We start from the raw sequence: 72,089 nt of genomic DNA, 5'->3' as shown, positions 1-72,089 counted from the left end.
ATAAAATATTCATCTAGCTTCTCTTTAGATGTGGTTTTATGTTTTAATTAGTGTTTGTGCCAAGTAGAACCTATAGGATCATCCTTGGTGAAAGTTAATTTGATCTTGCTGAAAACAGAAACTTTTGCACGCACAAGAATAATTTTAATAAATCACAGAAACGTTATTTTTAGTTGATTCTTTCTGCATTAGATCAATAGACAAATTTCTTAGGACTTCCTATTTTGTAGGATTTTTAGAGTTCCATAAGTAGTCAAAAGTTACAGATTTCTACAGACTGTTCTATTTTTGACAGATTCTGTATTTCGTGTGTTGTTTGCTTATTTTGATGAATCTATGGCTAGTATCGGGGGGTATGAACCATAGAGAAGTTGGAATACAGTAGTCTTAACACCAATATAAATAAGAATGAGTTCATTACAGTACCTTAAGTGGTGGTTTTTGTTTCTTGCACTAATAGAGCTCATGAGATTTCGTGTTGAGTTTTGTGTTGTGAAGTTTTCAAGTTTTGGGTAAAGATTTGATGGACTATAGAATAAGGAGTGGCAAGAGCCTAAGCTTGGGGATGCCCATGGAACCCCAAGATAATTCAAGGAGAGGCATCCCCTCTTTCGTCTTCGTCTATCGGTAACTTTACTTGGAGCTATATTTTTATTCACCACATGATACGTGTTTTTCTTGGAGCGTCTTGTATGATATGAGTCTTTGCTTTTTTATTTTACCACAATCATCCTTGATGTACACACCTTTTGGGAGAGACACACATGATTCAGAATTTATTAGAATACTCTATGTGCTTCACTTATATCTTTTGAGCTAGACAATTTTACTCTAGTGCTTCACTCATATCTTTTTAAAGCATGGCGGTGGCTTTATTTTGTAGAAATTATTGATCTCTCATGCTTCACTTATATTATTTTGAGAGTATTTTAGAACAGCATGGTATTTTCTATGGTTATAAAATTGGCTCTAATATGATGGGCATCCAAGTTGGGTATAATAAAAACTATCATAGAAATTTCATTGAATACTATGATCAATTTGATGCTTGATGATTGTTTTGAGATATGAGGATGGTAATATTAAAGTCATGCTAGTTGGGTAATTGTGAATTTGAGGAATATTTATGTTAAAGTTTGTGATTCCCGTAGCACGCACGTATGGTGAACCGTTATGTGATGAAGTTGGAGAATGATTTATTTATTGATTGTCTTCCTTATATGTGGAGGTCGGGATCGCACGATGGTTAACTCCTACCAACCCTACCCCTAGGAGCATGCGTGTAGTACTTTGTTTTGATAACTTGTAGATTTTTGCAATAAGTATATGAGTTCTTCATGACTAATGTTGAGTCCATGGATTATACGCACTCTCACCCTTCCACCATTGCTAGCCTCTCTTGTGCCGCACAACTTTCGCCCGTGCCATACACCCACCTTATACCTTCCTCAAAACAGCCACCATACCTACCTATTATGGCATTTCCATATCCATTCCGATATATATTGCCATGCAACTTTCCACCGTTCCGTTTATTATGACACGCTCCATCATTGTCATATTGCTTTTGCATGATCATGTAGTTGACATCGTATTTATGGCAAAGCCAACTTAATAATTCTTTCATACATGTCACTCTTGATTCATTGCATATCCCAGTACACCGTCGGAGGCATCCACATATAGTCATATTTTGTTCTAAGTATTGAGTTGTAATTCTTGAGTTGTAAGTAAATAAAAGTGTGATGATCTTCATTATTAGAGCATTGTCCCAAGTGAGGAAAGGATGATGGAGACTATGATTCCCCCACAAGTCGGGAAGAGACTCCGGACTTTATAAAAAAAAGGGGAAGGCCAAAGAAGCCCACCAAAAAAATGAGAGAAAAAGAGAGAAGGGACAATGTTACTATGCTTTTAACACACTTGTGCTTCAAAGTAGCACCATGATCTTCGTGATAGAGAGTCTCCTATGTTGTCACTTTCATATACTAGTGGGAATTTTCCATTATAGAACTTGGCTTGTATATTCCAATGATGGGCTTCCTCAAAATTCCCTAGGTCTTCGTGAGCAAGCAAGTTGGATGCACACCCACTTAGTTTCTTTTTGAGCTTTCATACACTTATAGCTCTAGTGCATCCGTTGCATGGAAATCCCTACTCACTCTCATTGATATCTATTAATGGGCATCTCCATAGCCCGTTGATACGCCTAGTTGATGTGAGACTATCTTCTCCTTTTTGTCTTCTCCACAACCACCATTCTATTCCACATATAGGGCTATGTCCATGGCTCACGCTCATGTATTGCGTGAAAATTGAAAAAGTTTGAAAATACTAAAGTATGAAACAATTGCTTGGCTAAAACCGGGGTTGTGCATGATTTAAATATTTTGTGTGATGAAGATAGAGCATAGCCAGACTATATGATTTTGTAGGGATAACTTTCTTTGGCCACGTTATTTTGAGAAGACATGATTACCTTGTTAGTATGCTTGAAGTATTACTATTTTTATGTCAATATGAAATTTTATATTGAATCATTTAGATCTGAATATTCATACCACAATAAAGAAAATTACATTGAGAATTATGCTACGTAGCATTCCACATCAAAAATTCTGTTTTTATCATTTACCTACTCGAGGACGAGCGGGAATTAAGCATCGGGATGCTTGATACGTCTCCAACGTATCTATAATTTTTGATTGTTCCATGCTATTATATTACCCACTTTGGATGTTTATGGGCTTTACTATACACTTGTATATCATTTTTGGGACTAACCTACTAACCGGAGGCCCAGCCCGAATTGCTGTTTTTTTGCCTATTTCAGTGTTTCGAAGAAAAGGAATATCAAACGGAGTCCAAAGGGAATGAAACCTTTGGGAGCGATATTTTTGGAACAAACGCAATCCAGGAGACTTGGAGTGGATGTCAAGAAGCAGCCGAGGCAGCCACGAGGGTGCAAGGCGTGCCCTAGGGGAGTGGGCGCGCCCCCACCCTCGTGAGCCCCTCGTGGCTCCCCTGACCGACTTCCTCGTGGGCCCCTCGTGGACACTCTTCCAAGCCCACATTCGATATTATCACAAACATATTCATCATGAAGCTTAAATAAATTTTCAAGATCATAAGAAGAATCACCCCAACCATGATCATTGCAATAAGTAGTGGACATTTCAAAATTAGCATCCCCAAGCTTGGGGTTTTTCATATTATTAGCACAATTGATATTAATAGAATTTATAATAGCATCATTGCAATCATGCTTTTCTTTCAAGGAGCTATCGTGAATCACTTCATACATTTCCTCTTTTAGCACCGCATCACAATTTTTAGATTAACGAATTTCAAACAAAACTTCATAAAGATAATCTAGTGCACTCAACTCACTAGCAATTGGTTCATCATAATTGGATCTTTTTAAAAGATTAGCAAGTGGATGCCGATCCATAAGCCTTTTGTTTTTGATATCCAATAAACATGCAATTATACCAAGCGAACAAGCAAAAAACCGAGTAAGACATAAAGGCAAACAGAAAGGAGGCCAACATTTTTGTGTTTTTCTGAAAATGTTTTAGAAGTGGGAGAGAGGAAAACGAGAGGAAAATGGCGAATAATGTAAGTGCAAGAGATGACAGTTTATGATAGGTACTTGGTAGGCTTGATGTAGATCCTCCCCCGCAACGGCGCAAGAAATTCCTCCTGGTACTTCTTGAGCTTGCCTTGGTTTTTATCTTAAAGAGGAAAGAGTGATGCAGCAAAGTAGAGATAAGTATTTTCCTTAGTTTGAGAACCAAGGTATCAATCCACTTGGAGGAACACACAAGTATCCAATAGTTGCACCTACACAAACAAACAAATACTTGCAACCAACGCGATAAAAGGGGTTGTCAATCCCTTCACGGTTAATTGCAAGGATGATATATGATATAGATAGGTATAAAATATAAATAAAAGTGCAACATAAATTAAAGGTAAATAAATTACAACAAGGTATTTTTGTATTTTTGATTTTATAGATCTGAAAATAATATGATGAGAATAGACCCGGGGGCCATAGTTTTCACTAGAGGCTTCTCTCTTGGAACGCATACGGTGGGTAAACAAATTACTGTTGAGCAATTGATAGAAAAGAGAAAAGTTATGACGATATCTAAGGCAATGACCATGACTATACGCATCACATCCGTGACAAGTTGACCGACTCCTGCCTGCATCTACTACTATTACTCCACACATCGACCGCTATCCAGCATGCATCTAGTGTATTAAGTTAACAAGAACGGAGTAATGCCTTAAGCAAGATGACATGATGTAAAGGGATAGATCCAATCAATATGAAGTAAAGCCCACCTTTTTATCCTTAATGGCAACAATACAAATATGTGTCATGTCCCCTTTTATCACTGGGATTGAGCACCGCAAGATTGAACCCATTATAAAGCACCTCTCCCATTGCAAGAAAAATGAATCTAGTTGGCCAAATCAAATCAATAGATCAGAGATAAATACAAAGCTATCTTAATCATGCATAAAACAGTTCAGAGAAGACTCAAACAATATTCATAGATAATCTTACCATAAATCCACAGTTCATCGGATCTCAACAAAAGCACCGCAAAAGAAGATTACATGGAATACATCTCCAAGAACATCAAGGAGAACATTGTATTGAAGATCAAAGAGAGAGAAGAAGCCATATAGCTACTATCTATGGACCCATAGGTCTGTGGTAAACTACTCACACATCATCGGAAGGGCAACAAGGTCGGTGTATAGGCCCTCCATGATCGAATCCCCCTCTGGCGGAGTGCCAGAAAAGGCCACAAGATAGGATCACACGGGAACAGAAACTTGCAGTGGCAGAAAATTATTTTTGGTGTGCCCTCTGGTCTGCTGAGATTAGGGTTAGTGGAGCCACGGGGGGGTGTCGGTGTCAATACCGGTGGATCTCGGGTAGGGGGTCCCGATCTGTGCGTCTAAGGCTAATGGTAACAGGAGGCAAGGGACACTATGTTTTACCCAGGTTCGGGCCCTCTTGATGGAGGTAAAACCCTACTTCCTGCTTGATTGATATTGATGATATGAGTATTACAAGAGTTGATCTACCACAAGATCGTAGAGGCTAAACCCTAGAAGCTAGCCTATGATGATTATGATTATGTCTCTAAGGACTAAACCCTCCAGTTTATATAGACAACGGAGAGGGCTAGGGTTTACACAGAGTCGGTTACAAAGAAGGAAATCTATTATCCGGATCGCCAAGCTTGTCTTCCACGCAAAGGAGAGCCCATCCGGACACGGGACGAAGTCTTGAGTCTTGTATCTTCACGGTCCAACAGTCCGGCCAAAGTATATAGTCCGGCTGTCCGGATACTCCCTCAGTAGCCCCTGAACTAGGCTTCAATGACGATGATTTCAGCGCGTAGTTTTTCTTCGGCATTGCAAGGCGGGTTCCATCTCCGAGTACTCCAACGCAGATTGAGGATTGTGTCCAGCTTCGCGAGGTAATTTCCGCACACCACCATAGCATATCACTTCATAAATCTGATATGCTGGCAATTTTTGTACGGTGTGCTCTCACACCGTGGCCTGGCCCAACACGAACCGGTTCTTCTTAGCCTGCCATGATACGCGTCGCGAGGCGGTTTTATTGGACACCGTGCCAAAGCAGAGATCGTGTTCCCCTTATCGCGGGATTTTCCATCAATACGGGCGCGTGCAACCCCACGATGCCTGTTGGTATGCCTCCGTGTTTTTAGGTAAGCCCCAAGCGGTTACGCTAAGGACGCTTGATATTTACCCCCTTTATAGAGGGGTCGAGGCCTATCCCTCTTTTCTACCACGCTTGCGCCTTTTCACATCTCGAGTTCCAACACCTGAAGCCCAAGCTCAAGCCCTCCGGATCTTCAATCATGTCCGAATCCAACCTTCAAGGCCGGTGGGTGGCTTCCTCTGTCATAGAGGAGGATATTGCGAAGCTTAGGGAGGTCGGATACCTGACCGCTGACATCAAGCACATGCTCCCCGCTCTAGGGCAGATCATCCCTACACCCGAGCCCAATGAGAGCGTTGTATTTGTCTCTCACTTCCTCCGCGGCTTAGGCTTCACTCTTGATCCCTTCGTGAGAGGGCTCATGTTCTACTACGGGCTAGATTTTCATGATCTAGCTCCGGACGCCATCCTTCATATCTCGTCGTTCATCGTTGTGTGCGAAGCTTTTTTCCATGTCACCTTGCACTTCGGCTTGTGGCTCAAGACCTTCAATGTGAAGCCAAAGATGATTGAGGGGCGACACGCGGAGTGCGGGGGAGCTATAATAAGTAGGAACGCCGATGCCCCATGGCCGGAGGGCTCCATCCTAGAAGTGTCCGATCTATGGCAGCGGAGGTGGTTTTACGTCACGGCTCCCAGAGGCACAAAGTGGGTGGCTGCCCCCAACTTCCGTTCGGGCCCTCCGCCTCAACTGGCGTCATGGGCCAATATAGGACGGGATTGGGGGCCCGCTAATGATACACCGACCTTGCAGAGCCGCATCCGGGAGCTTCTTGAGAGGGACAATAGCCTTATCAGCATAATTCAGGTAATGCTAGTCCGACGGATGTTGCGTGCAAACGCCGGCCTCTCCGGATGTGGGAGTTTAATCCGGAAGGCCCGCGGACTATTCTGCACTTCTTAGTCGTGACGCTCGAAGGGATGTGTAAGTTATTCTTCGGACCACAAGTAAAGTGTCCGGACACCACCAAGGATGCGGGCCTGAGCTGCAATCGCCCAGATACCCAAGTAAGTAACCCAAAAGATGAACAGTTTGTTTATAGTTATCATAACATTATTCTAAAAATCCTCCGTGTCCAGGAATGGCTCAACAAGGCGGAGAGAATCAGGTGTCCGGCGCCACTTCCCGAAGGCTCGCCAAGTCTAGCCATAGCCAAGATGCTTGGTCGTGTGCTAAGTAAAGTGCCCTCGGGGAAAGACGAGGGGATGAACAGAGAAGCAGAACTTCACACGTTGCTCATCCAAACCGGGGTAATTGTTACCTCCCCAAAGGAGGATAGTCAGGGAGGGGAACCTAAGGTCTCCTCCCCTCGCGGGAAGAAAAGAGCCGCCTCCGAAGACTTGGAGACGGAGGTGCCCAAGCAAAGGAAGAAAACTTCACCACGGGGCCCTGCCCCGAAGGGCGTTCTTACCGCGCCATGCCCGCAAACGGGCTAGCCCTCAGTCGAGCTGTAAGTTAATCGGAAATACAGAGCTGCTGCTTCCTCCCCCGAGAACAATAACTAGGATCTCTCTTTTGTAGTCCGGCTAGCAGCTCTTCTCGACAGAGCTCGTCCTCGAGGGATCTTCTTCCGGATATGATGGACAGTGAAACCCCACCAGCCTCTCCGCCTCATGGGGCGGGCGACCCCGAGGTGTCGTCACGGAGGAGTCCGGATTTGCCGAGGCCAAAAGCTAGTACTTCGGCCGCCCTAAGCCCGGAGCATTCGGCTCCCACGGGGGGCGCTGAGAAAGGTCTGGCACAGTTCGGCGAACGACCGGATACGCTGACGGGTCTTCTGGAACGAGCTGCTCTCTCGGAGGATCACCACTCATTAATGAGCATGGTGCTTGAGAAGATTTCATCCGCCACGAGTGGGCTGAATGAAGCTTTTACGAGCCTGCTCAGAGGCTTTGAGGTATGTAACGAGATACATAATTCTTGATTATGGCGCATGCACAAGGTGTGCTACATATGGATAGTAGCCCCTGAGACTCTGGTTGCCAGCCCAAGGCGGCAAACGGAGGATCACATCGTTGAGTAATGATCGTACTATGTTTATGCACAGGTGGCTAAGGGTCCGGCAGTCGACCGGTCCGTTGAAGTCGCCGAACGATATAACACTTGTGAACGAGCGGCTTAACAAGTCACAAGGTATGTGCTCTACCTTCTTTATTTGTTATGGGAAAAATTAAGAGGAGCATAATGTTGATTTGATATACTTGGACTATAGACGGAGCTGCTGCCGTGGAGGCCCTAAGGGCCGAACTTGCCATGGCCAAGGAACAGGCCCGGGCTAGCAATGAGGCTGTGCCCTAAAGGCAACCGAAGAGTTGAGAGCCGAACAGGCTGCTCATTGCCGAAGCAAAGACAAAAAAGCCGAAATGGCTGTGGAGCTATAAAACGCCGCCAACCGGTATGAGCTTCTTAAAAAAGAAAATCAGGTGAATAAGGCTGAACTGAAGAAGGCCCTTGATGCGGCCAAGGAGACGCGTTCCGATATTAGGGATACCCGGGAGGAGCTTCGACAGGCCGGAGAAATCGCGGCTGGAAACCCTTATTTGTTGCGGATGAAGTTTTTGGATCCAAAGTATGCTCCTCTGGACCGACGCTGGAGCCCTGCAGACGCGTATGCGGATTTGGCGAAGAGTATGGCTGATGCGGCCAAGTTTTTCGAGGATCAAAAAGATAATGAAGTGGAGAAGTTGTTCTAGTCGCAATTCAGTGCTCCGACGCGCCCATTGCCATTGAGTGAGAGGATGGCTGCTGTGGCCGAGCTCCATAGCCTGTCCGGCCTTGCAATGCGGTCTATAATAGACCACCTATGGCCGAAGGAGCCTAAGCCAGATAGTTATTTTGGTTTAGTGCAACAATTCCTTGGTGCCGTATTGTGGATCGATGCCATGAAGAGGTTGGCGTGCATAGAGGGTGCATGGATGGCTCTTGCCCACGTTAAAGCATATTGGACACACATGGAGGCCACCATCGTGGCGACCCAGAATCCGGCGGGAAGCCAGGATCCGGCCGAGCACTACTTGGAGCAGGTAACAGAAGGTGCTCGCTTGATAGAGGCTCTTTTTTTGAAGAATGTCATGTTCGAGTGACAAATCGTTTCATTGTAAAACAATTTTATTGTAATTATGGAGGCTATGTTTATACTTTTCGCCCGAAAGTGCTATTGTGCCTCCTGTGCGGCTGTTTTATGTATATGTGTAATCTGAAAGATAGCAGTCGTTGTCTTCAGCCCCCACGCATACAATGCGGGGCTGTTCACGAAAAATATGCATAATCACACTTGATCCAACGTCTTGGTCCATTAAGGAGGTGATCACATGTCGAACTAGGCAACCAGACTATATAGTTGTAACACTTTCACTTAGCCATAGGAGTTCGACGGTGGGGCTACTATGTAGCCCCTGGTACCTTTTCGTGCATCCAAATACGGGCGCGTGTGTACATGACCGGGAAACGGTCCTTCGCTAATACGGAGGAATCCTAAAGATTCCGATAAGTCTTTGAGTGGTTGAACGGTCTCTCGCTATATCATGACAGTTAGTTTTCGGCTTTCTCTACTGAGGTGCTCATCCGGAATAACCAGGGCACAATCGCAGTAGTTCTCCTTTGGCCGCCTTAGCTGATAAGAACGGAACGTAAGGCGGAAAACGCAGGAGCCGGGCAAACCCAACATTTGACCGAAGACATGATTCGGAGCTAATGCATATAAGGCCAAACTCATGACGCCGAACACTCCCGAAGGTATTTGGACTTTATAACATATACTGGGTTGAGTAACGCCCTTTATTATGAACCCTGTATTTCCAGGTATGTGAATTAGTCTGCCGTGGCGAAATGCCAATAACGGCAGTATCCTCTGTGGGTTCAGTACCCATGGGATGTGTAAGCAACAAAAGACAATAAAAAGGTTTACACATGGGCTTAATCTAAAGAGAAACCTTTGAGCGGGGCCCTGCTGCACGTCTGCACCTTTGTCTCTGTTGTGCCGTGTCCTGGGAGGGTATCGCATGAATGATGTCTATAAAAAAGGAAAACTCATGTAGAAGAGTATGATGTAAGCGTGCGAAGAGTTGACTATTGTCATTGAATAGCAGAGGTGTAAGACATTGACATGTTAATAGGGTCAAGCAAAAAGGTGGGCTTTATTGAATATTGGAAGCCCCTGGTGTCCTTTATGGGATTACATGTGTAGCGCCCAGCTCATGTTTATCCGGGCTGCCGGACTCGTCTAACCGTGCCCGTGGTCTTAACGACCAATCATGCGTTCATATATTAGAGGTTGCTTAGAGTCCGGCTGCTAGAGTTGTCGCATACTCTTCGGCGCGTAGGGAACGCTCTATACTTCCGTTAACGGTGATGACGCCGCGTGGACCGGGCATCTTGAGTTTAAGGTAGGCGTAGTGCGGTACTGCATTGAAGCAGGCGAAGGCCGTTCTCCCGAGCAATGCGTGATAACCACTTTGGAGGGGGAAATGGCGAAGAGTAGTTCTTCACTTCTGAAGTTGCCTGGGGAGCCGAATATCACCTCTAGTACGAGGGAGCCCCTGAAGTGGGCTTCGACGCCTGGTATCACTACTTCAAAGGTGGTGTTACTTTGGCTGATTCTGGATGGGTCTATCCCCATCCTGCGGACTGTGTCCTGGTATATTAGGTTAGGACTACTGCCGCCGTCCATGAGGACGCGAGTGAGATGGTATCCATCGATTATTGGGTTGAGCACCAAGGCAGCTGATCCTCCGTGCGCATACTAGTCGGGTAGTCCCGGTGATCGGGCAGGCCGACCAGCGGTTAAGCTTGGGGGCGATGGGCTCTATAGTGTGTGCATCTCTGAGCGCGCATTCGCGCCTTCTCGTGGATGTGTGAGTCACGTGGATCATGTTTACTGTTTTTACCTCTGGTGGGAATTTTTTCTGTCCCCCAGTGTTCGGCTGGTGACGCTCATCCTCGTCTTCACTTGGTGTTTCCCTTCCCTTGTGTTCGGCATTTAATTTGCCAGCCTGCTTAAAGACCCAGCATTCTATGTGAGTGTGGTTTGCAGGTTTTTCGGGGGTGCCATGAATTTGGCACAGTCTGTCCAGGACTTTTTTCATGCTGGACGGTCCCTCTTTGCCGCCTTTAAATGGCTTCTTTTGTTGACCGGGTTGAGAGCCCCTGAATCCGGCGTTGACCGTTGTGTTGTCCAGACTTTCTTCCTTGTTTTGACGTTTGCTTTTATTGCGCCGTGGCTTCCCGTTGCCATCCCTGATTTGGGTCGCTGGTGCCTCTATGGGCCAACCAGCTATCTTCTCCCGCGCAAAAGCGGGTCATAAGGCTTGTTAAGGTTGCCATTGTCCTCGGCTTTTCTTGGCCGAGGTGTCTGGCGAGCCACTTGTCCCGGATGCTGTGTTTGAAGGCTGCTAAGGCTTCGGCATCCGGACAATCGACAATTTGATTCTTCTTAGTGAGGAATCTGTTCCAAAGCTTGCAGGCGGACTCTCTGGGCTGTTGAATTATGTGACTTAAATCGTCCGCGTCCGGAGGCCGGACATAGGTCCCTTGAAAATTGGCCCTGAAAGCATCCTCGAGTTCCTCCCAACTTCCGATTGAATTTTCGGGGAGGCTTTTCAACCAGTGTCGAGCTGGTCCCTTCAACTTGAGGGGAAGGTATTTGATGGCATGGAGGTCGTCCCCATGAGCCATGTGGATATGCAGGATAAAATCCTCAATCCAGACCCTAGGGTCTGTCGTTCCGTCATATGCCTCTATGTTCGCAGGTTTAAAACCCTGTGGAAAGTCGTGGTCGAGTACCTCTTTGGTGAAGCACAGAGGGCCCTCTGTATCTGGACGTCTTGTGGCGTGTCGTCAGCTGTTGTTGTGTACGGTGCTGATTCCGAACTGGTACTCGATCAGTCTGATCGTTTTGGTGAACATAGTCCTACGCTGGGGCGTTCCTCTAGATCCATAGATGGACCTGGTCGCGCCGGCCTTTTTGTCTAGGAGCTCACGTAAATCGTGTGCAGCGTCGGTAGCTGCTCTATTGCGGTTATGAAGTGGTTGGTCCGGCCTCCTGGTCGTATTGTTCTTCAATGGAACGGCCTCATCGTCGAATTCTGGCAGTAGCTTGCGTTTTGGATAGCTCTTTGTGTGGCGATCGTCGCCGTACTTTTCTTCAGTTTCTAGCACTTTATTCCATCTGCAATTCAGCGTTTCCTGTGCGGCCTTAAGCCTTTGCTTCTGCTTCTTTAGACTTCTTGCAGTGGCCATAAGCCTTCTATGGAGGTTATCTCGTTCCAAACATGTTTCAGGGATGATGAATGCATCGTCGTCTGGACTGTGCTCTTGTCCCGAGGCAGTTTGATGAATTCATCCCTCGGGATCACTGTGATCGGGCGTCTGCTCCGGGCTGTGTTCCACGTGACCTGGCTCATCCTGCTCCATTGTTGGGTCCATATGGTCGTTGTTGCCCTCGGAGTTGACTGGGGTGTCGATCTTTCTAGCGCTGTTATCACTATTTTTACTGTTGCTGGACTTGGAGCGGCGTCTGCGCCGTCGTTTTGGCTTTTGTCCGAGGGTTTTATCCTCCGGTTTGTCGCCATCGTCCTCCTTAGGCGTATCCACCATGTATATATCGTATGACGAGGTGGCAGTTCAGCGTGCCGTTGGCGGTGGTTCTGAATCGTCTCCTGTGCCAACGTCCATACCGTCGGTATCATCAGAGTCGAAGTCAAGCATGTCTGATACTTCGTCGACAGTGGCTATGAAGTGGGTGGTGGGTGGGCAACGAATTTCTTCGTCGCCTTCTTCCCCCTTGAGCTGGACATAGTTCGGCCAAGGGTCTCCTGACAAAGAGAGAGACTTTAATGAGTTCAGCATGTCGCCAAAGGGCGAGTACTGGAAGATATCCGCAGCGGTGAACTCCATTACCGGAGCCCAACCAGATTCGGCGGGCTCGGGGGTGCACGGACTGGAACCTACAGCCGGACACGAGTCCGAGGGTCCGGTGGCATAGGCTTCCTTGGGGGTGAAGCCGGTGCTTGGCTCTACCGCTGATGAGTGTGCGGCCTCCGGGGCAGGTTCCATCCACCCATCCTCAGACGACGCGATCTGCCCCGGATTTAGGTTCGGAGCACCTGTAGGTGCGATATCCCGAGTATTATCAGACAGCAAGTCTAAGCCGTGCTCGTCGTGACTGTTCGGCGATCCTGGCGTAGGCCCGAATCCGTCGAAGATCAAGTCTCCGCGGATATCGGCCATGTAGTCAAAGTTTCCGAATCTGACCTGATGGCCAGGGGCGTAGCTGTCGATCTTCTCTAGATGGCCGAGTGAATTGGCCCGCAGTGCGAAGCCGCCGAACACGAAGGTCTGTCCGGGGAGAAAAGTCTCACCCTGGACCGTGTTGTTGTTGATGATTGAAGGATCCATCAAGCCTTGCAGCGATGACACAGAGGAACTCTCAATGAAAGCACCAATGACGGTGTCAAAACCGGCGGATCTCGGGTAGGGGGTCCCGATCTGTGCGTCTAAGGCTAATGGTAACAGGAGACAAGGGACACAATGTTTTACCCAGGTTTGGGCCCTCTTGATGGAGGTAAAACCCTACTTCCTGCTTGATTGATATTAATGATATGAGTTACAAGAGTTGATCTACCATGAGATCATAGAGGCTAAACCCTAGAAGCTAGCCTATGATGATTATGATTATGTCTCTAAGGACTAAACCCTCCGGTTTATATAGACACCGAAGAGGGCTAGGGTTTACACAGAGTCGGTTACACAGAAGGAAATCTATTATCCGGATCGCCAAGCTTTGCTTCCACGCAAAGGAGAGTCCCATTCGGACATGGGACGAAGTCTTGAGTCTTGTATCTTCACGGTCCAATAGTCCGGCCAAAGTATATAGTCTGGTTGTCCGGATACCCCCTAATCCAGGACTCCCTCAGGGGGGCAGGCTCATACGGCGTGCCCCCTGGGGCGCTCCTAGTGAGCTTGTGGCTCACCCGTGGGCCTTCTGGCCTCCTCCTGAAGCTTCCTAGGTGTCTTCTTGTCCAAGAAAATTCGTCAAAATTTTGTTCCGTTAGGACTCCATTTGGTATTGATTTTCTATAAAAGACAAAAACAAGGAAAAACAAGTGGCACTGGGCACTAGGTTAATAGGTTAGTGCCAAAAAATGATATAAAATAGCATAATAATGCATATAAAACATCCAAGATGGATAATATAATAGCATGTAAATAATCAAAAATTATAGATACGTTGGAGACGTATCTCCTGAACGGACTCCATATCAAGTCTCTCAATGGAGAACATCAGGTGGCGGTGGCTCCATATCATAAAACATGATAAAACTTTCTCTCTGATATTTTTCTCAGAAAGATAGTACTTGTGGACTTGGGTTTAGGTAAAATGGAGGCTTGTGGGCCCACAAGCTCACATGGCGCAACCCAGGGGGGTGCATCACCTGTGCTTATGGCTCCCTGGTGGTTCCCTTCCAGTAGTTCTATGTGCTGGCATTTTTTATATATTCCAGAAAAATTCTCTATAAAGTTTTGTACAAATATGAGAACCTTTTATTTCAGCACAAAAATAACACCAAAGTAGTTCTGTTGAAAATAGCATCAGTCCTGGTTAGTTTCCTTCAAATCATGCAAATTCGAGTCCAAAATAAGAGCAAAATTGTTTGGAATAGTAGATATGTTGGTGACGTATCAGTATCCCCTCGCCACCCAAACCAACGCTCACGCCTGACCTCTCTGGCATCGAGGCCCTGTCTAGGTGCAGCCAGTATGAACCAGTGGGAACAACAATCCAAACGTCCGTACAATGCGCACCAGGCATCAACTAAGCACTGGGGAGCGAGATCCTTGAGTGTCGGACCCGACCGCCATTGCATGGTTGTGGTCAGCACACCCGGACACAGTGTCCGACCAGCCAACTGAACATGCGTACCCGGAACCCAGCTCGGGTCTCGGCCATTTGATCGTACACAATGCAAGCTCCTATTCTAACACCCCCCCTAAAACTCAAGGGGGGTCTTGGACACTAAGTTTGGACAGAACAAAGGTCTATTGTGACCATCTGTGAGCTTTCGTGAGAAAATCAGCAAGCTGAAGCTCCGAGGGTACATACTGAAGATCCATAATCCTCTCTTTCACCTAAGAACACATGTAGGAGGCATCAACACTAATGTCCCTGGTGAGCTCATGCCTAACAGGATCACGGGTAATGCTAAGAACTCCAGTGCTGTTGGAGAGCAAAAGGGTCGGTGCAGTAGTCCAAACACCAAAATCCTAAAGAAGCCACCATAGCCAAGTAATCTCTGCAGTCATGAACTCCATAGCTCACAACTCACCCTCAACATTGGAGCGAAATACAATAGTATGCTTCTTGGTCTTCCAGGCAATCAGAGAGGAGCCAAGAAAAACACAATAGGCCGAGAGAGAGCGGCAACCAGTGGGATCGTTGGGCTTAGTCGCATCACAGTAGGACTAAATCTGAAGAGAGCTGGAGCAAGGTAAGAATAAGCAACGAGTCATAGTACCATGAAGGTACGAAGAACACGAAGGAGGTGACTGTAGTGAAGTTGAATGAGAGTGTCGGTGTCAAAACTGGCGGATCTCGGGTAGGGGGTCCCGAACTGTGCGTCTAGGCGGATGGTAACAGGAGACAAGGGACACGATGTTTTTACCCAGGTTCGGGCCCGTTTTTACCCAGGTTCGGGCCCTCTCGGTGGAGGTAAAACCCTACTCCTTCTTGATTAATATTGATGATATAGGTAGTACAAGAGTTGATCTACCACGAGATCAGAGAGGCTAAACCCTAGAAGCTAGCCTATGGTATGATTGTTGTTCGTCCTATGGACTAAAACTCTCTGGTTTATATAGACACTGGAGAGGGCTAGGGTTACACAGAGTCGGTTACAATGGGAGGAGATCTTCATATCGTATCGCCAAGCTTGCCTTCCACGCCAAGGAAAGTCCCATCTGGACACGGGACGAAGTTTTAAATCTTGTATCTTCATAGTCCGGGAGTCCGGCCATCCGGACACCCCCTAATCCAGGACTCCCTTAGTAGCCCCTGAACTAGGCTTCAATGACGACGAGTCCGGCGCGCAAATTGTCTTCGGCATTGCAAGGCGGGTTCTTCTCCAAACTCCATATACTTGTATAATAGTGTCCGGCTTCTGATAAATGCTGCGCTCCTTGGCTTCCACGTCCAATAAAGGCCATCTTCCACGTGTCGAACGAATGCGAAAAGCCAGGGTATTTTTACATTTCCCCCCTAGCGGCTCAAATAAGCTGCCTATATAAAAAGAGACGAGGATCTAGATCCAAACCACACCATCTCCCCTTCGCAAGCTTTCATCGGAGCACCTCTGACTAAAAAATCCATTCCATCATGGACAGCCGGCGCGGCTCCTCCTCTCGCGCTCCCCGCCCCAAGCCTGGGGATTGGGAGAGATGCTCCGTCCTGTGTAGCAAGCTAGTAGCGCTTCAATCCAATGGGCTACTCCCCCCGGCATATATGGTCCCATTTCGATCTGGGATTGCCACCTATAGCGGCGGAGAGCAGGCGGAGAGCGTCCCAAATCCCTCTCAAGGAGAGCGGGTGTGCCTAGTTCCTTATTTAATAAGAGGACTCAGATTTCCAATTCATCCATTTCTCCGAGGTCTACTGGAGTTCTACGGCCTCCAGCTACACAACCTCACGCCTGCCTCCATACTGCATGTTGCGGCCTTCGTGGCCCTCTGCGAGCTATTCTTGGGCATCGAGGCCCATTTCGCATTGTGGAAGAGGTTGTTCTGCCTTGTGCCCCGCTCTCAGGAGGGGTCAATTTATCAAGTGGGCGGAGCCGAACTATGGCGCATCGCCGGGACCGGATATCTATCCGGTACCCCAAAGAAGGCGTCCGAGGACTGGCCTTCGGAATGGTTTTATATGGATGACGTCCCCCTGCTGGACCATGTACGGATCGGCCTCCCTGAGTTTAACAACGCTCCGTTAAAGAAACGCCTGAGCTGGCGCCCACGAAACCCTCAAAGGGAAACTGACAGGGACATTCTTTACCTGATGTGCCGGATAAGATTGTTGGCTCATTCCGGATTGACCATGATCGAGGTCATGGCCACATGCATTGCGCGGGGGGTGCAGCCGCTTAAATACAGGGGCCACCCCATGTGGGATTTCAACGGGGAGGACGATGCCACCCGGTGTGGTCGCAAGGGGCCGGATTCGGCTGCCACTCTAACGAAGATCTTATCCGCTTTATACAAGGGAGAAGAAGAGGAATTCCTCCATGTTAACCCACGGGGCAGATTCTCTATGTATAATCCTCCAAGCTGGGTGAGCGAATACTTTCACTTATCTACCCGCTTTCGAAATTCCCATAATTGAGTACTTAGTCTGGCGATGTTAACGCATGAGCTGCGCCAGACTGTGAAGGAGATAAATAGCCCTCCTCCACAACCCGAGGATCCAGAACGGTCCCTCGATCCGGATTCCCAGGAGGATCCGGACTTATGTGTGGATTTGATTGATGGGGTGTTTCATCAATTGAGTAAGGACAACACCTTAGTGGCCATTACGGCCGACTATCCCAGACTACTTCCAGCCTCAAAGGTAACCGAGACCGAAGTCCCAGTACTTTCAAGGAGATCCATCCATGCCTTATTTTGAATGTTGTAAACCAATAGTGTTTCGTTTTGCAGGGGAAACCCTTGAGGCGGAGGGCCGAGCCCGCGGTGGGCAGCCAACAAGGGCCGCTGAAGCCAGGCGGGCCAAAAAGAAGTGCGGACCAGATCGAGATTCCGGCGCAACGGTACGGCGTGCGAATTTAACACCTAGGGTTTATGCCCTCAAGTCATACTAACACTCATGTTCTCCTTAGGAAGAAGAGAGCCCGCCGGACTATATCCACCGGCCAGGCTTCAAGGCTGGGTCCGGAAGCGGAGGCGGACAAGGGGCACACATCGAGCGTTCCTCCGACAGAGGACGCAGACGGGCTATCTGCCACTGATTCAGAGGTGGAGAGTGCCATGAACCACAGGCGTCGCCGGACTGTTCTTTGTGACGCATGTTTTTCCCCAGAGGCGTTGGACGCCTTTAATACGGGAGATGCGTACCTTCGTGCCGCTCAAGATGGTCTAGCCAGAGCCACAGAGCAGTATGTGAAAGACATACGGGTGAGTAAATCTGATGGTTATATATGTCAGTAGCCCCCGAGACTTGAAACAGTTAAGATAACTGTTTTAAGGATCATATGCTATGCAGGGTCTTACAAAGAAGAACACGCAACTGTCCCAGGAGCTGGAAGAGTGCAAGGCCCAACTCGAGGCCGCACTGGCCGCTTCAGATAACACCAAGGGGACCCCCTCAGATAATATATGCTTCGAAAGATAATTCTGTTGTGAAGTGCGGCATGTGTGTAATTCTGACAATAAAAGTGCAGATGGGGCCGGAGTAAATTCGGACAAGCAACAACTCCTACGCCAACTAAAGGCTGGCGAGAGCATGCTGACGAGGGTGAGGCAAGAGAAGAACAAACTTCAAGACGCCAATACCCAGCTGGGCGAGGAACTAAAGGATGTTCGTGTTCAGCTGTCTGCTTCCGTAAAGGAGAATCGGCGACTTCAACGCGACATTTTTTGTAAGTGCTTGAACGAATCTTCGAAAAAAGAATTCAGCGAGGAAGTCGATTGACAGACCTATGTCTGTAGGTCTGCTGACAGGTCGTCCTGCGGAGGAAATGCCCGGTTCAACGGGGGACCTTCATCCCGAGCTGTTGCAACTGCACGAACGAGTTCGGCAGGCGATGCAGGGCATCGTCCAGGCTATGTGGCCATCCCTCTCCATGCCCGAAGGCCTTGAGGAGCTTGCAAAGAAGCTCGAGGGAGTGCGGCAGCACTTCCGGTTGTGGAAGATATCGGCCTGCCATCAAGGTGTCAGGGAGGCCTGGGCCATGGTGAAGACTCGGTACACGAAGGCTGACCCGAACCACATGGCCGAGGTCGGCCCTATGGGGCCTGACGGAAAGGAGATCCCTGTCAGTTTAGTATATGGCCAGGTAGAGCTGGCTGCCAAGTATTCTCAACAGGACTGTAAATTAGACCGCCTGTTGGATGGTATTGAAGAAGAATATACCGAGTCGGATTGACTCTGTAATTTAAAATGACATGAAAAATGCCTTCTAGCCGGATTGTAGATCGTTTGTCATTGCGGACCTTTTCACTTCGACCTCTGGACCCTATAGTCCGGAGTGTGTCCGAATACCCTCTCGATTATGTAAGAACCGGGGCATGCATGGAGACAAGGCGTAGGGGTCATAATTGCTTTAGCAGACAAGTGCCCAACTAGTTATGTTATATTACATGGTTAGTAAGAAACATCTTCCAGGGAGAATAGTTCCGTTAGGGGTTCCTTTCCCTGGGAGGCATGCCCTAAAGTGCATGTCCGAACTGCGAAAAAGAGCAGAAAAGCATCTGGGGGCAGATAAATAAACAAGAAAAATCATATTTTAGTTCACCGACCGAATATTCCCTTAAGAACGCTAGCTTTCGGCTTCACGCAGTCTGAGGTACACATTCGGCTGACCTGGCAGTAACAATCGCAGAGGTGCTCCCTTTCCCACCTAGCCGAACGAACGGGGACGTAGGGGTAAGCACAGGAGCCAGGCAACCCAGCTTGGCCAAAACTTAGGTCATATCGATGCATATAATGGTGTATAAAAGGTTCATGCGGAAGTGTCACACATGTTTTGGGCATGAGGCCCGTTTATATAAACTTCTGATAAAGAAGCCCCCAGGTATGATGAGCGCGGGTGGCGCATCAAGTATGTGCGAACAACGCGCAGGCAAGCCCCTAAGGGCTTGGGAGAAAAAGGTAGGGAGAAGGAGAGAAATGCCAGGCAGCTAATGCGAAAAAATAAAAATAAAAAAAGGGACAGAGGAAGGAGACGAACACGGAGTCCGACGCTAGGCGTAGAATCTTCGTAGGCGTGCTGCGTTCCATGGGTTTGCTCGAGTCGGTTGTGCGATGCGTTTCGCAGATGGTACACTCCACCAGTCAATACTTGGTCGATTATGAAGGGACCCTCCCATTTGGGCTTTAGTTTGTCCTTTTTCTTGTCCGGCAGGCGTAGAACTAGTTCGCCAACATTATAAGTTTTGGCCCGTACTTCTCTGCTTTGATATCTTCGAGCCTGCTGTTGATAGAATGCGGAACGGGCTTTTGCCACGTCACGCTCCTCCTCCAATGCATCCAAGCTGTCCTGCCGATCGAGCTCGGCTACTCTTTCTTCATACATGCGCACGCGAGGTGAGTCATGAATTATGTCGCAGGGCAGAACTGCCTCTGTGCCGTATACCACAAAAATGGTGTGAATCCGGTAGTGCGATTCGGCGTGGTCCGCAGCCCCCAGAGTACGGAGTCAAGCTCCTCTACCCAGTGCGCGTTAGATTCCTTGAGGGATCGCACTAATCTGGGTTTGATGCCGCTCATGATGAGACCATTGGCTCGCTCGACTTGACCGTTAGTTTGTGGGTGATAGACTGAAGCGTAGTCGAGCTTGATGCCCATGTTTTTGCACCAGAGTTTAACTTCGTCGGCCGTGAAGTTTGTGCCATTGTCAGTTATGATGCTGTGGGGGACGCCATAACGGTGTACAACCCCGGATATGAAGTCTATCACCGGTCTGGATTCGGTCGTCTTTACAGGCTTGGCCTCTATCCATTTAGTGAATTTGTCCACCATGACCAGTAGATATTTTTTCTTGTGGGTTCCTCCTTTAAGGGGTCCAACCATGTTAAGCCCCCAGACCGCAAAAGGCCAGGTAATGTGTATGGTTTGTAGGGCGGTAGGCGGCATGTGGCTTTGATTAGCGAATAATTGGCAACCGACGCGTCGCTGCACTAAGTCCTGAGCGTCTGCCCGGGTCGTTGGCCAATAAAATCCGGTACGGAAGGCCTTGCTTACAAGGGCCCGGGCTGCGGCGTGGTGCCCGTCGAGTCCGGCATGAATTTCAGCCAGAAGATTTCACCCTTCTTCTTCAGAGATACACCTTTGAAGGACTCCGGTTGTGCTCTTCTTATAAAGCTCTCCCTCGTGGACTTTGTAGGCTTTAGATCGCCGCACTATGCAGCGGGCCTTGTTTTGGTCCTCGGGAAGTTCCTGCCTAGTTAGGTAGGCTAGGAATGGTTCTGTCCACGGGGCAATGACTGCCATTATTGTGTGGGCTGACGGTGTTGTTTCGTTGGCAGAGCCACCAACTGTGTCAGAATGTTCGGTGAGGGGTAGTGTGGTTGTGTCCGGGCTGTTGTTTCCGAACTCTCCCTCCCATGATACGGATGGCTTGAAAAGCCTTTCTAGGAAGATGTTGGGAGGGACGGCATCGCGCTTTGCGCCAATGCGTGCCAACACGTCTACTGCCTGATTGTTCTCCCGGGCTATATGGTGAAATTCGAGCCCCTCAAACCGAGATGACATTTTTAAGACGGCTTTGAGATAAGCTTCCATTTTCGGATCCTTGGCATCAAAGTCTCCATTTATTTGGGATATCGCGAGGTTTGAATCCCCGCAGACCTCTAGGCGCTAAATACCCATGGAGACTGCCATCCGGAGACCATGTAGAAGGGCCTCGTATTCGGTTGCGTTGTTGGAGTCCGTGTACATTATCTGAAGTACATATTGGAATGTATCTCCGGTTGGGAACGTCAGAACGACGCCAGCCCCCAGGCCAGCCAACATTTTGGAGCCGTCGAAGTGCATGATCCAGTTGGAATATGCGCCGTACTCTTTAGGGAGCTCGGCTTCAGTCCATTCGGCGATGAAGTCAGCCAAAACCTGTGACTTAATAGCTTGCCGTGGCTTGTAAGTTATATTGAATGGGAGGAGCTCAATGGCCCATTTGGCAATCCGGCCCGTTGCATCGCGGTTGTTTATAATGTCATTAAGAGGTACTTCGGAGGCTACTGTTATCGAGCACTCTTGGAAATAGTGTCGCAGCTTCCGGGATGCCATGAACACCGCGTATGCTATCTTTTGGTAATGCGGGTACCGTGACTTGCATGGAGTTAGGACAGTGGACACGTAGTAAACTGGTTTCTGGAGAGGGAACTTGTGTCCGTCCGTTTCTCGTTCGACAACGAGCACCCCGCTTACAACTTGATGGGTTGCCGCGATGTATAATAGCATTGGTTCGCCCATGTTGGGCGCAGCCAGGACTGGATTGTTGCCAGTATGGCTTTGATTTCTTTGAGTCCGGCCGTGGTGGCATCCGTCCACTCGAAGTGTTCGCTGCGCCGCAGGAGGCGATAAAGGGGTAATGCCTTTTCTCCTAAGCGGGAGATAAAGCGGCTTAGAGCCGCCACGCATCCAGTCAATTTTTGTATTTGCTTGAGGTCTTTTGGGATATCCAATTGTGACAGAGCTCGGATCTTGGCTGGGTTTGCCTCAATTCCTCTACCGGATACGATGAAGCCCAAGACCTTTCCGGCTGGTACGCCGAGAACGCATTTTTCTGGGTTAAGCTTAATGTCATATGCTCAGAGATTGTCGAATGTGAGCCTCAAGTCGTCTACTAGAGTTTCGACATGCTTGGATTTGATGACCACGTCATCTACGTACGCTTCAACTGTTTTGCCTATCTGGTTGGCCACACATGTCTGAATCATGCGCTGATATGTCGCGCCGGCGTTTCTGAGCCCGAAGGGCATTGTGTTGAAGCAGAATAGGCCGTATGGGGTGATGAATGCCGTTGCGGCTTGGTCTGACTCTGCCATCTTGATTTGGTGGTAGCCAGAGTATGCATCGAGGAAACACAATGAATCGTGTCCTGTAGTGGCGTCGATGATTTGATCAATTCGGGGGAGGGGGAGGGATCCTTTGGGCAGGCCTTATTTAGGTCTTTGAAATTGACGCATAGGCGCCAGGATTTGTCCTTCTTTGGTACCATCACCAGGTTTGCTAGCCAGTCCGGATGTTTTATATCTCTGATGAATCCGGCTTCCAGTAGTTTTGCTAGCTCCTCTCCCATGGCTTGTCTCTTGGGTTCGGAGAAACGCCGAAGAGTCTGCTTAACGGGCTTGAACCCTTTTAGGATGTTCAGGCTGTGCTCGGCCAGCCTGCGTGGGATTCCTGGCATGTCTGGAGGGTGCCAGGCGAACATGTCCCAATTTTCTTGTAGGAATTATCTGAGTGTGGCGTCTACATCAGGTTTTAGTTGTGCCCCGATGGAGGCCGTTTTTGTAGTGTCCGTTGGATGGACTTGGAACTTGACTATTTCTTCTGCCGGCTTGAAGGAGGTGGACTTGGATCTTTTCTCGAGTATCACGTCGTCCCTGTCCACCATGGAGCGCAACTCAGTTAGTTCCTTGGCCGCCAGGGCTTCAGATAATGCCTCGAGGGCCAGTGCGGCTGTCTTGTTTTCGGCGCGGAGTGCTGTGTCCGGATCACTAGCAAGAGTGATAATTCCGTTGTGTCCAGGCATTTTGAGCTTCATGTACCCGTAATGGGGTATAGCTTGAAAAATTGTGAATGCTTCTCGCCCTAACAGAGCATGGTATCCGCTGCTAAACGGGGCCACTTGAAATGTGACCTCCTCGGATCTGTAATTATCCGGCGTGCCGAACACCACGTCCAGTGTAATTTTCCCTGAACAACATGCTTCCCGGCTAGGGATTATTCCTCTAAAGGTTGTGTTGCTTCGCTCAATGCGGCTCCAGTCTATTTCCATTTTTCATAGTGTTTCCTCATAGATGAGGTTCAATCTGCTGCCACTGTCCATGAGTACCTTTGTAAGCCGGAAGCCGTCCACTATCGGACTGAGGACCAGTGCAGCTGGTGCTCGGGCTGGCCGGAATTTAGGTTCGTCACTGGCATTAAAAGTAATAGCCGTGTCACTCCATGGATTTATTGTTGCTACTTGGTAGACTTCGGCAAGGCTGCGGAGCGTTCGCTTCCTCGCATTGGTCTGACTCTGCCATCTTGATTTGGTGGTAGCCAGAGTATGCATCGAGGAAACACAATGAATCGTGTCCTGCAGTGGCGTCGATGATTTGATCAATTCGGGGGAGGGGGAGGGATCCTTTGGGCAGGCCTTATTTAGGTCTTTGAAATCGACGCATAGGCGCCAGGATTTGTCCTTCTTTGGTACCATCACCAGGTTTGCTAGCCAGTCCGGATGTTTTATATCTCTGATGAATCCGGCTTCCAGTAGTTTTGCTTGCTCCTCTCCCATGGCTTGTCTCTTGGGTTCGGAGAAACGCCGAAGAGTCTGCTTAACGGGCTTGAACCCTTTTAGGATGTTCAGGCTGTGCTCGGCCAGCCTGCGTGGGATTCCTGGCATGTCTGAAGGGTGCCAGGCGAACATGTCCCAATTTTCTTGTAGGAATTCTCTGAGTGCGGCGTCTACATCAGGTTTTAGTTGTGCCCCGATGGAGGCCGTTTTTGTAGTGTCCGTTGGATGGACTTGGAACTTGACTATTTCGTCTGCCGGCTTGAAGGAGGTGGACTTGGATCTTTTCTCGAGTATCACGTCGTCCCTGTCCACCGTGGAGCGCAACACAGTTAGTTCCTTGGCCGCCAGGGCTTCAGATAATGCCTCGAGGGCCAGTGCGGCTGTCTTGTTTTCGGCGCGGAGTGCTGTGTCCGGATCACTAGCAAGAGTGATAATTCCGTTGGGTCCAGGCATTTTGAGCTTCATGTACCCGTAATGGGGTATAGCTTGAAAAATTGTGAATGCTTCTCGCCCTAACAGAGCGTGGTATCCGCTGCTGAACGGGGCCACTGGAAATGTGACCTCCTCGGATCTGTAATTATCCGGCGTGCCGAACACCACGTCCAGTGTAATTTTCCCTGAACAACATGCTTCCCGGCTAGGGATTATTCCTCTAAAGGTTGTGTTGCTTCGCTCAATGCGGCTCCAGTCTATTTCCATTTTTCATAGTGTTTCCTCATCGATGAGGTTCAATCTGCTGCCACCGTCCATGAGTACCTTTGTAAGCCGGAAGCCGTCCACTATCGGACTGAGGACCAGTGCAGCTGGTGCTCGGGCTGGCCGGAATTTAGGTTCGTCACTGGCATTAAAAGTAATAGCCGTGTCACTCCATGGATTTATTGTTGCTACTTGGTAGACTTCGGCAAGGCTGCGGAGCGTTCGCTTCCTCGCATTGTTTGATGCGAAAGTCTCGAAGACTGTTGACACCGTACTGGTGTTTCTGGGGTGGTGCTCTGCGGATTCTGGAATTAGAAGCTCCTCGCCACTCCTGGCCACCTGCCGGAGTATCCAACATGCTCTAAGGCTATGAGTTGGTGCGACTTCCCCTGAACTATGAATTTTACAGGGTCCATTGAGCCATCCCTCCAGTACGGTCCCATACCCTATAGAGGGTTTTTGTTTTTTGCTGTTTGGCTCAGGTGCCTGGCGATAATGCGCCCTTTTGTTTCGGACTGGGATTGTATTCAGGGTCGGATTGTCCCATAATTTCGTTTCGGTTTTCCGAACGCTTTCTGTCGCATAGTACTTCCCTACCATGGATGTCAAGTCGGCGAAGCGTGTAATTTCGCGGCGACTTATGGCGTTGAGGATTCCGATGTCCGTGCAGTTGTTACGGGAGAACGAAATTGCGTCCTTCTCACGGCAGTCCTTTATCCTGTTCATAACCAGGAAGAATCTGGCCCAGTAGTGATGTACTGTTTCCCCGGGCTCTTGCCGTATTTGGGATAGGTCCCTTATATTTGGGTGGGCGGGTGGATTTAAATCTGGAACCTCGCCCGATCTAAGACTCAGGGGCCAAGAAAATTCCGAATTCGGAAGCTTATTTTCTCGGACGTTATTCGATGAATCCGGCCTGCTACCTGACTTTAGGTTCAGGGCTTGGGCATCGTCCTCCCCTCCGCGGATGTCCGGCTTGGAAGGGTCGGGAATCCGGACACATCTGGTCCTTAGGATGGGCTGGGATTCGCCGCATTGTTCTTCCACCACTTCAACATGGTGGGTGACCTGGGGAGAGCCGATCTCTCTCTGATCGGGTTTAAGCCCAATCTTGCCGTAATCTGTAGCGACTCCCAGGGCGGCGATGCGATCCAAGAGCTCGTTTAGGGAAGAGAGCTCAATCGGATCTAACTGCTCGGTGAGTTCCAAGCTGATCTGGAGATTGCTTGCGATGACCCGAGAGGTCATCGCCGGCACGGCGGCCGAACAGGCGGTTATCAAAAAACTGCCTAGCCGGAGAGTATGGCCGACAGCCAAAGCTCCTTTAGCAACAACCCCGTCTTTAAAGACGGGGTGCGGCATCCTTCCTGTTGGTGACGACACAGAGGAACTGTCAATGAAAGCACCAATGTCGGTGTCAAAACGCGGATCTCGGGTAGGGGGTCCCGAACTGTGCGTCTAGGCGGATGGTAACAGAAGACAAGGGACATGATGTTTTTACCCAGGTTCGGGCCCTCTCGGTGGAGGTAAAACCCTACTCCTGCTTGATTAATATTGATGATATAGGTAGTACAAGAGTTGATCTACCACGAGATCAGAGAGGCTAAACCCTAGAAGCTAGCCTATGGTATGATTGTTGTTCGTCCTATGGACTAAAACTCTCCGGTTTATATAGACACCGGAGAGGGCTAGGGTTACACAGAGTCGGTTACAATGGGAGGAGATCTTCATATCGTATCGCCAAGCTTCCCTTCCACGCCAAGGAAAGTCCCATCCGGACGCGGGACGAAGTCTTCAATCTTGTATCTTCATAGTCCAGGAGTCCGGCCAAAGGTCATAGTCTGGCCATCCGGACACCCCCTAATCCAGGACTCCCTCAGAAAGCAAAGACAATCTGACTCAGAATGTGCACAACATAAGAAATGTCAGGACAAGTGATGCCTAGACAGACAAGGCTCCCAACAAGATGGCGGTAGCATGTGGGATCTGCAAGGGGTTCACCCTCACTAGGAGGTAGCATGTGGGATATGCAAGGGGTTCACCCTCACTAGGACAAAGATGGAGACCAAGCTCCATAGGAGTGTCAACCATGCGCTGATAAGTGAGGCAGGCACGAGTGAGAAGATCTTGGATGTACTTTGCTTGAGAGATATAAGTGCCCTCAAGGGAAGAAATGATCTCAAGTCCAAGAAAGTAGTGAAGAGAATCCAAATCAGTCATCATGAATTGGTCATGTAGACGTTTCTTCACAAAATCAATGAATTGGTGGTCATCCCCTGTGATAATCATGTCATCAAGATAGAGTAGTAAAAGGGTGCTACTGCGAGGAGAAGTGTGAATAAACAGAGTAGGATCATGAGCACTAGTAGAGAACCCGGTTCCTATGATGATAGAGGAGAAACACTCAAACCAGGTATGAGGAGCTTGTTTCAGCCTACAAAAAGAGCATCAAAGGCGACAAACAGTGCCATCAGAGACACTATAGCCAGGAGGCGACTACATATAGACCACTTCCTGCATCTCAACATTCAAGAAGTCATTCTTGGCATCTAATTGAGAGATAGACCACTGCCGAACAGCAGCAATAGCCAAAAGAGTGAGAACTGTGGTCATGGGAGCAACAGGAGCAAAAGTCTCATCATAGTCACGACCATACTCCTGTTGGAAGCCACGTGCAACAAGATGAGCTTTGTTGCGCATGAGAGAACCGTCTGAATGTGTCTTAACCTTGTAGACCCATCTGCAAGTGATGATTCTCAAGCTTATAGGAAGGGGTACAAGGTCCCAAGTGCATGTGCGCTCAAGAGCATGATTATCCTCTGCCATAGCATGCTGCCATTCATAATGAGCAACTGCCTCACGATATTGTAAATGGCTCAACAATAGTGGTAGCAAAAACTACATATTATGTAGGAGGTTGGAGAGTGTGGCTGTCAAGCAGATTATATAGAAGAGCAGGGGGTAGGTGGTTCTGAAGAAACATGGCCCAACAGGGAAGGAGTGGAAATGGAAGACGGCGTCGAAGGGAGAAGGGTGCTGAGCACGATGGGAGTAGACAAAAGGAAACAGAGAGAGAGAGAGAGAGTGGAAGCGAAAGGTGGCACATCGGAGGGAGAAGGGTGCTGAGCACGATGGGTGGGAGAGTTAGGAACATAAACCTCATCCTGTGTAAGCTGAAGCTCATGAGAAGACACATGTGAAGGGCTAGGAGTGGACCTAATAGGTGACGATGAAGGTGGAGAATCAGGTAGAGTCAAGAAAGAAGGAAGCTCGACTAATGACTCGGTGGTGGCAGTAGAAGAATGATGAGAGTACAAGAAGAAAGGATAATCAAAAGTGATATCTTTGGAGATTCTCAGAGTCCGAGCAATAGGGTCTTAGCAACGGTAACTCTTGTGCTCCAAACAATGTCCAAGGAAAACACATTCAAAGGATTGAGCAGTCAATTTGGTGTGTTCATTAGGATGGAGAAGAACAAAACAAGCACAATCAAACAGACATAGACCATTATAATCAGTTGGACCATCACCTAGATGATCAACTGGTACCCCCCCCCCCCCGAAGAGGAACAGAAGGCTGAATATTAATGAGGTAAATAGCGGTAGAGGCAGCCTCGGCCCAAAAGAGTGGGGGGGCAGCAGAAGATAAAAGAAGAGCCCGAGTAGTCTCAAGGATGTGACGATGTTTGTGTTTAGCCACCCCATTTTGAGCATGGGCACCAAGGCAAGAATACTGAGGAAGCGTACCATGTTCATCAAGGAAACCACAAAGCACATGAGATAAGTGATCTAGCTCAAGATCATATGAACGATTCTTACCTCTAAATCTCAAAAGACTTGCCTCTATGGACTAAACACCATGGCTTATATAGGCATCAGGGGTATCTACGGGCTACGTATGGTCGGTTACAATATGGGGATAAAAACACCAATCCTTCAAACACGCCTTGAAGCCTAGTCTTCGGAGGTCTCCATCTTGATTGTGCTGAGGGCCTGAGCATGCAGAGCCCAATCTTTAGTTACTGTTAGTTAGCCCATGAATAGTAGGCCGACGTGGTGTGCTCCCCCTGTCGGTATCAAAACCGGCGGATCTCGGGTAGGGGGTCCCGAACTGTGCCTCTAAGGCTAATGGTAATAAGAGGCGGGGGACACAATGTTTACGCAGGTTCGGGCCCTCTTGATGGAGGTAATACCCTACTTCCTGCTTGATTGATCTTGATGATATGAGTATTACAAGAGTTGATCTACCACGAGATCGTAGAGGCTAAACCCTAGAAGCTAGCCTATGGTTATGATTGTTGTTGTCCTATGGACTAAACCCTCCGATTTATATAGACATCGGAGGGGGCTATGGTTACACAGAGTCGGTTACAGAGAAAGGAATCTTCATATCCTAACCGCCAAGCTTGCCTTCCACACAAAGGAGAGTCCCATCCGGACATGAGACGAAGTCTTGTATCTTGTATCTTCATAGTCCTACAGTCCGGCATATGCATATAGTCTGGCTATCTGAGGACCCCTTAATCCAGGACTCCCTTAGTAGCCCCTGAACTAGGCTTCAATGACGATGAGTCCGGCGCGCAGATTGTCTTCGGCATTGCAAGGCGGGTTCCTTCTCCGATCATTCCAAAGTAGATCTTGAACATAAGAATCGTGTCTGCCTCTGCAAAACAAATCCCAGATACCACCATAGAGAGTATAATATCCCACAAGTACAATCTGCTGACAACGCATAGCGTGACATCATGCCACGGCCCGGTCTTTATTCAAACCGTTTTTATCCTACCCCTCCGTATTTCGAGGTACAGTTTTATTGGCACATCTTGTCAAAGCAGAGATCGTGTCCCCTTATCACGGGATTCTCATCAATGCGGGCATGGGTAACCTAACCGTGCCATCAGCATGACGCTTGGGAAATAAGCGAGTTTTAGGGCGAGCAGGGAGGCGCACGATTTTTACTGCCTTTATAAAGGGATAAGGATTCCCCTCTTTCACCCACACCCTCTTCTTTCCTTTGATCATTCATTCTCGAGCTCCAACGCCCAAGCACCCATCCCATCTGCCAAAAAAGCACTCCAATCATGTCCGGATCTGGAGCTGGAGGCAAGTGGATGGCCTCCTCCGTCAAGAAGGAGGACATCAAGAAGCTCCGGGAGGCCGGGTACTTGTCCAAAGAGATCGCTAATCAGCTTCAGGCCAAGGGGAAGATCATTCCTACCCTAGATCCCCAAGAAATGGTTGTGTTTCTCTCCCACTTCGTCCGCGGGCTGGGATTCCCCCTCCACCCGTTTGTCCGGGGATTGATGTTCTACTACGGGCTGGACTTTCATGACCTGGACCCCAACTCTATCCTCAACATCTCGGCATTTATTGTCGTGTGTAAGGCCTTCCTCTGCATCCCACCTCACTTCGGCTTATGGCTGAAGACCTTCAATGTGAAGCCAAAGGTGGTGAGCGGGCAACAAGCATAGTACGGAGGTGCCATGGTGGGCAAGATGCAAAATGTCACCTGGCCCGAAGGCTCCTTTGTGGAGACTGTAAAGGGGTGGTAGTCGGGGTGGTTCTAGATCACCGAGCCGCACGGCGCCAACTGGGCGGCGACCCCCGAATTCCGGTTCGGAGTCCCCATGCAGCTCACCTCCTGGCAATAGAAGGGTTTAGCCTGGGGCTCAGCAGAAGAAGTGACTGGGCTCCAGACATGTGTCCAGAACATGATAGGCAAGAAAATAAAGCTTGTCAACGTGATCCAGGTCATGCTCTTCCACCGGATTCTTCCGTGCTAGAGCCGGACTTGCAATTTGTGGGAGTTCAACCCGGCCAAGCACCAGACACTGCTGGAGCTCTTTGATACGACACACAAAGACATCTGGAAGGTGCTTTTTAAGACCGGCGAGGTACCACCGCCCGCGTCCGAAGATCGCGGGCTTAGCGCGAAACGCCGGGCTAATCTGGTAAGTTATTTTATGTTTGGAAGGTATATCTTTTACTGGCATATCTGCAGGAGGAACCTAAGCCTCCATGCCAATCTTTCAGTCCTGGGTAATGATAGCGGAGGAGATTGAATGTCCGGCTCCGCTACCTGAAGATCCAGAAACGCCTCTTCTGACAAAGATGTTGTCTCCAGCACCTTATGAAGTGCTGGAGAAGAAAGCCAAGAAGGCAGCCAAGGGGACCAGAGGTGGTCTCCGTCGCAAGGGCATTTCAGACATGACGTCCGAAGACGCCGAGACGCACTCCTCCACCGAAGACATCGAGGAGGAGGAGGAGGAGGAGACCCGTTCCCCTCCCACTTGGGAGAAAAAGAAAAGGAAGGCCTCCACACATGGGGAGGCTGAGGCATCCAAGAAGGGAAAAATCTCCCTTCCGGACTACTACGCCGCAGCCACCAACAGCGGCGGGGAGTGGGGGCCCAGGGTCAAGCCCCTGGTCAAATCATAAGTATCCGGACACGGTAACATTTCTGATCTTTTAACTTTATCGTTTTTAATGTGTTAGACCATGCATCTGCAGTCCGGCCCAGTCCAACATCAAGCTATCCTCCTCTTCGGAGGGGTCGCTGGAGCCGTCGGAGATGAATAGCGGGTCCCTTCCAACGGCCACCTCCCACAAGGTCACGAACAACACCGAGGTATTGTCTCGAAGGATATCAGGCCAAGGGGAGACCGTTTTGGTGATGCCGGAGGACAACACCCCGGTTGCCGAGCACATGGGGGGAAAGACCCCAACAAACCCCGACGATTGGGGCCACATTCAGTTCGGCCTTCAGCCGAATACAGCTCCGGAGACCCAAGTGGCTCTGAATTCAGGTAGGCCGCCTCTCCTGAATGAGGGGGCAAGCCGCCTCCACCGATGACCTCTGTCCATCCAGAGGCACCGGATAGATTGTTGGCAGCGCTACAAGGCACTTCCATTATGGAAGAACACCGTACTCTTATGAGTATGGTGATTGAGAAAGTTCTATCCGCCAAAAGTGGAATGACTGAAACCTGCATTAGCCTTCTAACAGGCTTTGAGGTAAGTAGTATAGTTGTAAAAGAATATAACCCTGTAGACAGTAGCCCCTGATGCTCTGTTCGGTGTTCGGAAAGAAAAACCAAACAAAGGATCAAAATATTTTTCGCAGGACTCTAACGTAACATGTCTACGTGAATAAGCAGGTGTCTCTGCTGGCCGCTGCTGCTCATACTGCGGAGGTCTCTGGCTTGACGTGGAATCTCGAGCGGGCCGAGGAAGAACTCGGCCTCGTGAAAAAGCAGCTGGAGGATAGCCAAGGTATGCACTAGTCGGTGCTTTATATTTAGGAAGGATGAAAAGTTCGTACTGACTAAAGTGTCATGAACTTTATTAGGGGCCACGACTGAAGTAGCGGTCCTCAAGAAGGTGTTGGCTGAGGCCGGGGACAAAGCGGCTAAGGAATGCGCCACGCGCGAGAAGCAGGAGGCCCGAGTGAGCGAGGTCCAGCAAGAGCTTCGAGACGCCGTCAAAAAGTACGAGTCCTTGGAGCGTGATTCAAAGACTCAAGAGTCCGAACTTGGCAAGGCCCGCCAGAGCATGCAAGATGCCTGAGCCGAAGCCCAGAGCGCCCTCTAGGAAATCCAGGCGGCCCGGAAGATCGCGGCGGGTAAGGTTTTTATTATGCAAAGCAAGTATGTGAAAAAAACATTCTTTTTACTTACCCAAATTTGGAGTTCTCCAGGAGCGTTTGCAGATCAGCCGCGCAGCGTATCAGATGCTGGAGAGTTCTTTTGAGCCGAAGAAGGGAGCTCTACGGAGAAGCTGTTCTGGTCTCAATACCTTGGACCAGAACATCCGGTGCCCTTTAGCGACCAGCTAAAACAGTTGGTCGAGCTGCACAAGGCGGCCGAACTGGCCATGAAGGTCCTAATAGTCTGGCTATGGCCTGCCGAGCCCATGCCCAGTAGCTACTTTGGACTCGTGAAGCGGCTGGTCAGTGCCTGTCCTCGGCTTCATGTCGTCAAGCGGTCGGTCTGTATTGAGGGTGCACAAATGGCTTTCGCCCGTGCCAAGATGCACTGGGCGAAGATAGATGCCACAAAGTTGATGACCGAGGGTCCGCCCGAGGGCAAGGAGCACTGCAAGCCCGAGATGTACTATGACAGTGTCATGAAGGGATCCCGCCTTGTGGCGGAGCAATGTGCTAAGGATATCATTTTCCCCTGAAAGCATTATTTTATCCTGTCCTGTAATACGGAACAAGGTTCTTATGTAATATAATGCTTGTTATTTAAAAAAACTCCTCTTGTGCGGCCGTTTATAAAATCTGAGAGTTGGCCAGTCATCGGCTTCTGCCCCCATGTAGCTAGTACAGGGGTGCTCGGGATAAATCTAAACACTCTTTACCCAAGTTTTTGGTCCTTTAAGGAGGTGTTTAGCGCAACGAACAAGGCAATCGGACTATAGATCTTTATCAGCCTCACTTAGCCATAGGAGTTCTATAATTTTAAATTTTGGTGTAGCCCTTGGTATTCGGAAAGACAAAGTTGGGGCGCTAAACACGCCTAATCGGATAAAGACCGATTCCTCGCATAAAGCGGAAGAAATCTCCAACGATTTGAGAACCTCTCGAATAGCTGACCGGCTCTCGCTGCATCATGACAGTCAGTTTTCAGCTTTCTCTACTAAGGTGCTCGTCCAGAAGAACCGGGACACAATCGCAGTAGTTCTCCCTTTACTACCCTAGCCGATATAGTAGAACGTAAGGTAGCAAGCACAGGAGCCGGGCAACCCAACTATTGACCAAAGACATGATTCGGAGCCGATGCATATAATGCTATAAGTTCGGGGTGCCGAACTGTACTGTAAAAGTGTCCGGACTTTCTAGCCTTGTTATGGGGTACAATGAAGTCCCTGGTGAATTAAGGCGTACCAGAATGTACGGGTGCAATTGAAAATAGATAGACAAGGAAAAATTAGGTAATAAGCAAACACTGCCAATTATTTTTCGTTGTAATTTGATTAATACGTCGAAGCATATGTGTACAAGTAGTGCAATAAACAAATAAGGCTATTTAACATGTCATGACCAAGATCGAGTTGTGTGTGGGTATTTAAAACAGGTATGATGATCATTAACAGAGACCACCTGGGTATTCCCTTGTACGTCCAAGCCCCTAGCTTTCTTGGTGTATCCGTCCTGCTACGGGTCCAATGAGCAGGTTTATCAGAAAAGGCCTCGAGAGGAGAAGGAGCCTGAAAGAAAGAAAAAAGTGAAGGTATGCGGACCCAGGAGCGGTTGAGCCGCATTGTGTACCGCGGTCTAGCTGTGCCTCCGCCCGTTCCCATGGTATTTTAAGTGCGTAGTTGTGTATGTGTGGCACGAATTTCACCGCCTTCTTGGGGCTGGGACGAAGGCCGAATTGCTAGCTGAGCTCTGGACGAGCCAGACGGTCCTGTTGCAGAGTAGCTTGGACTCGCTTGACGGTGTCCGGGGGCTTTATTGCGAATTGAGGTTTTTCCTAGGATGGCTATTCTGTACTTCTACTGCAAGGGCCACGGTGTGATCCTCTGTACGGAGGGAGCGCTCTGTATTTCCATTGACTATTATGACACCGCGAGGACCGGGCATCTTGAGCTTAAGATATTCATAGTGCGGCACCGCGTTGAAACGAGCAAATGCGGTTCGTCCGAGCAGTGCGTCATAACCGCTGCGAAAGGGGATGATGTCGAAGATTAATTCTTCGCTTAAGAAATTATCTGGGGATCCGAAGACCATTTCCAGTGTGATTGAGCCCGTACAGCAGGCCTCTACACCTGGTATAACACCTTTAAAGGTGGTTTTTGTGGGCTTGATCCTTGAGGGATCAATACCCATTTTGCGCAATGTATCCTGATAGAGCAGGTTCAGGCTGCTATCACCGTCCATGAGGACACATGTGAGGTGGAATCCGTCAATGATAGGGTCTAGCACTAGTGCGGCTGAAGCGCCATGACGGATGCTAGTTGGATGGTCCCTTCGATCAAAAGTGATTGAACAGGAGGACCACGGGTTGTATTTTGGGGCGACTGGCTCCATTGCATAGACGTCCCTTAGTGCGCGCTTCCACTCCTTTTTGGGGATACGGGTAGCGTATATCATATTCACCGTTTTAACTTGGGGAGGAAACTTCTTCTATCCCCCTGTGTTCGGTGGCCGGGGTTCCTCGTCGTCGTCGCTTTGTGATCCCTTTTCCTTGTTTTCGGTGTTTAATTTGCCGGCCTGTTTAAAGACCCAACATTCTCTATTGGTATGATTGGCTGGTTTATCGGGGGTGCCATGGATTTGACATGGACGATCGAGTATGTGTTTCGGACTGGACGGGCCCGAATTATTTCTCTTAAATGGCTTTTTCCGCTGATCGGACTTGGAGCCACTGAATCTGGCATTGACGGTCATGTCTTCGGCGTTATCGCCATTATTTAGACACTTATGTCTGTTGCGTCGGGGCTTGCCATTGCTATCTCTGGCTTCAGAAGTGCCAGGTTTACTTGAGGTGCTGTTGCTACGAGCTAGCCAGCTATTCTCGCTCGCACAGAAGTGGGTCATGAGCGTCGTAAGGGCTGCCATGGACTTCGGCTTCTCTTGGCCGAGGTCTCGGGCGAGCCACTCGTCGCGGATGTTATGCTTAAAGGCCGCTAGGGCTTCGGCATCTGGACAGTCGATGATTTGGTTCTTTTTAGTTAGGAAACGAGTCCAGAATTTCCTGGCTGACTCTCCGGGCTGTTGGATTATATGACTTAAGTCATTGGCATCCGGGGGTCAGACATAAGTGCCCTGGAAGTTGTCAAAGAATGCATCTTCTAGGTTCTCCCAAGTGCCAATGGAGTTTTCGGGCAGACTGTTCAACCAGTGCCTAGCTGGTCCCTTGAGTTTTAGCGGGACGTACTTGATGGCATGGAGATCGTCACCGCGGGGCATATGTATATGGAGAAGGAAGTCCTCGATCCCCACCGCAGGGTCTGTTGTTCCATCATATGATTCAATGTTTACGGGTTTGAACCCTTCTGGGAATTCATGTTCCATTACTTCATCGGTGAAGCATAGGGGGTGTGCGGCGCCTCTGTGTCGGCTACATCGCGACCAGCTCGAATGGATCCCGTCTGCGGTATTCGGCCTGGACAGGTGTGTATTTGTTATGTCCGGCGTGGTGGCTGTCATTGCGCATTGGGGCGCACCCCCGTGATCCGTAGATCGATCTGGTGTGGCCTGCTCTGTCCTCCAAGTCGTACCGCAGGTCATGTGTGTATCCCCGAGCTATTGTGTTTCTATTTGTTCAGCGAGGCAGTGTCGGCTGGTGCTCGGGCTGAATTCTTGTTTTATAACGGCCACACGGTGGTCGGTCAGCCGCATTATGCGCTGGTAATGCCGGCTCCAGTGCCTCGTCATCGAATTGAGGTAGCAATTTGCGCTTCGGGTAACTTTTGGTTGGGCGTTCGAGTCCATATTCCTCGGCTGCCAGGACCTCAGTCCATCTATGAGTGAGCAGATCTTGATCAGCTTGAAGCTACTGTTGCTTCTTCTTCAGGCTCTTTGTCATGGCTATAAGGCGGCGCTTAAAATGCTCCTGCTCGACGGGATCCTCTGGCACGATGAATTCTTCGTCGCCGAGGCTTACCTCATCCTCGGAGAGAGGCATGTAGTTGCTGTCCTCCGAGTCATCATTCACGGCCTGTTCATCGGGGCTGGCTGGCCTATCTTTCCGTTCAGCCTATTCGGAACATGGCTTGGCGGGGTCTTCGTTGTCTTCAGCATCGTCCGGGGTGCTATTCTCTCTTGTGCCGGTATCGCTATTTTTACCATGGCATGATTTAGAGCGGCGCCGCTGACGTAGGCACTTAGACTGCTTCTCAGGAAGTTTATCATCGACTGCATCTTTTATGTCATCGCCATTGTCTTCTTTGGGTGTATCCACCATGTATATATCGTATGAGGAGGTGGTTGTCCAGCGCCCTGTGGGTGGTAGTTTCTGTTCTTCTCCAGCATCGTCGTCCATACCGTCGATGTCTTCAGAGTTGAAATCAAGCATGTTGGTCAAATCGTCGACAGTGGCTATCAAATGGGTGGTGGGTGGGCAACGAAGTTCTTCTTCGTCCGCTTCCCGCTCAAGCCGGACATAGTTCGGCCATGAATCTCCTGGTAAGGAGAGAGACTTTAATGAGTTTAACACGTCGCCTAGGGATGAGTGTTGGAACATGTCCGTGGAGCTGAACTCTAAGATCAGCGCCTAGTCAGATTCGATGTGTGCGGATTCACGCGGTTCGAAGCCTGTAGCCGGAAACGAGTCCGAGGTTCTGATGACACATGCCTTGTTGGAGGTCAGGTCTGTGTTCGGCTCTAGCGTCGCTGAGTCCGCGGCTTCCGTGGCGAGGTTGAGCCTCCCGCTCTCGGATGGCGTGCTCTGCTCTGGATCTAGGGCCAGTGCGGTTACCGTCGCAATCTCCTACACACAATCATATGATAGATTTAGGTCATGTTCATCGGGTCGGCACGGCGCGGCTGTCATGGGCTCGAATCCGTTGAAGATCAAGTCTCCGCGGATGTCGGCGGTGTAGTTCAAGCTTCCAAACCTGACCTGATGGCCAGGGGCGTAGCTGTCGATCTGCTCCAGATGGCCAAGCGAGTTGTCCCGTAGTGCGAAGCCGCCGAATACAAAGATCTGTCCGGGGAGAAAAACTTCACCCTGGACTGTGTTGCCGATGGTTGAAGGAGCCATCAAGCCTTATAGTGACGACACAGTGGAACTCTCAATGAAAGCACGAATGTCGGTGTCAAAACCGGCGGATCTCGGGTAGGGGGTCCCGAACTGTGCCTCTAAGGATAATGGTAACAGGAGGCGGGGGACACAATGTTTACCCAGGTTCGAGCCCTCTCGATGGAGGTAATACCCTACTTCCTGCTTGATTGATCTTGATGATATGAGTATTACAAGAGTTGATCTACCACGAGATCGTAGAGGCTAAACCCTAGAAGCTAGCCTATGGTTATGATTGTTGTTGTCCTACGGACTAAACCCTCCGGTTTATATAGACACCGGAGGGGGCTATGGTTACACAGAGTCGGTTACAGAGAAAGGAATCTTCATATCCTAACCGCCAAGCTTGCCTTCCACACAAAGGAGAGTCTCATCCGGACACGAGACGAAGTCTTCTATCTTGTATCTTCATAGTCCTACAGTGTGGCATATGCATATAGTCCGGCTATCCAAGGACCCCTTAATCTAGGACTCCCTCACCCCTACTCTAGGACACCATCACTGGGGCATACCACCGACGACGATGTTCCATCCTCACTATTGCATGCGCCTCCTCTGCTGAGCGCCTCACTGGCCTCCTGAGGTGGGTAAAATGTCACTGCATCCACATGAAAAAGCACGTGATAGCACAGCAGGCGCGACAAGTGCTCGTTGCATACGCAGACGTCACCCTCGCTGTCAACCAGCTCGAAGCCTGACGTAAGCGAGACGTGCGAGAGCGGATCTGGGCATAATGTGTGGGGCGCATCGTCAGCAACATTCGTTGGCACCTCGTCGGGGTCATCAACCCAAGCCCTGGCAATGGTATAGGAGAGATCAAGTTTGTCAAAGGACTCGATCGCTACCTGATAGATGAGGCACACTGGCAGGGGGGCTTGGGTTGTTTGCAGCGAGAACTATTATGCCGGGATGCTTTGGATAAACAGGCGAACGTTGTACCGGCATTGCACCGAGGTGGCAAACGTCAGCTTGTTCCACCACCACACCAAGAGACGTGCCTGGGAAGTGGACAGTGACCACTCCCTCACCATATCAAACTAGCGCCAGTGAGCAAACTAGACAAAGAACGAGCCTGACTGTATGAGTAAGACCTACATGCCGTTGGTGCCATCTCTACGAAGTCCACCTTGATGCCCTTGGCGATGTTTGCCAGGATCAGCGGCGGCCTGGTGCCCGCCACCGTGATGACCAACACAGACTTCCGTAGTCGTGCCTCCTCTTCCATCGCCTCCTAAGACTCCTCGATGAGGCACCACGTCTTCTACGAAAGGTTGTTTCCCCTCATTGGCCCGATGGCAAACCTCGCCGCCATAGCGGACATGACCAAGGCCGGGTGCGGCGGCAATGGGCATAGGGTCGACTTGGGCGAGAAAGGTGAGCCGGTAGTGCATCGGGGCCTGTGACTTGTTGAGGTAGCTGAGCTAGAACACGATCCTGGAAAGCATTGGACGGAGAGACGGAGGTGGTGGAAGTTGGCTTTGGTCTTGCAGAGTGGGTGGTGGTTGTGGGTTTTTTCTGACAGTAGCGAGGGATTCAAGTGTGGAGAGCGGCACGTGCAGGAGATGGCGAGAGGGGATATAGCGACGGAGGTGGTGGAAGCTGGCTTTGGTCTTGCAGAGCGGGTGGTGGTTGTGGTTTTTCTGGTGGCGGGAAGGGATTCAAGGGCGGAGAGCGGCACGCGCGGAGTTAGCGAGAGGGGCAAGAGTGGGCGGGAGGGCCAAGACAAGGTTGTGGAGGCACCGAACCTTTCCACAACAACTCCCAACTCTATGGCTCGAACTGAGGACCTTTGAGGTCCTCCTTATAGCCAGGCGCGCCATTAATGGCAGAGGCCGAGGTGGCTGGGTGTTGAGCATTGAAGCTGCGACCATCCTCCTTTTACTTGTGCGGCGATGCCCTTTTCTGCTTGCGCTTGACTTGTTGCCATTCTTGTGAATCTGCCTCCGCATATTGCTGCGTCTCATCAGGCACGCGCGAGGCGGGGCAGAGGAGCCAACAGCCCCATCACCATGATGGTTTGAGGACGCGGCCTTGAATGAGCGACAACAGCTTGTTCCACCATGCTCTGAGCAAGAAGCGTAGGTGGCATGGGTCTTGATGGCGGGGGGGGGGGGTCATGTGGACCACGTCTGCATAGGATGGCGAGGGATCCCTGAAGCGAGACCCCATGTCGGACAGCCGCAACTTCTCGGACGAGGCAAGGTGGAGGGGGGCTCCATGGCGCATGGGTTTTGTCTCGGATTGAGGGACGGTGGATGCCGCTGCCTAGTGGTATGGGCATGCCATGCCATCGGCAGGGTGCCGGGGGCTCCTTGTTTGGGAGGTTGGGAGGCTAGGGAAGGAGAAGCTACAATAGAAACTTAATTTGCGCAATCTTTTGCGAGCTTACACTTACACCAAAATGAGATGTAATTTTATTTGTGCTTTTACCGATTACGACATGAGTATTTGGCTATTTATTTTTTAAAATAAAATAAACATGCAATCACATGCTAATCCGCTAGAATATTTATGTTCCGTTGCAACACATGTGCCATTAGCTGATCGGATTAGTGGTAGATGCCGAGTCTTCGCCCTGTTTTAATGTTCGGGCATCTCTTTAATTAAAAACTCCTAAAATGCAAACTTGCCCAGAGACGCGAGCTATCGAGTCAAGATTACTTTTATGACTTATCACCGTTTTTTCTTTAAAAGATCGATCTTATCACCTGGTTAACCTCCTTTGTGTCCCACCTCGTCCCCAATCCTCGTCTCCTCCTCGTCTCCTCCTCGCCTCCTGCTGCTCGTCCGTGGCTTCGCATCGGCTGGCTTGAAGCACGCACTACTCCCGACGATGGACGAGGTACGTCCGTGGAAGCTGCCTCTAAGGGTGTGTTTGGTTTGGGAACCAAGAGGAATGGAATGTCATGGTTCCATTCCACTGGAATGGGTCGATTTCATTCTTGCGTTTGGTACGAGCTAAAAGATGGAATGGAACGATTCTGTCTCGGTGTTTAGTTGGAGGCATAGGATGGAATCAATTTAGTTCAAATTATTTTTTGCACGGAAAAGATGAGGTTACCTCTTATGCGTGTATGTAAATTAGAGCAATAACACATGGCAAAGAGAGATCAATTGTTGTAAAAACATAATAATTGCTATGTCCGGCCACTGCAACTAAAACTAACAGTAGCACTAGAAACTGCAAATCCAATTTGTTGGTGTCGCTCGTGAAGTTAGATAGTACTATCAAAGATAAGGACGGAAGGATTAGTATTAACTACAAGCAGCAAATGGACTGGTTCGAGACGCCGACGGAGTGTGGAGTGTGGATGCACATCCAGACGAGGCACTCCGATGAAGGGGCCACCAGCCAGGCGTCTAGGCTGAGTTTGATGGCGAGCGCGTGGATCTGGCGTCCGCCTCGGCGCCGGAAGGAGGTAGCCATGAACTTATCTCTAGCCGCGCCGTCTGCGCTCGCTTCTAGCCGCCACCGCTGACATGAGAGGGAGAGGGGAATGGGAACTCCTGCTGCTTGCTCGCCGTAGCAGACGCCCGCCGCCTCTGCTTCTGTTTGGTCCACGGCCCCATCCGCTTTCATTGCCGTGGCGCAGATCGAGAGAGAGACAACGCGCCGCAGAAGGAGAGAGGGAGAGGCGTCGCGGGGAAGATGCGAGCGGGACTCGGTTCCGCGTGATTCCTCCGATTTGGAGGTACGAGCGCGTTCCGGATCTTGGTGGAATATTCGCTCTTGAGGAACGCGTGGGTTCCCGTTCTACTTGTCAACCGAACGCAGGAACGAGGCCCAGGTATGGGTTGGACCCGTTACATTCCAGTCCATGATCGAAACCAAACACACCCTAAGTATCTCCCAGTCCGCCCATCAATTCATTTGCTTAAGGCCTAGTGCGCATATCTGGCTCTGTAAAAGTCCCGATGTTCCCGGCCGTCCGGACCGGCGCCCACAAGTACGTACTTTGTTTTAGAAGTGAAGGCATCCTTTTTAGGCGCCAGCTGGTAGTTCGTCCTACTTTCTTTCGTGCAGCCAGCATACAAGGTTGCTATGCTTTCTGGTGGTTTTTACTCGAGTAAATTGCCAAAAAAAAACATCATAATTATGCAAAAGTCATTAAACACCCATCAAAATGCATGTTTTTTGATGGTTTTTTTGAAGTGTTGATAACTTCGACCCAATTATGGTGATTTTTTACAATTTACTCGACATGCCGTGACGTCTGTGGTGATTGTCTGATCGTCTAGATGCTGGCTTCGTCCCTTCTGCATACGGAGCCGCCATGGATGATGAACCACGCCGACGGCCTGCTGACCAGTTTCGTCACCCTGGCGCTGTGCGGCACGGGCCTCGCCGGATGGCTTCTGTTCGGACGAACCTGGAGACTTGGGCACGTTGCGCCTGCTCCTGGCACCAGTTGTGATGAAGCAGGGCAAGGTATACAAGAGCAAGACCGCCTCATCGAACAGAATTCCGGTGCCGGGCTGGAGTCAACGGAGGATCCATATGCTTCTCCAACACTCAACGTGATCCACCCCTGGCTGCTGGAGGTCAATCTGTTACGCGACCTCCGTCACGAAAACATCATCACACTCGTACCTGCTTCCACTCCCGGCAGCGAGTTCGTCTACGAGCACGCGGAGAACGGTACCCTTGATAAGTGGCTGCACCGCCCCCGCCCACCGCTGAACTGGCCGATGAGGAGGGCCATCGCCATCGGCGTCGCAGGAGGGCTGTCCTACCTGCACAAGCAATGCATCGTCCACCACAACATCAACTCTAGCAACGTATTGCTTGACCGTGCCTTCAAGCCCAAGATCGCGGGCTTCGGTCATGCCCAAAAGATCAACATTGCCGGATCGGACGACGGAGACGAACAACCGCCGCCGACGTTTCAACCTCTTACCGGCAACTTTGGATACGCGGCTCCAGGTAGGAATGTGATCCCGTCAAGCAAGCAGCAATGCATAATATATTCTGCTAGCATATGACTTCAGACAGTTGCTTAACAATTTAAGTCTACTTGCTGCAGACTATGTGACAATGATAGGTGAGTTGACCGAGATGGTTGACGTGTACAGCTTGGGCGTGGTGCTACTGGAGCTAGTAACCGGGCGGGCAGCCGTTGAATTTGCCATCACTGACGATGGAGGCCGAGGACCCTGGATTTTTTTAATCTTTTACCTCTCCCTCTCTCTCCCCCTCCTCCTCCCGGGTCGCTCGCGCGGGCGGCTCCGGAGGCCAAAACCCTAGCCCCGCGAGCCCTTTCCCACGAGCTTCCCTGGCCGCCGCCGCCGCCGACGCCGGCAGTGGTGGCGGCGCCCGGCCGCCTAAGGCGGCGGGCGGGGTCGGCGCGCCCCGACGGGCTCCCTTCGCGCGGAGGTGAGGCGTCAAGCGGGCGGCGCAGGGGTTCCTTCCGGTGTGGTGGCGTATGGCGGGGGTAGTTGCAGCGGAGTGGCGGAGCTCGGCAAGAAGTTGCAGTTGAGGCTCATGGTGCTCGGGCTTGGGATCCTGGAGGCGCCGGCGTGGACCTGATGGCGGCGGCGCGGCTGGAGCAAGATGGTCGCGGCGCTGCGGCTCAGCCAGGAGGGGCTGGGCGAGCAGCGGCCCGGTGCAACTGCGTCCTCGGGGATGCTGTGGTGTCCTCTGCGCGCCGGCGCGGATGAGGGAGGTGGTGACGCGCGCGATCTGGATCTGAGGCGCGCTATGGCTGCTCCGGGTATGTGAGCTTTCTGCTTGGTGGCTGGCGGCTGGATGTGGTGTGGCTCGCGGCTGCATCCGCGCAATCTGGAGTTGGTGGCTGGCGGCTATGCGCGGTGCCGGTGACCTTGCCGTGCTGCCATGAATGGAGGTCCAAAGCTGTGACTTTTTCTTGGCCGAACGGAAGTTGGAAGTTGGGCTGCGTGCCCTTAGCCGTGTAGGGTGGTGTACTGCATCGTTATGGCCACAATGGCTAGGTGCTGCGGCGGCGGCGGAGTGGCCCTTCATGGACAGTGTGCCTCAATCCGATGAGGAGTGTTGGAGAGGTGCGACGACACGGATGGAAATCTTGCCCGGCTTTGATCGGTGCTGGCGGCGATGGCGCCTGCGGGTGTCGCTACCCTCCTTGGAGGCGTCACTAAGGTGTGTCGGCATCTCCCCCTTCTAGTTTGGGTTGTTGTCTCCGAGCGAAAGCCTTGGTTCGTTCCCGGACCGGCGATGGCGGCGTCTTGACGTCGTTCCTCCGTTGAGAGCATCGCGTGTGGAGACTTGGCATGGAGGCTCTATGTTGTGGTTCTTCGGTGCTCGTCGCTGGTCCAAGTAGATCTTCTTCGGCGCTATGCACGTCGGCGCCGGTGAGTTCAAGACGATGGCTATCTCGGGACCGACTGAGTCCCGCCACCCACTCACCATCCCCTTTTCGGCATTCAAGGGTGGCTGGTGCGTCGACAAGGGGAGTCCGGTGGCAGTTGTTCCTTTGAGGTGACCTGTGTTGGTCGAGACGCGGCTTTGTTGTTCTATTTAGGGCAAGTTCCTTTGCCTTGTGTTTGTAATGTGTGTGGTGGCTTTTCTTCGGATTAGCTTGGGTGTGGAGTTGTACTACACATGTTGTTCGCAGCAAGTGGTAATCTCTTGTAATTATCTTCTGTCTTCTATTAAAATATGATACGCCTTTGACGTACTCTCGAAAAAAAAAATGATGGAGGCGGAGTCGCTTCTGGTCGCCGTCCATGGCCACGAGTTTGGCACTTGCCAGCCTGGGCGCATGATGTGATGAACAGAGGAGGTTTCAGCAGCAATGTGGTTGACATGGCCATCCCAAATAAGGCATGGTATATGAGAGAGATGGAGGCGGTGTTCAAGCTCGCCGTGGATTGCACCATTAGGCAGGCGCACCTGAGGCCGTCCATGCAGAGGGTTCTCAAACAACTCCGATACCATGGCAGCACGTTGTCGTGGATAAAAAGCCGTCTCAGGTGCTGCCTACTGTGAGTGTCACAAAAAAGGAAGAAAAAGGTGTTCTCCTCCCCGTTGTGTATCACATGCTTGGATCTGTGTTTTCAATGTATGAAGTGATCATGTGAGCCTTTTCTGAAACCGGCCAAAATAGGGGTGTGATATGTGTAGTTTTGATGTAATCGGCAAAAAAAAAAAGTGATCGGTGTATGAAGTGATCATGGGTTTTCAGTTGTACTGCAGTTTTGTTGTAAACGTAGAAAGAAAATAAGAAGTACTTGTTGTTTTGCTGTGGTATACTTAGTTGTACTGAAGTTCTGACAATTAATATGGATCGAAGAGAGTACTATTTCTTTTCTTTTTGTGAAATGGATGGATGCAAGATATGCAACGTTGACAAACGCAGTTTTATCATTATACATGTTTCGAAGTTTTTCTTCCGACTAATTTGCATTAAGACAGTTCAAGCAGTCCAAATTTAAGAAAATTTCCTTAAAAGCACAGGATCAGAGCTCTCAAATTCCTATGCTTTCAATCAAGTCTATAGAAAAATGAACACGGCCTGGTCTTTCCTTCTTCTTGGCGATCACCGTTTTGGGCGACCACCCCCATTCAACTTCCGTATGAGGTACGATCGAATTGATAATTTGACAAATTATGTGTGGTTGATTGCCATCCATAATTTGCCAGAAGAAAAAAATCTCACTCACATTTCTAAACTAAACATTGCATCAAAATTTCACTAAATTTAGATGCCTCTATGAGCTGCAATTTAAGTAATAGACGTTAAGTGAGATTCTTTATTGGAAACAAAGACAATAAAGAGGGAGATTTAAAATTATGGACTGTGTGGTAGCTAAACAGATTTGGCCGCTGGTGAATGGTCACTTTAAGATTAACACTGGGACTGACTTTGAGTCAGTTGCTAGATTACACTAGGGCTGACTTTGAGTTAGTTGCTAGATTTTGCGTCTCCAATAAGAAACACTCCGCCCTCAACACTGTCAGTACTGCTGTACTTTGCTGTCTTTGGAAGTATATGAACTCTATTATTTTCAATAACATCTTATGGGTCTCGATTAAGTAGGTGCTGAGGCTGATCCTAAGGACTATAAAAAACTAGACTGTGCTATCTTCGGACAAGAATGCAGAGAGGTTGGAGGCCTTCTCAGCTCATCTTGCAGACTCCGTTCGGTGTCCCTTGATGATCAGTGGCTGATATCTGGGATGCATAACGAAGCCCCCCTGGTGGATCCATGGATCAAGCTGAAGATTTCAGACGACAGCGCCATCTTCGTCTCCCCTTGCAAGAAGCGGGAGACAGGGGCAACTACATTCTCCAGCCCGATCTCGACCCTGACAGCAAACTGGTCGCCTCAATTTGCTGCGGCGCCCCCGTTGAAGACTCGCAAGGCCTTCCAGGAACTGCTCTGCGCCAGAGTCGATATCTGTAGCCTCGACGGGCACCTGTGTCCCATGTCCCATATTATGTAGCGTTTAAAAACTTGTTGCAGTTTCCCTTTCCGTCTTCCTTGAACTGCTCTCTCACTGAGCTGATGTATGAACGATTTTGTGGTTTCATTTGAGCAATGGAACCGGGGAGGAGCCTGCCTGTTCTTCTAAAAAAGATTTACAATAGATCAGATAACGATGATTAGCAAAAACATACTTATCCTTCCTTGATGACAAAGTCAACATCACCGTTTCTCTCTCCTGCTTGGAGACACGTAGGCCAACTCTAGCCCTATACATTGTTTTTATTTTTTGACACTATACATACTTCACTAAGAAGTCAGAACGACGACCCATTGCTTCGCTGAAGAAGCGTCGACCATTCCAGTACCGATTCAGCCTAAACTGAGTTGTCACTCGTCAAACTTCCAAGCGGCGACAGAGAGTATCCTATTCACATGAGCAGAATCCATCCACCAGCTTCTCCCGATTTCAGTTTTCTTTAGCTTCCTTCCTTCGCCTCTTCCTTATGAATTGGCGACAATTTCTACTCTCGGTAGCACTTATTGGGACTCTGCACACGGTTGCCGTAAACAACGATACGGTAGTCGCTCATCTAACCAACCATGCGTTTTGGATGGCGGTATCTTGGCCGTGTGGTTTGGTGAGGTGCAGGGCGCTGGTTTTTGTTTTGGCAGCGGTGATGGCGTTGAGAGGAGTTTGGGTCGTAGCAAGAACTTTGGTAGTTGGTTCTTTTCAGCGTGTCCGAGATGCTCTTCGGTGGGTTGCTTGGTTGCTTTAAAGTTGGAGCTGCGGTGAAGCGAGTCAAGGTGACGATGATGACATCACTCGGTCGTCATTTGTGGAGGGCACGGTCGGCGCAAGTCCTGCATATTTTTTTTGTGAGGCTCGTTATCAAAGTTGAAGCTGTCGTTTGCTTGCGTATGTGGCCATCAGGGCGGCGAATGGTGCCCATGTCATGTGGGTTGGGTTGTATCGGTTTTAGCCCAGTTTTCATCAATTAACTGGGCAATTCTCACTCTCTTCTTAACTAATGAAAACCGCAACTCTTTTGCCTCGTTTCAAAAAATATTTTTTATTCCGTGATGAACCCAAAAGAATAGCATACAACATATTCAATGAGTGAAAATATTCAGATGTGATAGTAGTTCTAATTTAAATATTACAATTCGACTAAGTTCAAACTTGAATTTAACTCGCACATATCCTCGAGTTGTCCCCTTCAATTTCCCAAAGATGCTCAATAAGACACTTCTTGAACTACTTTTTTTTTCTAAAAAGAAATATATTAATATTGCGAAGATACCAACTACACCCAGCCTCCATACCACAAGAGTCTCAAAAATATCCAGGATACACACAACCTGAAAAGAAAAGGAAAAAGGAAAAAAAAACAAAGGCCTCGTGACAGTGATTAACTCCTCTTAGTAGCAGCACACAACCCACCACCAAAGTACAACACCCGGAAAACATAAAAAGTCTCCAAAAGTGACGCCTTCAAGAAGGAAACAGTGCACAAGCGTCGTCATCGTCCGATCCAAGATCTTAGGTTTTTACACTGAAGAAAGTCCGAGCTCTCAAAACAATACCTTCAACAAGGCAATTGCCAGACACAACCAATGAAGGCTAGACCTTAGATTTTCATTCTAAAAGTCACGACTCGGCACTCGAGGAGCACCAGCAAAAATGAAATCCTCCAGTGATGCTGCCCCACTTGTAGCTGCTACTTCTGAAAGTTATTAAACACATGGCTGACTCAATCGGCTCCAAGGCCCCCTCCACCTTGTTGATCCCCTGATCTCAGCCACCATGACTTTCTCCACAACTGTCTATGCCATGGAAATCGAGATACCGACAGACATGTCCCATGGTGTCAACAAACAACAAAGCTTTTCGACGTGCCCTCATGTAGAAGTGTAGGCTGATATGGACGCACACGATCCGATTCTATCCGGTCCAGATATCATTGGACAAGATCTCCGACAGTAGTTCAGGAACACATCGACGACCAGATCTAGGAGGACCAATCATGCAGATCATTGCCGTGATGTGATAAGAGCGCTAGGACCGCCACGACACCGATGCCTCCACCATCCCGACGCCATCGTCATCATGGTGGAGGACACCGGCCCACGGTGCCCACAGCCCGCGCCACCGGCTAAAGATGGACGCCAGATCGGGGCGGATCCCGATCCACCACCATCCCTTGTCCTACAGGATCCTCCACCTCGAAGCTACCGTCGATGTGGGGATCCGCCGGCGCACCACCATGACCCTCGCGATGGAGGCCCAGCGGCGCAGTCCCGTGATGGAGGCCCTGCGTGAGAAGGCGAAACGTCGATGCTGAATTTGTTGATGCATTTGGATGAACTCATCAAACATGACCGAATTCTAATGTGAAAATCAGACAAGATCACTCATGTTCTCAAATTCCAAACCACAGACAACACCTTCACCTCATTCTCTGTGATCATGTTGTAAATGATCACATAGCATGTCATCACCTTTCACAAGATCTATGAATCCCATTATTAGCGGATACACCAATAACCGCAAAGCGGACTTGGAGCACTCCAAATGCCCTCTCCACATCCTTTCTAGCTTCTTTTTGTGTTTAGACGAAGTGAGCTCTTTTTGAACCATTTAGCTCAGAGATGGTCTTGACGAAGGTCGCCCACAAAGGATAAATACCGTCAACCAGATAGCAGTCCATGTTGTACCCATGCCCATTTACAGTATAACTGCACAGAGGAGCTTGTCCTTCGATCAATCTAGCAAACAATGGATACCACTGCAGCACATTGTTGTCATTGTAAAACCCAGGCATACCAAAGAAAACGTGACAAATCCATAGGTCATGTGATGGAACTGCTTCAAGAATAACGGTGGGCTTCTTAACAAGACCCTAATATTACCCTTGTAGAGCTTCAGTAAGGAGGTCAAGCGTGAGATGTCACATGTCAAGGGGATTTTGTACTTAGTCTCTTCTAATCGAGTGAAGAGAGGTTGTTGGTTTACAGGGAATACATTCTTTAACCGGGTTTCTTCCAATTCAACGAAGTTAGGTACTACTCATGTTATATCCTAGTATGGCTTATGTGAGTATGTGACTACGAAGTACAATACTTTCTATTATTTTCTTTGATCCCAGTATTGTTAGCTTTATACACACACACACACACACACACTTATATATATTAATTATTTACCCTTTAATAACCCCAGAAAGAAACCAAGAACTCATAAGTCGTTGTTGCAAGCCTCTATACCAAAGAGATCTCATCCGGAGGCCTTCTCCGACACCTTGCCGGAGGGGGAAATCATCACCGGAGGCCATCTTCATCATCCCGGCGGTCTCCATGATGAGGAGGGGGCAGTTCACCCTCGAGGCTGAGGGTATGTACCAGTAGCTATGTGTTCGATCTCTCTCTCTCTCTCTCTCTCTCTCTCTCTCTCTCTCTCTCTCTCTCTCGTGTTCTTGATTTGGCATGATCTTGATGTACCGCGAGCTTTGTTAATATAGTTGGATCATATGGTGTTCCCCCCTCTCTATCTTGTTGTGATAAATTGAGTTTTTACCTCTAAGGTTTCATTGTTATTGGACTGAGTACTTTTTTGGATTTGAGAACACTTGATGTATGTCTTGCATGTGGATACCCGTGGTGACAATGGGGTGTTCTATTGATTCAATTAATATATGTTTTGGTATTCAACTTGCGGATTATCGTGACATTGAATAATCTATGCATAGGGGTTGATACACATTTTCGTCCTACTTTCTCCGGTAGAAACTTTGGGGGCACTCTTTGAAGTTCTTTGTGTTGGATTGAATATTATGAATCTGAAGTTGTTTGATGTGTATCGAATAGTCAACTCACAGATACTTGTGTTGACATTGGAGTATCTAGGTGAAATTAGAGTAGGTCGATGCATATCATATGGTGTTATTTTAGTACGAACTCTAGGGCTGTTTGTGACACTTATAGGGATGGCTCAATAGATTGATCAAAAAAGGTAACTTTGAGGTGGTTTCGTACCCAACAACAATTTCATCTTGGGTTCTTGATGAGGACATCAATACAATTGTTATCCATCATCTCATCGAAAGACGGGACACCCCGCCTCTATCAGTTCTCCTCTAGATAAGAACTTTGGAGTGATTCTTTGTTGCACGTTGAGGGATTGTTATATGATTCAATTATGCTAGCATTGTTGAGAGAATGCACTAGTGAAAGTATGAACCCTAGGCATTGTTTTCAAGCATTGCAATGCCATTTGTGCTTACTTTTGTTACTTGCTACCTTGCTGTTTTTATATTTTCATATTAAAAAACCTATATCTACTATCCATACTACACTTGTATCACCATCTCTTCGCCGAACTAGTGGACCTATACAATTTACCATTGTATTGGGTGTGTTGGGGACACAAGAGATTCTTTGTACTTGATTGCAGGGTTGTTTGAGAGAGACCATCTTCATCCTACACCTCCCACGGATTGATAAACCTTAGGTCATATACTTGAGGGAAATTTGCTACTGTCCTACAAAACTCTGTGGTCGAAGGCCCAACAGATTCTACAAGAAGTAAAGTTGCATAGTAGACATAAAGCTCTTTTCTGGCGCCATTGCCGGGGAGATGAGTGCTTTAAGGTATATCTTTAGATCTTGCAATTGAATCTTTTCTTTTTCTTTTTTTATCACTAGTTTGGTTTTACAAAAGAGAACTACAAAAAATGGAATTGAAGTTGCGTCAAGTTCTTTATGTTTACGATGTGTTTCTTAAAAATGATGGATCGAAAAATTGTGCCAAACTGTTCGAAGAAGGATTTGGTAAAATGTTTGGCATAACATCTTTGAATGATAAGGATGATTGCAATGTTGTTAGTATTCTTTCTATGAATATCCATGATGCTAATGATATGCAAAGCCATAAGCTTGGGGATGCTATATTTGATGAAGATGATAGTTTTAGTCCCCCAAGTTTTGATGAGCAAATTTATTATGATGATATTATGCCTCCTATTTATGATGATTACAATGATGAAAGTGGGTTTGTAAGAGTGTCAACTCTAGGTAATTTTGATCCCACTATTTTGGAGGGTGTTCAATCTTATTGGAATAATGATAAAAGCGGATTTGGAGAAGTCAGGACTTTATTTAATGATGATTCCACTATTTCAGAAGAGGTTTCTGAAGGAAATATGCACTAGAGGCAATAATAAAGTTGTCATTTTATATTTCCTTATTCATGATAAATGTTTATTATTCATGCTAGAATTGTATTAACCGAAAACTTGATACATGTGTGAATACATAGACAAAACAACGTGTCCCTAGTATGCCTCTACTAGACTAGCTCGTTGATCAAAGATGGTTAAGTTTCCTAGCCATGGACATGAGTTGTCGTTTGATAAAAGGGATCACATCATAAGTGGAATGATGTGATGGACAAGACCCATCCGTTAGCTTAGCATAATGATTGTTCAGTTTTAGTGCTACTGCTTTCTTCGTGTCAAATATATATTCCTTCGACTATGAGATTATGCAACTTCGGGACATCGGAGAAATGCCTTGTGTGATATCAAACGTCACAACATAACTGGGTGGTTATAAAGATGCGTTACAGGTATCTCTGAAGGTGTTTGTTGGGTTGGCATAGATCAAGATTAGGATTTGTCACTCCGAGTATCGGAGAGGTATCTCTGGGCCCTCTCGGTAATGCACATCATATGAAGCCTTGGAAGAAATGTGACTAATGAGTTAGTTACGGGATAATGCACTACGGAACGAGTAAAGAGACTTGCCGGTAACGAGATTGAACTAGGTATGAGGATACCGACGATCGAATCTCGGGCAAGTAACATACCGATGACAAAGGGAATAACGTATGTTGACATCGCGGTTTGACCGATAAAGATCTTCGTAGGATATGTCGGAACCAATATTAGCATCCAGGTTCCGCTATTGGTTATTGACCGGAGAGGTGTCTCGGTCATGTATACATAGTTCTCGAACCCATAGGGTCCGCACGCTTAACGTTCGATGACGATATGTATTACATGAGTTATGTGTTTTGGTGACTGAAGTTTGTTCGGAGTCCCAGATGAGATCACAGACATAACGAGGAGTCTTGAAATGGTTGAGAGGTAAAGACTGATATATTGGAAGGTTATATTCAGACACCAGAATGGTTCCGGAGAGGTTCGGCTATTTTTCGGAGTACCAAGGGGTTAACGGAACCCCCCCCCCCCGACGGAAGTAATGAGCCTTATTGGGCCGTAGGGGAGAGGAGGAGGCATACCACTAGAGGTGCCCCCCCAAGGGAGTCCGAATTGGACAAGGTGGAGGGGGCGCGTCCCCCCTTTCCTTCTCCCTCTCCCTCTCTTTCCCTCTTTCCCCCTCTGTTGGAAAGGAAGGGGAGACGACTAGGACTGGGAGTCCTAGTTGGACTCCCCCCACTTGGGCGCGCCCTAGGCCGGCCCTCTCCCTGAGGGAGTCCTGGATTAAGGGGTCCTCGGACAGCTGGACTATATACTTTGCCGGTCCAACGGACTATGAAGATACAAGATTGAAGACTTCGTCCCGTGTCCGAATGGGACTCTCCTTTGCGTGGAAGGCAAGCTTGGAAATTCGGATATGTAGATCCCCTTCTCAGTAACCAACTCTGTGTAACCCTAGCCCCCTCCAATGTCTATATAAACCGAAGGGTTTAGTCCGCAGGACAAGAACGATCATAATCATAGGTAGCTTATAGGGTTTAGCCTCTACGATCTCATGGTAGATCAACTCTTGTAATACTCATATCATCAAGATCAATCAAGAAGGAAGTAGGACATTACCTCCATCGAGACGGCCCGAACCTGGGTAAAACATCATGTCCCCTGCCTCCTGTTACCATTAGCCTTAGACGCACAGTTCGGGACCCCTACCCGAGATCTGCCGGTTTTGACACCGACATTGGTGCTTTCATTGAGAGTTCCACTGTGTCGTCGCGATAAGGCCTGATGGCTCCTTTAATCATCTTTAACGATGCGGTCCAAGAGGAGGTTTTCCTTCCCGGACAGATCTTCATATTCGGCGGCTTTGTACTGCGGGCCAACTCGCTTGGCCATCTGGAGCAGATCGATAGCTACGCCCCTGGCCATCAGGTCAGGTTTGGAAGCTTGAACTATACTGCCGACATCCGCGGAGACTTGATCTTCGACGGATTCGAGCCCATGTCGGGTGCGCCGAACGGTCACGACGGGCATGACTTTGATCTGCCATCGGACAGTATTCGGGAGATTGCGCCTGCGGCGGCGCCGGGAATGAATCCGGAGCAGATCGTGCCTTCCAAGGACGGGTGGATGGACCTCACCATGGAGGCCGCACACTCATCGGCGTTAGAACCGAACACTGATCCCACCTCCTGTGAGAGTGGTGTCATCGGACCCTCGGACTCATCTCCGGCGGATCCCAGGGGTGCGTTTACGTGTCTATTCTGACCCGTCTCGTGGACTATTACTCACCGTTTTGGGGTCCCAAAGCGATTTCCATGGTTGTTGAACCCCAAGGTGCGCTTACGTGTCGGTCATCAACACTCGCAGTTTGGGCCGATTCTGGCCCGTTTCCTGGACTATTACTCAGTTTTGCGGTCCCAAAGTGATTTTCATGGCTGACGAACCCTGGGGTGCGTTTACGTGTCGATCATCAACACTCACAATTTTGGCCAATTCTGGTCTGTTTCATGGACTATTACTCACCGTTTTTGGGTTCCAGAGCGATTTCCATGATTAACGAACCCTGGGGTGCATTTACGTGTCGGTCATCAACACTCGTGGTTTTTGTTGATTCTGACCCATTTCATGGACTATTACTCACTGTTTTAGGGTCCCAAAGGGATTTCCATGGTTGTCGAACCCTAAGGTGTGCTTATGTGTTGGTCATCAAGATTCGTAGTCTGTTCCGATTCTGGCCCGTTTCTTGGATTATTACTCAGTTTGGGGTCCCAAAGTGATTTCCACGATTGACGAACCCCAGGGTGTGTTTACGTGTCGGTCATCAACACTCACAGGTCCGATGACACCACTCTCACGAACCGCGTATGTCCGTGCCTATCGAATCAGATTGGGCACCGGTCATGGAATTCACTGCCGCGGATATTTTTCACCGTCGCCTGTGCTGGGATAAGAGTACTGTGTCCTTCATCAAGGGAAGCGTTCTGAAGCGCTTCCACCAAGTTGTCCGATGCCTCTGGATGGACAGAGATCATCGGCACAGGTGGCTCGCCCCCCTTGGTGAGGGGCTGCCCGCCTGAATCCGGAACCACTGGAGGTTCCGGGGCAGTATCCGGCTGGGGGCCATGCTTGCTGCGGCTCCCCTCATCAGAATCCATGGGGATCTTCTCCCCCATGAGCCCGACATCGGGGGTTTCGCCTTGAGGTGTCTCCAGAACTATCTCTCCCTGGCCCAGTATCCTCTGGGATAGCACCTCGGTGTCATCCGCGGGCCAGGGAGTGGAGGCCGTCGGGAGCAAATAGTTGTTCATCTCCGATGAGCTCAAGGACCCATCCGAGGAGGATAAGTCGATGTGGGCTTTGGACGGACTGCACAAACATATTTTGACATAATAAGAAGCCATGAAACTAAAACATGCAAGAAGTATTTCGGTATCTGGATACTCACGACTTTGCCAGGGGCTTGGCCCTGGGTAGCCACTCCTCATCGCTATAGGCGGCTATTGTGGAGTGGTCCGGAGGGAGGGTCCTTCCCTTCTTGGACCCGTCAGCCTCCCCGAAAGGGGCGGCCTTCCTTTTCTTCTCCCCCTCGGTTTGTGGGAGAGGGTTTTCCTCTTCCTCCTCCTCGTTGTCGTTGGAGGAGTGCGCCTCGGTGTCTTCGAACGATGAGTCCAAGACCACCTTGCGCCGGAGACTTTTTCTAGTCCCCGTGGCCTTCTTCTTGGCCTTCTTCTCCGGCACCTCATAGGGCGTCGGAACCAGCATCTTCGTCAGGAGAGCGGTTGCTGGATCTTCAGGCAACGGAGCTGGATAGTCGATCCGCTTCGTTGTCGTCACATAGTCCCGTTAAACCAGTATGATGGCTTAGATTCCTCCCACAGACATACTAAGGAAGGGCACATCTCGTGAAATATAGAGAGCCTACCGGATTGGCGGGGCGGCTTGCACTGAGCCCACGGTCCTCGGTGGTGGGAGGAGGTACTTCGGCGGCCTTGAACAACACCTTCTAGACGTCTTTATGCGTCGTGTCCAAGAGCTCTCGCAGCATCTGGTGTTTGGCCGAGTCGAACTCCCACATGTTGAATGCCCGTCTTTGGCATGGGAGAATTCGGCGAAGGAGCATGACCTAGACCACATTGACAAGCTTGATATTCTTGCTTATCATATTTTTGATGCAGTTCTGGAGTCCGGTCAGCTCCGCAGGCGCACCCCAGGCTAAACCCTTCCTCTTCCAGGAGGTAAGCCGCACGGGATGCCAGATCGGAATTCGGGGGCCACCGCCCAGTTAGCGTCGCGCGGCTCGGTGATGTAGAACCACCCCGACTGCCACCCTTTCATGGTCTCCACATAGGAGCCTTCGATCTAGGTGACTGATACGTCTCCGTCGTATCTATAATTTTTGATTGTTCCATGCCAATATTATTCAACTTTCATATACTTTTGGCAACTTTTTATATTATTTTTTGGGACTAACATATTGATCCAGTGCCCGGTGCCAGTTCCTGTCTGTTGCATGTTTTATGTTTCGCAGATATCCCAATATCAAACGGAGTCCAAACGGGATAAAAACAGACGGAGAATTATTTTGGAATATTTGTGATTTTTGGGAAGTAAAATCAACGCGAGACGGTGCCCGAGGGGGCCAGGAGACAGGGGGCGCGCCCTAGGGAGGCAGGCGCACCCTGGACTCTCCTGGTCACCCCGTAAGGCGGTTGACGCCCTTCTTTTGCCGCAAGAAATCTAATTTTACGAGAAAAATCTGGGCGAAAGATTCACCCCAATCGGAGTTACAGATCTCCGGATATAAAAGAAACGGTGAAGGGGCAGAATCTGAGAACGCAGAAACAGAGAGATAGATCCAATCTCGGAGGGGCTCTCGCCCCTCCCAAGCCATGGGAGCCAAGCACCAGAGGGGAAACCCTTCTCCCATCTAGGGATAAGGTCAAGGAAGAAGAAGAAGAAGAAGGGGGCCTCTCTCCCCCTTGCTTCCGGTGGCACCGGAGCGCTGCCGGGGGCTATCATCATCACCGCGATCTTCACCAACACCGCCGTCATCTTCACCAACATCTCCATCACCTTCCCCCTTCTATATTCAGCGGTCCACTCTCCCGCAACCCTCTGTACCCTCTACTTGAACATGGTGATTTATGCTTCATATTATTATCCTATGATGTGTTGCCATCCTATGATGTCTGAGTAGATTTCCGTTGTGCTATCGGTGATTGATGAATTGCTATGATTGGTTTGAGTTGCAAGTTTTATTATTGGTGCTGTCCTATGGTGCCCTCCGTGTCGCGCAAGCATGAGGGATTCCCGCTGTAGGGTGTTGCAATGCGTTCATGATTCGCTTATAGTGGGTTGCGTGAGTGACTGAAGCACAAACCCGAGTAAGTAGATTGTTGCGTATGGGATAAAGGGGACTTGATACTTTAATGCTATGGTTGGGTTTTACCTTAATGAATCTTTAGTATTTGCGGATGCTTGCTAGAGTTCCAATCAGAAGAGAAAGTATGTTACCTTATGCCTCTCCCTCAAATAGAATTGCAATAGTGATTACCGGTCTAGTAACGTAGTCAATTGCTTAGGGGCAATTTCACAACTCCTACCACCACTTTTCCAGACTCGCTATATTTACTTTATTGCTTATTTATCTAAACAGCCCCTAGCTTTTATTTACGTGCTCTTTATTATCTTGCAAACCTATCCTACACACCTACAAAGTACTTCTAGTTTCATACTTGTTCTAGGTAAAGCGAACGTCAAGCGTGCGTAGAGTTGTATTGGTGGTCGATAGAACTTGAGGGAATATTTATTCTACCTTTAGATCCTCATTGGGTTCGACACTCTTACTTATCGAAAACTGTTGCGATCCCCTACACTTGTGGGTTATCAAGACCTTCTTCTAGCGCCGTTGCCGGGGAGTCATAGCGTGGGGTGAATATTCTCGTGTGTGCTTGTTTGCTTTATCACTAAGTAATTTTTATTTGCTGTTCTAAGTTGTTCTCTATCTTTAGTTATGGATATGGAACAAAAAATACCAAAAAAATTAGGTGTACTTGCTACTCATGTAGATGGGGTAACTCCTAAAACCCCCGATTCTCATTATGTGAGAAATATTATTTACTACTTTGATAATCCTGAGAAAACCCCATTCAACTTTATAATGGGAGACACATTAGATCAACGTGAATACTTTAGGGATTATCGCTCGACACAAAAAGGGAAACTATTATGGGATCAATTTATTATGTTGCATTGGTATGCCCGGGATCTATGCTTGAGATATGATATTACTTGTTGCTCTAGGATGGAGGCTCCACACCTTCCCTTTTCATGCGAATTTAATGATAATGAAACCTTAGATTCCTATGCTAATGGTATATATGATTACTATGATGTGGAACAAATAGAAGAATTTGTTGCTTTTAAGGCTGCTTGTGAAATTGAATCTTTGTTTGAAAAGTATGAAGCTTTAGATGATGATGTTTATAGGCCTGAAAATCTTGCTATACTTAGATATTGCTATGAAAATTATGAATACAATTATTATATTAATGCTTTTATGAAGAAAGTCTCCGCTGTCCAAGAAGAGACTAATATTTTGCAGGAAGCTATGGAAGAAGAAATTGATGAAACTATGAGCTCATTGGATGAAAAAGATGATGAGGAGAGCGAAGAACAAAAGGAGGAAGAGCGGATTAGCTACCCGTGCCCACCTTCTAATTAGAGTAACCCTCCAACTCATACATTATTTAATTCCCCTTTGTGCTTACCGAAGGATGATTGCTATGGTGATTGCTATGATCCCTTGAATTTGTTTGAAATATCGCTTTTTGATGATGCTTGCTATGCTTGTGGCCAAGATGCCAATATGAATTATGCTTATGGAGATGAACTTGCTATAGTTCCTTATGTTAAACATGAAATTGTTGCTATTGCACCCACGCATGATAGTCCTATTATCTTTTTGAATTCTCCCAACTACACTATATCAGAGAAGTTTGCGCTTAGTAAGGATTATATTGATGGGTTGCCTTTTACCATTGCACATGATAATTTTGATGAATGTGATATACATGTGCTTGTTGCTCCTACTTGCAATTATTATGAGAGAGGAACTATGTCTCCACCACTCTATGTTTCCAATACAATAGAATTGCAAGAAACTGCTTATACTATGCATTGGCCTTTACTATGTGTGCATGAATTGTACTTTTATGACATGCCTGTGCATAGGAAGAGAGTTGGACTTTGTTGTTGCATGATATATGTTACTTTGCGCTCACTACTAAATTACAAATCATTGTTAATTAAAATTGGCTTTGATATACCTTGGGATCCGGGTGGATTCATTACTTGAGCACTATATGCCTAGCTTAATGGCTTTAAAGAAAGCGCTGCCAAGGAGACAACCCGGAAGTTTTAGAGAGTCATTTATTTATGTTGAGTGCTTTCATATAGTTTAAAAACACAAAAATAAAGAGGGGAACCTAAAAACTTTTCAAAAAGGAAAGTGAAAGTGAGAGAGACAAGCATTGTTGAAGTGGGAGCTAGCCTTGAACTTTGTTCATGCTCACGGAAACTTTGGGAATCTTTATTACAGAAACTTTTCAACAAAAATAATTATCCCCTTGTATAATTCCATTGTATTATAAAAATAATGTGCTAAGGTTTGCCTTTAGGATGTTTACAATGCTTGTTGGTTTGTACGGTGCAGGACAGAAACTTTGGCTGTAGTGCGCGATTTTACATTTTTAACTGGGACGTCAATTGGTTCTGATTCCTTTTACACTGTCTTGCTATACAACTTTTTTTCTAATTTTGGTAGAAGTTTTGGGGTATCAGAAGTATGGTGGATGTTCAGATTGCTATAGACTGTTCTGTTTTTGACAGATTCTGTTTTTGATGCATAGTTTGCTTGTTTTGATGAATCTATCAATTTATATTAGTGGATTAAGCCATGGAGAAGTTATACTACAGTAGACACAATGCAAAAACAAAATATGAATTGGTTTGCAACAATACTTAGAGTGGTGATTTTGCTTTATTATACTAACGGATCTTACCGAGTTTTCTGTTGAAGTTTTCTGTGGATGAAGTGTCTAAACGAGGAGGTCTCGATATGAGGAAAAGGAAGAGAGGCAAGAGCTCAAGCTTGGGGATGCCCGAGGCACCCCAAGTAAATATTCAAGGAGACTCAAGTGTCTAAGCTTGGGGATGCCCCGGAAGGCATCCCCTCTTTCTTCAACAAGTATCGGTATGTTTTCGTATTCGTTTCGTTCGTGCGATATGTGTAAGTCTTGGAGCGTCTTTTGCATTTAGTTTCATTTTTCTTTTATGCACCATGCTGGTATGAGATAGTCCTTGGTTGATTTATAGAATGCTCATTGCACTTCACTTATATCTTTTGAGTATGGCTTTATAGAACACTTCATGTGCTTCACTTATATCATTTGAAGTTTGGATTGCTTGTTTCCCTTTACATAGAAAACCGCCATTTGTAGAATGCTCTTTTGCTTCACTTATATTTGTTAGAGCGTGGGCATATCTTTTGTAGAAAGAATTAAACTCTCTTACTTCACTTATATCTTTTTAGAGAGATGACAGGAATTGGTCAATCACATGGTTAGTCATAAAATCCTACATAAACTTGTAGATAGCTGAATATGATATGTTTGATTCCTTGCAATAGTTTTGCGATATAAAGATGGTGATATTAGAGTCATGCTAGTGGGTGGTTGTGGATTGTAGAGACACTTGTGTTGAGGTTTGCAAGTCTCGTAGCATGCACGTATGGTAACCGTTGTGTGACAAATTTGAAGCATGGGGTGTTTCTTTGATTGTCTTCCTTATGAGTGGTAGTCGGGGACGAGCGATGGTCTTTTCCTACCAATCTATCCCCCTAGGGAGATGCATAGTAGTACTTTGCTTCGAGGGCTAATAAAAATTTGCAATAAGTATATGAGTTCTTTATGACTAATGTGAGTCCATGGATTATATGCACTTTTACCTTTCCATCATTGCTATCCTCTTCGGTACCGTGCATTGCCCTTTCTCACCTCGAGAGTCGGTGCAAACTTCGCCGGTGCATCTAAACCCCGTGATATGATACGCTCTATCACACATAAGCCTCATTATATCTTCCTCAAAACAGCTAACATACCTACCTATCATGGCATTTCCATAGCCATTCCGAGATATATTGCCATGCAACTTCCATCATCATCATATACATGACTTGAGCATTCATTGTCATATCGCTTTGCATGATCGTAAGATAGCTAGCATGATGTTTTCATGGCTTGTCCGTTTTTTGATGTCATTGCTACGCTAGATCATTGCACATCCCGGTACACCGCCGGAAGCATTCATATAGAGTCATATCTTTGTTCTAGTATCGAGTTGTAATATTGGGTTGTAAGTAAATAAAAGTGTGATGATCATCATTATAGAACATTGCCCCATGAAAAAAAAGGAAAGGCCAAAGAAGCCTAAATAAAAAAAGGGGCCAGAGAAGCCCACCAAAAAAAGAAAACAAAAGATAAAAGAAAAGGGGCAATGTTACTATCCTTTTTCCACACCTGTGCTTCAAAGTAGCACCATGTTCTTCATATAGATTGTCTCCTATGTTGTCACTTTCATATACTAGTGGGAATTTTCATTATAGAACTTGGCTTGTATATTCCAACGATGGGCTTCCTCAAATGCCCTAGGTCTTCATGAGCAAGCAAGTTGGATGCACACCCACTTAGTTTCTTTTGTTGAGCTTTCATACACTTATAGCTCTTAGTGCATCCGTTGCATGGCAATCCCTACTCCTCACATTGACATCAATTGATGGGCATCTCCATAGCCCGTTGATTAGCCACGTCGATGTGAGACTTTCTCCCTTTTTGTCTTCTCCACATAACCTCCATCATTATATTCTATTCCACCTATAGTGCTATATTCATGGCTTGCGCTCATGTATTGCGTGAGGGTTGAAAAAGCTGAAGCGCATTAAAAACTATGAACCATATTGCTCGGCTCGTCATCGGGATTGTGCATGATGGGAGCATTTTTGTGTGACGAAAATGAAGCATGACCCAACTATATGATTTTGTAGGGATAAGCTTGCTTTTGCCTTGTTGTTTTGAAAAGACATGATTGCTTTATTGGTACGCTCAAAGTATTATTGTTTTTATGTCAAATGATAGACTATTGCTTTGAATCACTCGTGTCTTAATATTCATGCCATGATTAGACATATGATCAAGATTATGTTAGGTAGCATTCTAGATCAAAAATTATCTTTTTTATCATTTACCTACTCGAGGACGAGCATGAATTAAGCTTGGGGATGTTGATACGTCTCTGTCGTATCTATAATTTTGTATTGTTCCATGCCAATATTATTCAACTTTCATATACTTTTGGCAACTTTTTATATTATTTTTTGGGACTAACATATTGATCCAGTGCCCAGTGCCAGTTCCTGTCTGTTGCATGTTGTATGTTTCGCAGAAAACCCAATATCAAATGGAGTCCAAATGGGATAAAAACAGACGGAGAATTATTTTGGAATATTTGTGATTTTTGGGAAGTAAAATCAACGCGAGACGGTGCCCGAGGGGGCCAGGAGACAGGGGGCGTGCCCTAGGGAGGCAGGCGCGCCCTGGACTCTGCTGGTCACCTCGTAAGGCGGTTGACGCCCTTCTTTTGCCACAAGAAAGCTAATTTTACGAGAAAAATCTGGGCGAAAGATTCACCCCAATCGGAGTTACGGATCTCCGGATATAAAAGAAACGGTGAAGGGGCAGAATCTGAGAACGTAGAAACAGAGAGATAGATCCAATCTCAGAGGGGCTCTCGCCCCTCCCAAGCCATGGGAGCCAAGGACCAGAGGGGAAACCCTTCTCCCATCTAGGGCAGTGGCGGATCCAGGAATTCAACATTGGGTGTTCAAAAAAAAATTGCACCCATATAGAAAAGTCAGTTGGTCTGGTGGTAGGATTAGATTCAATTTTTTTTACGAGGGATTAGATTCAATATGGGACGCCTGATGAGCCAGTACACACTCTTAGGATACGATGCATCAGCGCATATGGTAAGCCCAGCCACCAATCTCGCTCATCATCTTTGTTAAAAAAATTGACAAGTATTTTTTTTGGCTCATGCATGGAATGCGCGCAGACGGAGGAGACCAAGAACACAGACAAGAACGGCGCCACCGGTATAATCAGCGCCATCGCGGAGCGTCACGTTTGCCGTCAAGGACATACCCTACCAGCTAATGTGTTGCTCCTGTATTGGGCCTATAGGCTGCAATTTCTGTTATGCAGTATATGCATATGCTCTACACACGATTTCTTTGCCAAAAAATTTGTACACCCATGCACTATGGTGGATCCGCCCCTGATCTAGGGAGAAGGTCAAGGAATAAGAATAAGAAGGGGGCCTCTCTCCCCCTTGCTTCCGGTGGCGCCCGAGCGCTGCCGGGCGCCATCATCATCACCGCAATCTTCACCAACACCACCGTCATCTTCACCAACATCTCCATCACCTTCCCCCTTCTATATTCAGCGGTCCACTCTCACGCAACCCGCTGTACCCTCTACTTGAACATGATGCTTTCTGCTTCATATTATTATCCTATGATGTGTCGCCATCCTATGATGTCTGAGTAGATTTCCGTTGTCCTATCGGTGATTGATGAATTGCTATGATTGGTTTGAGTTGCAAGTTTTATTATTGTGCTGTCCTATGCTGCCCCCCGTGTCACGCAAGCATGAGGGATTCCCGCTGTAGGGTGTTGCAATGCGTTCATGATTCGCTTATAGTGGGTTGCATGAGTGACTGAAGCACAAACCCGAGTAAGTAGATTGTTGCGTATGGGATAAAGGGGACTTGATACTTTAATGCTATGGTTGGGTTTTACCTTAATGAATCTTTAGTATTTGAGGATGCTTGATAGAGTTCCAATTATAAGTGCATATGATCCAAGAAGAGAAAGTATGTTAGCTTATGCCTCTCCCTCAAATAGAATTGCAATAGTGATTACCGGTCTAGTAACATAGTCAATTGCTTAGGGGAAATTTCACAACTCCTACCACCACTTTTCCGCACTCGCTATATTTACTTTATTGCTTATTTATCTAAACAGCCCCTAGCTTTTATTTACGTGCTCTTTATTATCTTGCAAACCTATCCTATCACACCTACAAAGTACTTCTAGTTTCATACTTGTTCTGGGTAAAGCGAACGTCAGGTGTGCGTAGAGTTGTATCGGTGGTCGATAGAACTTGAGGGAATATTTATTCTACCTTTAGCTCCTCGTTGGGTTCGACACTCTTACTTATCGAAAACTGTTGCGATCCCCTACACTTGTGGGTTATCAGTGACGTTGGGCATCTTGACCACCATGGCGCCTCCGCACTCCGCTTGCTGGCCGACCACTATCTTCGGCTTCACATTGAAAATCTTCAGCCACAAGCCGAAGTGGGGCTTGATGCGGAGGAAAGCCTCGCACACGACAATAAACGCCGAGATGTTGAGGATGAAATTAGGGGCCAGATCATGAAAGTCTAGCCCATAGTAAAACATGAGACCTCGGACAAATGGGTGGAGGGGGAATCCCAGTCCGAGGACGAAGTGGGGGAGGAACACGACCCTCTCGTGGGGTTCCAGAGTCGGAACGATCTGCCCCATGTCCGGGAGCCGGTGCATGATGTCAGCGGCCAAGTATCCGGCCTCCCGGAGCTTCGTAATGTCCTCCTCCGTGACGGAGGAGGCCATCCACTTGCCTCCCACTCCGGACATGTTTGGAATGATTGTACGGAGAAGGTGAGAACTAGGGCGCTGGAGCTCGAGCGTGCGAGAATGGATGAGCAAAGGAAGAAGAAGGCGTGGGTGAAAGAGGAGAATCCCTATCTCCTTATAAAGGCGGTAGAAACTATGCGCCTCCCCACTTGCCCGTTAAAATCGCTTATCCCCCAAGCGCCACAATTGATGGCACGGTTGGGTTACCCATGCCTGTATTGATGAGAATCCCGCGATAAGGGGACACGATCTCTGCTTCGACAAGACGTGTCAAGGAAACCGCCTCATATTATGTGTAGTAGCTGGTTGTGAAGAACGGTTCGAATAAAGACCGAGCCGTGGTGTGATGTCACGCTATGAAAAGCTGTCAGCAGATTAGATTTGTGGAATATTGTGCTCTCTACGGTGGTATGTGAAATTTGTTTTACATAGCCGGACACAATTCTTGTGTTCGAAATCTTCTATGGAGTATTCGGAGAAGGAACCCTCCTTGCAATGCCGAACACAATCTGCGCGCCGGACTCATCATCATTGAAGCCTGGTTCAGGGGCTACTGAGGGAGTCCTAGATTAAGGGGTCCTCGGACAGCCGAACTATATACTTTGGCCGGACTGTTGGACTATGAAGATACAAGATTGAAGACTTCGTCCTGTGTCCAGATGGGACTCTCCTTTGCGTGGAAGTCAAGCTTGGCAATTCGGATATGTAGATCTCCTTCTCTGTAACCGACTCTATGTAACCCTAGCCCCCTCCAGTGTCTATATAAACCGGAGGGTTTAGTCCGTAGGACAAGAACGATCATAATCATAGGCTAGCTTCTAGGGTTTAGCCTCTACGATCTCGTGGTAGATCAACTCTTGTAATACTCATATCATCAAGATCAATCAAGCAGGAAGTAGGGTATTACCTCCATTGAAAGGGCCCGAACCTGGGTATAACATCGTGTCCCCTGCCTCCTGTTACCATTAGCCTTAGATGCACAGTTCGGGACCCCCTACCTGAGATCCGCGAGTTTTGACTCTGACACTCCCCTCTCCTCCTTTATATACGGGGAAAGGGGGGCACACTAAAGCACAACAGTTGTTTCTTAGCCGTGTGTGGTGCCCCTCTCCATTGTTTACTTCGCCGATCATATTGTCATAGTGCTTAGGCGAAGCCCTACGCGGATCACATCACCAACACGGGTACCATGCCGTCATGCTGACGGAACTCATCAACTCCTTCATACCTCTACTGGATCAAGAGTTCGAGGGACGTCATCGAGCTGAACGTTTGCAGAAGTCAGAGGTGTCGTATGTTCGGTACTTGATCGGTTGATTCGAGAAGACGTTCGACTACATCAACCGCGTTATGTTAACGCTTCCGCTTACGGTCTATGAGGGTATGTGGACACACTCTACACCTCTCCTTGCTATGCATCTCCTAGATATATCTTGCGTGAGCATAGGATTTTTTTTGAAATTGCATGCTACATTTCCCAACAGTGGCATCCGAGCCAGGTCTATGCGTAGATGATATGCACGAGTAGAACACAAAGAGTTGTGGGCGGTGATTGTCATACTGCTTACCACCAATGTCTTATTTTGATTCGGCGATATTGTTGGATGAAGCGGTCCAGACCAACCTTACATGACCGCGTTCATGATACCGGTTCCACCGACAGACATGCAACTAGTTTTGCATAAAAGTGTCTGTCGGGTGTGTGTTTCTCCAATTTTAGTTGAATCGAATTTGACTGCGGCCGGTCCTTGTGAAGGTTAAAATAGCAAACTTTATAAATTACCATTGTGGTTTTTGTGCCGCAGATATGTGCAGTTCATGCTAGAAGCCCGTCACAACCACGTAAAACTTGCAACAAACCACGGTCAAAAAAAAACTTGCAACAAACAAAGTAGAGGACGTCTAACTTGTTTTTGTCGGGCATGTTGTGATGTGATATGGTCAAGGCATGATGTGATATAAATTTGTTGTATGAGATGATCATGTTTTGTAACAAGTTACCGGCAACTAGCAGGAGCCATATGGTTGTCTCTTTATTGTAGGAAATACAAACGCTACATAATTGCTTTACTTTATCACTAAGCGGTAGTGATAGTCATAGAAGCAATGCTTGGCGAGATGACCATGACGCTATGATGGACATCAAGGTGTCAAGATGGTGACGATGGAGATCATGATGTTGCTTCGATGATGGAGATCAAAAGCACAATATGATGATGGCCATATCATGTCACATATTTTGATTGCATGTGATGTTTATCTTTTATGCATCTTATTTTGCTTAGTACGACGGTAGCATTATAAGATGATCCCTTACAAAATTTTAAGGTATAAGTGTTCTCTCCGAGTATGCACCGTTGCGAAAGTTCTTCGTGCTGAGACACCACGTGATGATCGGGTGTGATAGGCTATACATTCAAATACAACGGGTGCAAGCTAGTTTTGCACACGCAGAATACTTGGGTTAAACTTGACGATCCTAGCATATACAGATATGGCCTTGGAACACTGGAGACCGAAAGGTCGAACGTGAATCATATAGTAGATATGATCAAGATAGTGATGTTCACCATTGAGGACTACTCCATCTCACATGATGATCGGACATGGTTTAGTTGATTTGGATCACCTATCATTTAGATGACTAGAGGGATGTCTATCTAAGTGGGAGTTCTTAAGTAATATGATTAATTGAACTTAATTTATTATGAACTTAGTCCTGATAGTTTTTTGCATATCTATGTTGTAGATCAATGGCCCGTGCTACCATTCCTTTGAATTTTAATGCATTCCTAGAGAAAGCTAAGTTGAAAGATGATGGTAGCAACTACACAGACTGGGTCCCTAACTTGAGGATTATCCTCATTGCTGCATAGAAGAATTATGTCATTAATGCATCGCTAGGTGCAAGGCCTGCTGCAGGAGCAGAAGCTGACGTTGTGAACACCTGGCAAGCTCGATCTGATGACTACTCGTTAGTTCAGTGTGTCATGTTTTACGGCTTAGAATAAGGACTTCAAAGACATTTTGAACGTCATGGACCATATGAGATGTTCTAGGAGTTGAAGTTGATATTTCAAGCAAATGCCCGAGTTGAGAGATATGAAGTCTCCAACAAGTTCTATAGCTGCAAGATGGAGGAGAACAGTTCTGTTAGTGAGCACATACTCAGAATGTCTGGGTATCATAATCACTTGACTCAGCTGGGAGTTAATCTTCCAGATGATTGTGTTGTTGACAGAGTTCTTTAATCACTGCCACCAAGCTACAAAGGCTTCATGATGAACTACAATATGCAAGGGATGGAAAAGACTATTCCCGAGCTCTTCGCGATGCTAAAGGCCACGGAGGTAGAAATCAAGAAGGATCATCAAGTGTTGATGGTTAAGAAGACCACTGGTTTCAAAAAGAAGGGCAAGGGTAAAAAGAAGGGGAACTTCAAGAAGAATGACAAGCAAGTTGTTACTCCTGGGAAGAAACCCAAAGCTAGACACAAGCCTGAAACTGAGTTCTTCTATTGCGAAGAGACTGGTCACTGGAAGCGGAACTGCCCCAAGTATTTGGCGGATAAGAAGGATGGCAAAGTGAGCAAAGGTATATTTGATATACATGTTGTTGATGTGTACCTTACTAATTCTCCTAGTAGTGCTTGGGTATTTGATACCGGTTCGGTTGCTCATATTTGTAACTTGAAGTAGGGACAACGGGTTAAATGAAGATTGGCTAAGGACGAGGTGACAATGCGCGTCGGAAATGGTTCCAAGGTCGATGTGATCACCGTCGGCACGCTACCTCTACATCTACCATCGGGATTAGTTTTAGACCTGAATAATTGTTATTTGGTGCCAGCGTTGAGCATGAACATTATATGTGGATCTTTTTTAGTGCGAGACGGTTATTCATTTAAATTAGAGAATAATGGTTGTTCTATTTATATGAGTAATATATTTTATGGTCATGCACCCTTGAAGAGTGGTCTATTTTCTGTTGAATCTTAATCGTGATGATACACATATTCATAATATTGATGCCAAAAGATGCAAAGTTGATAATGATAGTGCAACTTATTTGTGGCACTGCTGTTTGGGTCATATCAGTGTAAAGCGCGTGAAGAAACTCCATAAAGATGGACTTTTGGAATCACTTGATTACAAATCATTTAATACTTGTGAACCGTGCCTTATGTGCAAGATGACTAAAACTCCGTTCTCCGAAACAATGGAACGAGCTAGTGACTTATTGGAAATAATACATACTGATGTATGTGGTCCAATGAGTATTGATGCTTGTGGCGGGTATCATTATTTTCTGACCTTCACAGATGATTTGAGCAGATATGGGTATATCTACTTAATGAAACACAAGTCTGAAACATTTGAAAAGTTCAAAGAATTTCAAAGTGAAGTGGAGAATCATCGTAACAAGAAAATAAAGTCTCTACGATCTGATCGTGGAGGAGAATATTTGAGTTACGAGTTTGGCCTTCATTTAAAACAATGTGGAATAGTTTCACAGCTCACGCCACCTGGAACACCACAACGTAATGGTGTGTCCGAACGTCATAACCGCACTTTATTAGATATGGTGTGATCTATGATGTCTCTTACTGATTTACGACTATCGTTTTGGGGTTATGCATTAGAGACAACTGTATTCACTTTAAACAGGGCACCGTCAAAGTCCGTTGAGACGACACCGTATGAACTGTGGTTTGGCAATAATCCAGAGTTATCATTTCTTAAAGTTTGGGGATGCGATGCTTATGTCAAAAGGCTTCAGCCTGATAAGCTCGAAGCCAAATCATATAAATGTGTCTTCATTGGATACACTAAGGAAACAATTGGGTACACCTTCTACCACAAGTCCAAAGGCAAGATTTTTGTTGCTAAGAACGGAACCTTTCTAGAGAGGGAGTTTCTCTCGAAAGAAGTGAGTGGGAGGAAAGTAGAACTTGATGAGGTAATTGTACTTGCTCTCAATTTGGAAAGTAGCTCATCCGAGAAATCTGTTCCCGTGATGTCTACACCAATTGGAGAGGAAGCTAATGATAAAGATCATGAAACTACAGATCAAGTTGCTACAGAACCTCGTAGGTCTGGCAGAGCACGATCCACACCAGAGTGGTACGGTAATCCTGTTCTGGAGGTCATGTTACTTGACCATGACGAACCTATGAACTATGAAGAAGCTATGATGAGCCTAGATTCCGATAAATGGCTTGAGGCCATGAAATCTGAGATAGGATCCATGTATGAGAACAAAGTGTGGACTTTGGTGGATCTGCCCGATGATCAACGACCCATAGAGAATAAATGGATCTTCAAGAAGATGACTGTCACTGATGGTAATGTTACTGTCTATAAAGCTCGACTTGTTGCAAAGGGTTTTTGACAAGTTCAAGGAGTTGACTACGATGAGACTTTCTCACCCGTAGTGATGCTTAAGTCTGTCTGAATCATGTTAGCAATTGCCACATTTTATGATTATGAAATCTGGCAAATGGATGTCAAAACTGCATTCCTTAATGGATTTCTTAAAGAAGAGTTGTATATGATGCAACTAGAAGGTTTTGTCGATCCTAATGGTGCTAACAAAGTGTGCAAGCTCGAACAATCCATTTATGGACTAGTGCAAGCATCTCGGAGTTGGAATATACACTTTGATGAGGTGATCAAAGCATATGGTTTTATATAGACTTTTGGAGAAGTCTGTATTTACAAGAAAGTGAGTGGGAGCTCTACAGCATTTCTAATATTATATGTGGATGACATATTGTTGATTGGAAATGATGTAGAATTTTTGAATAGCATAAAAGGATACTCGAATAAGAGGTTTTCAATGAAAGACCTCGGTGAAGCTGCTTATATATTAGGCATCAAGATCTATAGAGATAGATCAAGACGCTTGTTAGGACTTTCACGAAGCACATACCTTGATAAAATTTTGAAGAAGTTAAAAATGGACCAGTCAAAGAAAGGGTTCTTGCCTGTGTTACAAGGTGTGAAGTTGAGTCAAACTCAATGCCTGACCACTGCAGAAGATAGAGAGAAAATGAAAGTCATTCCCTACGCTTCAGCCATAGGTTCTATCATGTATGCTATGCTATGTACCAGACCTGATGTGTGCCTTGCTATAAGTTTAGCAGGGAGGTACCAAAGTAATCCAGGAGTGGATCACAAGACAGCGGTCAAGGGCATCCTGAAGTACCTGAAAAGGACTAGGGATATGTTTCCTGTTTATTGAGGTGACAAAGAGCTTGTCGTAATTGGTTATGTCAACGCTAGCTTTGAAACTGATCCAGATGACTCTAAGTCACAATCCGGATACATATTTTTATTGAATGGTCGAGCTGTCAGTTGGTGCAGTTCCAAGCAGAGCATCGTGGTGGGATGTGATAACCCACAAGTGTAGGGGATCGCCATAGCTTTCGAGGGTAGAGTATTCAGCCCAAATTTATTGATTCGACACAAGGGGAGCCAAATAATATTCTTAAGTATTAGCAGTTGAGTTGTCAATTCAACCACACCTGGATAACTTAGTATCTGCAGCAGAGTATTTAGTAGCAAAGTAGTATGATAGTAATGGTAACAGTGGCAAAAGTAAAGATAGCAGTTTTGTAGTAGTTGTAACAGTAGCAACGGAAAAGTAAACAAGCAAAACACAAGATGTGAAAAGCTCGTAGGCATTGGATCAGTGATGGATAATTATGTCGGATGCGATTCCTCATGTAATAGCTATAACATAGGGTGACAAACAACTAGCTCCAGTTCATCAATGTAATGTAGGCATGTATTCCGAATGTAGTCATACGTGCTTATGGAAAAGAACTTGCATGACATCTTTTGTCCTACCCTCCCGTGGCAGCGGGGTCCTAACGGAAACTAAGGGATATTAAGGCCTCCTTTTAATAGAGAACCGGAACAAAGCAGTAGCACATAGTGAATACATGAACTCCTCAAACTATGGTCATCACCGAGAAGTATCCCGATTATTGTCACTTCGGGGTTGTCGGATCATAACACATAATAGGTGACTATAGACTTACAAGATAGGATCAAGAACACACATATATTCATGAAAACATAATAGGTTCAGATCTGAAATCATGGCACTCGGGCCCTAGTGACAAGCATTAAGCATAGCAAAGTCATAGCAACATCAATCTCAGAACATAGTGGATACTAGGGATCAAACCCTAACAAAACTAACTTGATTACATGGTAAATCTCATCCAACCCATCACCGTCCAGCAAGCCTACGATGGAATTACTCACGCACGGCGGTGAGCATCATGAAATTGGTGATGGAGGATGGTTTATGATGACAACGGCGACGAATCCCCCTCTCCGGAGCCCCGAACGGACTCCAGATCAGCCCTCCCGAGAGAGATTAGGGCTTGGCGTTGGCTCCGTATCGTAAAACGCGATGAAACTTTCTCTCTGATTTTTTTCTTCGTGAAACGGAATATATGGAGTTGGAGTTGAGGTCGGTGGAGCGTTAGGGGGCCCACGAGACAGGGGGCGCGCCCAGGCCCCCCCCCCACCCTAGCGGACAGGGTGTGGGCCCCTTGGTCTTGATTCTTTTGCCAATATTTTTTATATTTTCCGAAACTTATCTTCGTGGATTTTCAGGTCATTCTGAGAACTTTTGTTTTCTACACATAAAACAACATCATGGCAGCTCTGCTGAAAACAACGTCAGTCCGGGTTAGTTTCATTCAAATCATGCAAGTTAGAGTCCAAAACAAGGACAAACGTGTTTGGAAAAGTAGATATGTTGGAGACGTATCAATTCCCCCAAGCTTAAACCTTTGCTTGTCCTCAAGCAATTCAGTTGATAAACTGAAAGTGATAAAGAAAAACTTTTACAAACTCTGTCTGCTCTTGTTGTTGTAAACATGCAAAGCCAGCATTCTAGTTTCAGCAAGTATAATGAACTAACCATACTCACAATAACACTTAGGTCTCACAATCACTCATCAATGACATAATCAACTAACGAGCGATAATAATAAAACTCGGATGACAACACTTTCTCAAAACAATCATAGTATGATATAACAAAATGGTATCTCGCTAGCCCTTTCTGAGTCCGCAAAACATAAATGCAAAGCACCTTTAAAGATCAAGGACTGACTAAACATTGTAATTCATGGTAAAAGAGATCAAGTCAAGTCATACCCAATATAAACCAATAGTAATGAATGCAAATGACAGTGTGCTCTCCACCGGGTGCTTTTTAATAAGAA

General features: G+C 47.5%; 1 protein-coding gene across 1 annotated transcript; it reads left to right on the top strand.

The window, feature by feature from the left end:
* The first annotated feature begins 40,146 nt into the window (after positions 1 to 40,146).
* LOC123110602 (receptor-like serine/threonine-protein kinase At1g78530) lies at positions 40,147 to 44,636 on the top strand. The gene is made up of 4 exons (XM_044531161.1): positions 40,147 to 40,266; positions 41,664 to 42,348; positions 42,449 to 42,568; positions 44,102 to 44,636. The coding sequence occupies exons 1-4, from the start codon at positions 40,258 to 40,260 to the stop codon at positions 44,386 to 44,388; spliced, it is 1,101 nt and encodes a 366-aa protein (XP_044387096.1). The 5' UTR covers positions 40,147 to 40,257; the 3' UTR covers positions 44,389 to 44,636.
* Positions 44,637 to 72,089: the final 27,453 nt, after the last annotated feature.

The sequence above is a fragment of the Triticum aestivum genome, chromosome 5B (genome assembly GCF_018294505.1).
Source record: "Triticum aestivum cultivar Chinese Spring chromosome 5B, IWGSC CS RefSeq v2.1, whole genome shotgun sequence".
Lineage (NCBI taxonomy): Eukaryota > Viridiplantae > Streptophyta > Magnoliopsida > Poales > Poaceae > Triticum > Triticum aestivum.
Note: the sequence above shows the minus strand (reverse complement) of the source record. Positions and strands in the feature narration are given on the sequence as shown.

What these genes read in the sequence shown, in the direction of transcription:
- LOC123110602 (XM_044531161.1), top strand. An exon ending in CTTTGGATACGCGGCTCCAG is followed by an intron (nt 42,349 to 42,448) that starts GTAGGAATGTGA and finishes TACTTGCTGCAG; the next exon opens with ACTATGTGACAATGATAGGT. An exon ending in TGCCATCACTGACGATGGAG is followed by an intron (nt 42,569 to 44,101) that starts GCCGAGGACCCT and finishes AAAATGATGGAG; the next exon opens with GCGGAGTCGCTTCTGGTCGC.